Below are 70,553 nucleotides of genomic sequence, written 5' to 3'. Positions count from 1 at the left end.
CATAGGGTGTTTTATTATTCCCCAAATGACCTATTAGCCACATCTACCTTATTCTCACTTCTGATCTAGACAACATTACTTTGGTGTTGTTTTTCTAAAGTTTTCCTTTCCCTGACTCTGCATTCATAGATTTATGTAACATGCAGTTCTATGTAACTGTCTTCTTTTACTTGCTGTGATATTATTTTAGGGATTCTTCTGGGTTATAGCACTTGTCAGTATTTCAATCCCTTTACGTGATAAACGCTGTATCTTTGCTACACTAATTAGTAAGAAAATTTTTTTTCATTCATCAATTGGTAGATATATATATATATATATATATATATATATATATTTTTTTTTTTTTTTTTTTTTTTTTTTTTTTGGCCAGTCCTGGGCCTTGGACTCAGGGCCTGAGCACTGTCCCTGGCTTCTTCCCGCTCAAGGCTAGCACTCTGCCACTTGAGCCACAGCGCCGCTTCTGGCCGTTTTCTGTATATGTGGTGCTGGGGAATCGAACCTAGGGCCTCGTGTATCCAAGGCAGGCACTCTTGCCACTAGGCTATATCCCCAGCCCAATTGGTAGATATTTTATGTTTTCCTTTTAGGGGGTATTCTGGAGAGAGCTGCTATTAATATTTGTATATAGACTCTTGAATGTGGATCATGTTTTTATTCACCTTGAGTAGATAACTAAGACTTAAATAATTATGCACTCAGTTCATTTTGAACATTTAAAGAACTCTCCAAACCTTCTTCCAAAGTGGTTATGTTTCCTGTCAACAATGCCTGAAGATTTCTGGTTTTCTTCTTATCCTCTAATTGTATAGACTGTCTTTTTATTGGAGCTGTTCTAGGGAGTCAGAAATGGTGTTGCACTATGGCCCCAAGTAGCTTCTCTCTGATGTTCATTATCTCTTCATTTGTTAGCTTGCCATTCCCATACCTTTTTGGTAGAGTATTCAAATGATTTGAAGAAAATTGAAATGCCTTTTGCTCAATTTAAAATTATGTTTATTATGCATTTTATATTCTACATCATCTTTTACTAGGTTTATGATATGAAAGTAATTTTTTCTCAGGCTATGGTTTATTCATCATGTCTGGAGGGAAGGGGGATTGTACCTAGGGCTTTGCTTATCTTTAAATTTGTTAAATTATATCTTCTTACACAGAAACACTTCAGTTTTGACAGTCTTCTCTTTCTAGTACTTGTCACTCTGGTTTTCTTAGTTCAAAGTCATAGACTTTTCATCTATATTGTCTTATAAGGGATACTTAGTTCTAGCATTTTGTAACTTGTGGTTTTAGCTCTTCTTTTTAGGACTAGAATCCATTTGAAGAGCATTTTACATGCTCATGGTCTACATTCACATGATCAGTTCAACAAGGGACAAGGAGAGTGTTTACACAACGGATGCTGGAACAGCCTGATTAAGCCCACGTTCAGGGAAGGTCAAGGCAGGCTACTTAAGAGGAGGCTCATCGGTCACCACCAGTTGACATAAGAGTTAGTGAACATTTCCTAATTATGACCTAGGATTACTCATGTGGGTTAATTAAACACGGTGTCAGGAAAACTTACCAAGGCCACTGTCAGCAAAAGAATGAAAGGTATGATTTTCCTCATCTTTCTTCCCTATGTGATACAAAAGTGCTCGGGCAATTTGTGGGTTCACAGTGTGAATTAGCATTCCAGTGTGTGGGGCATATAAGCCTCCTTGATTACATTTTTGTATCAAGGAAGCTACAAAGGGAAATCAATGGAGGAATGTGGGCTGTTGGAGCCAGATAATCTGGATTGATGTTCACAAGTGTTACCTGGGAAAATCTGCTTCCAGCCTGGAGTCTTTGGAAGTCATGGGATATATTTTCCTCTTCTTCAGGGAGATAGCCACGTACTCACTGGGACATATTGAGGGGCATAGTCCCATGCAGGGTAGTGAGAAATGACTGTTCTGAAGTCTAACAGGGGTTGCCCATCTTCTAAAGGATACCCATCTTCTAAAGGAGCTCTAATGATCTCTCCCTGGTACCCATACCCTTCTATGATCCCTTCCTCTTGAGTGTGGACTAAAGCTAGTACCTTATTCTTACCCAACATAACATGCCAGATATGCAATGCCACTGCTATTCCACCAAATAAGATTAGAAACAATGATGACTTCTGCCATGCGAAGAGATGTCCTTTCTACCATTGGCTTTGATGAGGCAACTTTCCATGTTGGAGAGGAACTGAAGGTAGTCTTTAGTCAGCAGTCAATGAGTATGGGAACCTGTATATGTGGAGCCACAAGGTCTGCCAAAGAGAATTGGAAGGCAATTCTCTGACTCTTAGAAGGCTGAGAGTGGCCCTGGAAAGATCTATTTCTCTTAGCATTACAGAGGCCACAGATTCCACCATAGGTGTAATCTATTCAGCTTCAGAGCTTCCACAGACTTGGAGCCAAGCCAGGGCCTATTCAATTTGTTTGCTTGCTGCTCACTTTCACCTCCTGTTGACAGGAAGTCACTAATCCTAGGATTGTTCCCCCCATTCTGGTGCCCTTGTATCTTAGAGCTGGCTACCTTGTTTTCTGCACATACTCCCCTGCTTGATAATGAATAAAAGCCCTGTTGGATCTGTTGCTAGCCTTAGACAGCAGGTCCCTTGGCACCCCAAAACCAGTTCCACAGTGGTTTGGTCTCCATCATTGCTTTGCTCCCAGCCATGGTTTGCAACAAATGAGTATCTAGGGCCCCTAGCCAATAGCCTTCAAGGAATGGAATCTCTCAGCTTGAGGGTACATATTTTCTTATGAATCTTCAGATGGAATCTCAACCTTTGCTATGATCTGCGTTTGCAGCCTCATGGTAAATGTAAAGCAAAGGAGTCAGCTAAGTCAAGCCTGAAATTCTAATGCTCAGTGAATGTGAAATAAGTACTTTCTGTTGGTTGAAACTGTTGGGTTGCAGCAGTTAGTTGTGCAGTAATGGAAAAGTAATCCAGATGGAATCTGAATCATTGGTAGAATGTTGACTGAGCACAAGAAGCACCTAGCATCCCAAAGGGTCTCTGTGAAGTCACAGCCATCTGTCATCTTTCTGAGGCATTTGGAAGGAAACTCTCCTTGAGAATCAGTCAAAGTTCATTCAAGTCTTCATTTTCTTACTAGCTTTGGTGTGGTCATTGAAAGATTGACTCCTGCCTTATTCCTCCAGGTCAAGAAAGAACAGGCTTGACCACATGCCTGTCCACAGGCAGGTTATTCCAATCGGGGCCTGGCCAAGGACACCACCCTTGGTCCCCAGGGGACAATAGCCCCTTACCCCAGGTGGAGCATTCCACTGTGGGCCTAGTCAAGGACATCTTCCTGGGCCCCCAAGAGACCATAACCCATTTTCTATTTTCTGCTTCCTTGTTAAGTCCAATATAAGCCCACCCCCAAATCCAGTCCCTGGCACAACCTTCAATCCCACGGGAAGGGCTGTGCCCCTTGCTGTTCCTCAATAAACAGTCCTCATCTGTTGAGGATCGAGTCCAGCCTATTCCTTTCCCATTCTCCTAACATTCATAGGTATGTCACTAAAACCCTTTAGACACTTAAGGATTTTGTGACCCTCCATAGTAAAATATACATGTAAGTATCGTCTGAAATACGAAGCAATTAGTAAGAAGCTCTGTGCGTTCCAGAGAATGAAGTGGAAACATGAACTCAAAGTGTCATATGTCTTCTCAGGGCCTTATTTTGGGCATCACGTTGAGAGTTATACACATCAGCTTCTGAATTGCTTTATTGTTTGTAATTTTCAGACTCCAGAGTTTTACTCAGTAAACATTGAGCTTAATCATTTTATTCAGGAAATAAGATTTATCTTTGTCTCCCTGTAAGGTGCATGGGTGGTGTTGGGGGGGGAGCTCCATTGCAGATGCCCCTGCTAGTTTAAAGCTCCATCCATTTACCTAAGTAACTGACACACTTGGAGGCAGTTACCTTCCCCTTCTCTGAGGTCACACCTTAATCCCCTTAGACACACCTCCAGCCCCCTGCCCTATGTAAGGCATCACTGTGAGTGACTCTGGCCTGCCACAAGTGCCTGGGATTCAGCAGTTTGGCCAAATAAAGTTTTTCTTCTGCCCAAGTACCGTGTGGAGTTCTCCATCATTGACCATCTACTTGAAAATCTCTTATACTCTTCATGCTTGGAACATAGAGCTTTCATATTTGTTGGCTCTACTGATACCTGAATGATGAAAAACAAATGTAGAACATCACATCTATGCCATCTATCATTTGTATTAGCCTGCTTGGTGCTGCAATAACAGGGTTTCCAGAGACAAGATAAATGATAATGAACAGAAATATATTGACTTATAATAGGTCTGGAGCCTGGGAAGTAATGGATGAGGGCTGCATTTAGCAGTGGCTTTCTTAGTGCCTTATTTGATGAGAACATGGAAAAGGAACACAGAACACATAGAGAGGGTGAAATAGGGCCAGACCAGTCAGATTCCCCCTCATGTAAGGAACCTCCTGCATTGGTAATTAACCTATATCCTAAGGAGTGGCATTCATTACTGGTTCATGAGGGCAGGGCTATCATGGCCTGACCATCTGTCATTAGGCACCATCTCCCAATGCTGTTGGGGGGATTAAGTTTCCAGCACATATTTTTTGAGAAGTCATATTCAAACCATAGCCTTAGGCAAGCTGTAACCTAGAGGAGGACAATAAAGCAAACTGAACTCTCTCCTCTTCCATGAGAGTGGGACCCTATGCTTTGTTTTTGTTGCTAAATTGATATATAGGAAGGATGATTAGAGTTTGATATAATTCAAGTGCTTTATCTGTTGTCCCGTGGAATGACACACAATTATGATATGTGGAGTTGATATTTATAATGGATCACATTTCATTGGAAGAATTCTTGCCTGTATACTTCATTTGCAACAACTAAGTACTTTGGTGTTCACTTTAAAGCTTAGAACCATAACTGATTGGGACTTTAGAAGCCAGTTATCTGAATGTTCTTTGATTGTCCACTGTTTTTTGACCTTGGTCTTCTACCATCTGAACATTCCCCAGATAAGTTGACTATGGGCTTCTTTTTTCATAATAGGATTTTTCTCCATCCTGAGGTGGCCCTGCAGACCAGCAAAGATCAAGGCGGCTTTTTAGAGGGGATAAAGGAATTCAGTGCTCCCTTTACTGCCCCATCTGTATTATTGCTTGAAATAATGCCTTGTAGGCTTCCAGCTATCAATTCAGATAGCCCTACCAAGGCAGCCCCAAACCTACATTCCAGGAACAGCTCCACCTGGCCACATCCCAGCAAAATGGCCTTTGCTAGGGAGGGGTAACTATGTCTAATCTAGTCCCTCAGGATTAACATGTTTCTTCCTTAGAAGGAAGGAGTTTTTGTTCTTCCCTTTCTCTCTTGCAATCAAAATGATGCTGTGATCTAGCACTAGTCTAGAATTTGTGAAATTCTAGGTTTAATTCTTAACACTACCACTAAAACAAAAACCCTACATGTTTTATGAGTAGATTTGAGAGCCCAACTCTGCTGTTTCTGTTTATCTGCACTATGAAGGGACCCAGGGAGTCCACGTGAACACCAAATCAACCCTAGTTGTTAGAGATCAGGGAGTAGAAAGCCTAATTCTTTTTAAGTGATCTGGGGGATTTCTCTTGAGTTACAAAGAACATCAGACTTTCACTGAAACCAGACTGACAAGCACAATCAAATTTTGCAAATAATTGAATAACTAAGATTCCAGGTTTCAGTGATGATGTGGGAACGTGGGCATATCTGTGGAAATGCAAACTGATGCAAACTTCTGATGAATATCTGACAGGATAGTTTAAATATTCACACTCACAGCCCACCAAAGAAGTTCACGCCAGAAATTTATTTTAAGGAAGGAACAGTTAGGCTTTCATTGTTGGCATAAACCTATAATCATGGTATCCAGATACAGAGGCAGGAAGACTGTGAGTTTGAACTTGGCTACATAATAAGAACCTGTTCCAAAAATGCAAAAACAAAAACAAAAATAAACAGTGCCCCAGCTCCCCCAAACCCAGTTAAGATCAAATTAAGAATCTGAGCTGGATGCTTGGGGCTCACACCGGCAATCCTAGCTCCTCAGAAGATTGAGATCTGGAGAATCAAATTTTGAGGCTAGCACCAGGCTGAAAAGTCTGAGAGATTGTATCTCCTAAGTAACTGTCCAGAATACCTGTCTGGATGTGTGGTAGAGCACCAGCTGAGTAAGAAAGCCCAGTGGGAAAAAGACTCATAAAAGAGTCATAGAAGATACCTACACGTGGGAAGTTCTATAGAATAGCTCTGAAGAACTTACTATTTATTCATTCATTTATAGGTAGCACATATTGACCTATCTCATTTAATTTTTTTAAATAAACCATTTGTGTGTGTGTGTGGTTGTGTGTGTGCATGCATGTGTGTGTGCTTGCATATGTGCTGATACTGGGGCTTGAACTCAGGCCCCATACTCCTGTTTTGAGCAAAAAGCAGAAACAGCTTCTTCTTCTTCTTCTTCTTCTTCTTCTTCTTCTTCTTCTTCTTCTTCTTCTTCTTCTTCTTCTTCTTCTTCTTCTTTTTCTCCTTCTCCTCCTCCTCCTCCTCCTCCTTCTTCTCCACTTCCTCCTCCTCCTCCTCCTCCTCTTCCTCCTCTTCCTCCTCCTCCTCCTCCAACTGTCCCACTGTCTGGGTTTTCCAAAGGTTCTCCATTAGCCTACTGAAGAACATCTTGGCACTTCCAAGTTTGGGCAATTACAAATAAAGCTGTTATAAAAATTCATATGCAGGCTTTTTTTTAAAAAAGGACAATTCACTGAAAGTTATTGAAGGGAGTGGAGACAGGGAACAAGCAAGCAGTAATTGACGGTGCATCTGAATACAGTCTATTTGTCCGTGTGAATACCATGGCCAATGCCTTCCTACCATCATTGTAAAAATGACAAGAAAGCCAGGCTCTGCTTGAAAGTGAGACCACTAGAGGGGGAAGGTGATGGAGAGGGAGAGGGAGGGTGGATACAGTTGAAGCACTTTATATACACGAATGAAAACAGAGTCATCTGTTGAGATTGTTTTAAGAGGGAGGGAGGATGAGGGAAAGTAGTGGAGGAAGCTAGTGATAGGGATATATTATATGCAAGTATGGAAAAGTTACAATGAAACCTGTTGTATGCCAGTTACAAAAGTGGGACTCCAACCCATGATGGGACTCTAAGCCATGACAGTTGGTGGGACTCTAACCCACTATGAAAATTGTTCTATACCGAATTCAAAGGAGACTCAGTTAATGGGACTAGGATTCTATTAACTGCAAAGTGTCTGCACTCCACCAGGGAAGCTAAGTGCAGCCCCAAGATTCGGCAGGGCTGAGTTTTTAAAGGCAAAAGCCACATGTACCACACACAGGTGGTCAGGCAAGTTCTGTGTAAGCAAGCAAGCAGACATACAGAAGCAGAATAGGTGGTGAGTTACAAACAGCAATTACAATTCCAGTAAACAAGGCAATCCATCATTTAGACAAGCAAAATACTCTCTCTTCATTCAATTCTTGCTCTTCCTCATTCCTTTCTTTTGCAAAGGTCAAGCAGCTCTGGGTCAAGCAGCTTTCCACTCCTGTTATTCTCAGTTCTATTTACTTGGGATGGCTCAGCCTCTCTAGCTAGGATGACAGGTGAATTTTCTTGGTCTGGATATCTCAAAACCTCCCTGCACAACTGATTTAAGGTAATAAAAGTATTAGAAAGTTTTTCTAGATCCAGGACCTAAAAAGAGCACACTAATTACTCAGATAGATGTATATAAGGATAATTTACATGTTATTTCCTTGTAATGTAACATGGCATTACTATCTGTATACCAAATTGCATTGATAGCATCTGCTATTATGATTTGTTTCACTCTTAGAAATAAAAAACAATCTGAAATTACCCAACCAACTCTCCAGCTGGATAGGTTGTAGTCTGAAGAGATTATCTTGCCATCATTCCTGCTTTGGAGTCCTTATACTTAGTTACCACAAGAAAACATGGAGTGGATATCATTCCATATTCACTGGTCAGTGTGAGAATGTGAAACAATGTAATGGTTGTGGTGTGTGTCTGTGTGTTTGTGTGTGTGTGTTTCTGAGAGAGGGAGAGAGAGGAGGTGTCGGGAGGTATTAACGTGGTTGGTTTTGTTTGTTGTTTTGTTTCAAGTCTTATCTAGAAGATGGTTTCCTTATTTTCACTACCAAGGACAGTTTGATACTGAGATGTTGTCGCCTTGTTTCAGATATGAGAAAAAAATGAAAGGAAAGACTTACAATGAAATGTACTTAAAATGAAAATGAAAGACTTACAAATGGAAGGATACTGAAACAACTGGTATCTGACCTAGACTTCTGTGATGTGGAAATGAAACCAGAGTAAAGGTTTACAGAGCGAATTAAGCTTCACTCTGTGTGATGCAGAAGAGTGTGTGGGTGTGGGAAAGGGCCATCTGCTATAGGATGTAAGAGGGACTATGGTTATCTCTGCCTACTGTCAGAGATTTACGTCTGGTTTTGGGGAATTCTGGGTGATGATATTTCTCCTGCTTTAATCCATGCAATTAGTTTAACTCTATGCATTTAAACTGAGGAAGTTTGATCTACCTGGTAAAAGTAGTATGATCAAATTAAGATATCTTCTTTCTCCTTTACTGGTCAAATTCAATATGTTTTCTAGTGTTTCTGAATATCTTGTCATTAAATTTTCTTTTTCCCTACATTTTTGGAGATCATTGTGCTGCAAAGAATAGGCACTGGGCAACAGATGATAGGATGGTGTAGCATCTGAGGTGATGACCACAAATACTTTAGATTTTCATTTGCTCCTTTTTTTTTGTGCCAGTCCTAGGGCTTTGAACTCAGGGCCTGAGCACTATCTCTGGCTTTTTTTTTCTCTCAAGGCTAGCACTCTACCACTTGAGCCACAGCCCCAATTCTGGCTCTTTCTGTTTATGTGGTGCTGTGGAATCGAACCCAAGGCTTCATGTATATGAGGCAAGCAATCTTGCCACTAGGCCATATTCCCAGGCCCCATTTACTCCTTTTGTGTCACCGGCCTTGGCTTTGTGAGTCATAGTGAAAACAAAATCCCAAAGTCCTTTTCATCAGGCAGAATTAAGCTATATCAAGGTAACCCTTGTCCCACATTCTTTGTTTCTTTCTTTTTTTTTTTTTTTTTGCCAGTCCTAGGCCTTGAACCCAGGGGCCTGATCACTGTCCCTGGCTTCTTTTTGCTCAAGGCTAGCACTCTGCCACTTGGGCCATAGCGCCACTTCTGGCCATTTTCTATATATGTGGTGCTGGGGAATTGAACCCAGGACTTCAGGTATATGAGGCAAGCACTCTTGCCACTAGGCCATATTCCCAGCCCCTGTATTCCTTTTGAAATTACATTTTAACTGACATATTGCAATTGTACAGTGTAATCTTTACTGATGTATCTCATATACAATAATCGGATCAGGTAACTGGTGTATCTCACTTCCAAGTATTATCTGTCAACAAGTATAGCTATCAGTTCCAAGTATTAATCACTTTTGTGTTAAGAACATTTAGCCATGCTCTTTTACTTTTCCATGATCTTCTCTCCTTCTTTGATGGATATCTTGTGATACTTGTCTTTCTGTGATTGACATTTCACATCACCATGTGTTCTCCACTGCCATCCATGTTGGTCCAAATGATAGACTTCATTCATTTTGTGTAATATGTCACATTTCCTTTATCCATTTATGCATCTATGGACATCTAGATTGATTCTGTGAAAAGTGCTACAACAAGTAAGCAAGTACAGATGCCTTCAGAATACTGGTTGCAGTTCCTTTGGAGATAGATATCCATCATTGGGACTATTAGATTTCTAGTTCTATTCCCAGTTTTGGTTTTATTTGTGTTTTGGTGAGGAACTTCTCTACCATGTCTTACAATGGCTGTACTAATTTACATTCTCATCAGTGATAGAGGCAAATTCTACTTTCTCAGCATCCTCACCAGTATTTATTATTTTTTGTCTATTTTGATGATACCTATTGTGAGTGGGATGAGATGATATCTTACTGTGGGTTTGTGTTACATTTCCCTGATGAATAGTGATGTTGAACATTTCCGTATGTACTTAATGGCCATTTGAGAAAAAGTACCCTCTTTTGCCATGCACTGGTGGCTCATGCCAGTAATTCTAGCTACTCAGGAGGCTGAGATCTGAGGATTGTGGTTCAGAGCCAGCTCAGGCAGAAAAGTTCATGAGACTCTTATCCCCAATAAATTACTCAGAAAAAATTGGAAGTGGATCACAGTTTAAAGGTAGCCCAGGCAGGAAAGTGTGGTTCAAAGTGGTAGAGTGCTAGACTTGAGTGTAAAAGCTCACAGACAGTGCTCAGGACTGAGTTCAAGCCCCATGACCAGCTAAAGCATAAACAATGAAAAACAAAAACAAAAACAAAACCCAGAAATGCAAAGGGATTTTAAACAACAACAACAAAAAAGGTGGGCCAAGCACAGCATATCATACAGCATATCAACTACAGCCCAAACAGTCACACCCATCTGTATGCCTCGAAAGACCATGTTCTGAATTACTCTGTTTGTCTATTGTCTATAAGACTAAGATTTTTATTGGAAAATATATGTCTGGCTTTTCTCTTCAGAGCGAAGTCTCACCATTAGTTCTTACACAAAGAAATACAGGATTTGCAAAAGAAAAAAAAATACTATCAGGCATTTCCCATCTACCCTCTTGTGATCTTTATTTTGAAGTAGAGTTTTAGGCAAGACAAATCATATAAAAGGAAGCAAGGCCAAGAAGGGAGGGGTACATTGAGGACGGTGAGGCATTTGGAGGGCAACAAGCACAGGGGGTGGGGAGTTGATGGTTAGGGCAGGCGCTCCAGGCCAGGCCAAGGTTCAGGCAGACCAGCATTGCATATCATGTTGTGGGGTTCTTACAACCTGGAGAGCTGAATCAGGTCCCGGTTGATCTCGGCAATGGATCGGCAGCCTAAAATAGCCACTGAGTTACAAACCTCGCTTTTCTCATTCCTGGGCCTGAGATGATGCGGTTTAAAAACAAGCTTTTGATCTTAGTGCTCATCTGATAAAGCATACATACAGGATGAATAATTTTGTCCTGATTTATTGGGGATTATTTTATGATCCTATGCCTATGTTGTGTTTTAACCCAGCTATGTCAAAATGTCAGAGTAAAAATGTAAAAACTCCTATCAGTTTTAACAACCAACTCTGATGGGCTATAGTGATCTTTGACCTTTAGCTCCATTCTGACAAGGAATGGGCCATAGAAAGGGTAGTGTAGGAGACACAGTGAACACTCCATCCAACACTGCCTTCTAAGGGGAAGTTCTGACGGAGGAAATGATCTTCTTTGCCAGGAGATCTTAAGTAAGATGCAAAACCAAGCCTGTAGCTGATGTCCTACACAGGGATTGAAGAGAGTCACACTAGACAAGAAATGAGCAAGAAGTAGAATACGGGGCTGGAAATGGTAGATTCCAAAAGGCTGTGTGGAGTCCTTGATGATCAGAAGGACAAAACATAAAAACAAGCTGTGTGATATTGAACTGGAAATTCTTTCCATATCTATGATGTAGGGACCTTCATCTCTAGTAATGTAAAATTAATAAAATGTATTCACCAAAGTACTAGCTAAGAGTCTTTTCCTAAAAGAGAAACCTGAGCTGGAATTGAAACCTGGCAGGAAGGGTGACACTTAGCAGAAATAGGAACTCAGAGCCAGGGTTGATTTTTCCAAGAAATGGCAGTGATTTTTGAAGCAAGTTTTGAGTTTACGTTGGCAGAGAATAGTGCCTGCTGTTTGGCTGGGACCTTTCTTTCCTGTTTGGGGATGGCTCCCAGGCCAGGGAAAGGTTAGCTGGATGGAAGAAGGGCTGTCTCTGCATAGGAACCCCCCTCCCCTTGAAGCTCTAAGTCAGGAAAAAATGAAGACCTTACCTGTAAGGGTCATAGAAGTGCGGAACTCCTCTTTTAAAATGTTCAAGACTTCCTCAACACCCTTTTCACCCTGATCTCAAGACAGAAAAGTATAAGGGAAGGAGAAACAAACAAAAGCCTTAAAGGCACATTCTGATTATTTGTCAAATATTAAAAAAAATAGAGAGAGAGAGCTGTGACAGGGAACATAGAGGAGCTGTAAAAATCAATTATGTTTTGAAGAAAGGAAAGCAAAGGAAAGGTAAGGATGAAAGCTGTTGAATATTTGTAGGTCCAGAGACAGCCTGAAGATGTGAGGAGTAACTATCCTTCAGGTACCTTGAAAAAATGGCTAAGTTGGAGGATGAACCACCCACAGAAAAGCCTGGAGCAAACGAGAAGCTCAAGATCTTCCCATCTATTCCTACTTTGCCACTCTCACCTTGCAGGTAAGACCCCACAGGATTGGTCTCCCAAGAAATATGCATTTAGCTCCAAGGGCCAGGGCTTTCAACACATCGTTGCCAGTTCGAACCCCACCATCCAGGTACACTTCCATTCTCCCTTGAACAGCAGCCACCACTTCTGCCAGGGCATCAATCTGAAAAAGAGACAGGTGTACACCTGCCAGAGGCTGGTGTTGCCTCTGTGGTGATGGGCAGTGGTACGTGGGCCTAAGAGGATGGGAGGAGGAAGTGCAAGCTTCGGCCATGTCTGAGGCTGCTGCAGCTCCTCCTGCGGAGGCCTCCCTCCTGAGGCCCAGGAGTCTCTGGACTCAACCTCCTGCCATTTTCTGCTTCACTAACTCCAACAAGCTCCTTGCTGACTTTTATTTTTGTGTGTATGTGCCGGACTAGGGCTTAAACTCAGGGCCTGGACACCATCCCTTACCTTCTTCATTCAAGGCTAGTGCTCTGCCACTTAAGTCACAGATACATTTCTGGCTTTCTGCTGGTTGATTAGAGATAAGGGGTCTCAGGCAATTTTCCTGACCAAGCTGGCCTCAAACTATGATGCTCAGATCTCAGCTTCCTGCAGCGAGGATTACAGACATGACTTGTTAATCTCATTGTTGACTTTTTAAACTTTTTAAATTTCTTTAAAAAATGCTTGATTTCTCTGCTACCCTGATGGAAATATTTTCTATTTATAATGGTCATTTTAATGGGAAAGAACATGTTGGCTTTTAATTTTCTTCTACTGTTTCTGTTTCTAGGGTGGCATAGCTAGAAATCTTCTCCCTGCTTGGGCACTTAAGGACCACCCCCCCCCCTTTTTTTCTTTTCTTTTAGCAAAATAAGTATGGCAGCCAGGGCTGTTGGACTACAGCCTGTCTTGGGCAATTAGGCCACACAGTCATTCCTTACCTCAGTTTGTGTCATCAGTTAGACCCTGAGAAATGGAAATAGGAATGTGGCAACAGCATTGTGCAAGTGGAGTTTAGGCCTTTAAAGGACAAATCAAAGTAGTTGATAATTTTGGCTTGGATCTGAGGCCAAGAGACCTTGATTCCTCCAAGGTATCTGCTTCAGTGCCAGGCTCCCGATACTTTCAAGTCTGTCAGGAGATACTAGGCCTCTCAAGGGTCTTGGAGAGGAGGCTCAGGAGGGAATTCTGTACTGCCTCAGTGTTCTGGTATGCTCTGAGGAAGGCAAAGGAGAACAGTTAACCTTGGGCCCTTGGGTCCTTCTTCCTTTCTTTCTAGGTGTGTGTATGTACTTGTCTGCGAGTGCCCATGTATGCATGCCAGTACTAGGGCTTGAACTTAGCATTTTCATTCAAGGATGAATGACTCTTCCACTTGAGCCATTGTTCTACTTCTGGATTTTTTGGTAGTTAATTGGAGTTAATTCTCATGGACTTTTCTGCCTGGGCCAGTTTTGAACCTTAATCCTCAGATTGCTGCTTCCTGAGCAGCTAAGATTACAGTTGTGAGCCATTGGCTCCTGGCTTTTCCATGTTACCTCACTAGCTTTGGACTAATCCTTATTTATACACTCTCAGATGACTTAGCTCCTGGGAGAGGAACCTACTGCTTGTTCTGCTCAGCAAATGTAGTAGGAGAAATTCTCCTTTCTCATTGGGAGAATTAGCCCACCTCTTTTTCCACACATTACTCAATCATCTTAAGGAAGCAGGCTGCTGAATTGATAAATGACAGCTTGACACTTGCTATATGGTCTTGATCTCGGTTTTTTTTCCAAAAGCCTGTCTCCTCCTGTGACTGCTACTTGATGGTAGTGGTGGGCTCCTGTTCACTTTCGGCTCCTATCACGTGAGAGCATCGGACCTCTTGCAGCTGGCTGAGCTCCTTGGTCTTCTCTGTTCTACTCATTCCTGGGTGTATGGGAGATGAAGCTATGAGGATCTTTCAGGAAGTGGGTGGGAGAGCTCAGTGTGCATGTTGAAGACCTGCTTTCCCTCACCTCCAGTCCTGGTGCACATGTTGGGATGGGAAGTATGCAGCCTGCCCATTCTCTTCAAACAAACCCTTACCAGAGAGATATGTTAAGTATGTCCATTGCTCTCCACGTGGCTTGCTGTTCGTTGTATCTTTTCTTCACTAGCAAATGAAGAGGAGGAGGTGAGTAGTAGACACTACTCAGCCTCACAAGTCAGGGGATGTACCAGAGGCCTACTAGAGCGTTTCAACCTCTTTGGAGTTGTCTTTAAGAAGTGATTGGGGAGGCTCTAAGGAATTTTTTTTTTTTTTTTTTTTTGTCAGTCCTGGGCCTTGGACTCAGAGCCTGAGCACTGTACCTGGCTTATTTTTGCTCAAGGGTAGCACTCTGCCACTTGAGCCATAGCACCACTTCTTGCAGTTTTCTGTATATGTGGTGCTGGGGAATCGAACCCAGGGCTTCATGTATTAGAGGCAACCACTCTTGCCACTAGGCCATATCCCCAGCCCGGCTCTAAGGATTTTTAACTTTATAAGAATGGTTACTTAAATACTGTTGAAAATAGTGAAAGATGGAAAGCAGACGTAGTGACATCTATCTGTAATCCCAGAAGGAAAAAGAAGAAGAATTGAAAATTTAAGGCCATTCTGGCTGACAGAGCAATATTTTGAAGAGAGATGGTGGAGGGGAGGAAGGAGGGAAAGAAACATAATATAGTGAAGTACTGAAAGGAATACAGCTATTTAACCACAGGAAGTTGATTATATAAATTGTCCTTTCATAAGACACATCATTAAAACTAAAAGAAGCACACGTTGAAACAAAAAAAAATGTTCCTAATGCATTTATAAATGAAAAAGAAGTAAATTCTAAGACATGACCCATAGTTTTTAAGCAGGAAAATATTATGTTTGTATTAACCACATTCGTGCTAGTGATGAAATTAGAGAATGATTTTCTTTTATGTTTTTGCATGTGTGTATCTGATCATTTATCTGCAGTGAACATAAATATATGAGTTAGGGAAGAAAAGTACATGTTAGCTGTTACAGTTCATTAGCGGCTCTTTGGCTCCATCTTGACTGGTATGTATTAGCAGTAGTGAGGCACTGCTTTTTCTTGGCTGTGTCAGAAGGTCACATGAGGTTAAGATGACTGGAGCTCTTCTTGAGGTAGGGACCTCCGTGCCTTTTTACACCTCTTCTGTTCTACCTTGACCTCTTATTGTCTGTTGTGAATATGGACAGTTTACTTGGCTTGAGCCTGAACTGCAGCCTCCCCCTTTTTGGCCCTTTCTCAGACTGAGGGGATGATACACAGAAAATTTTCACAAATAGCTTGCTGTGCACTGCACTATCCTCTATGACTGGATTGGACAGAGTACTCGGGTGTGGACTCACACCACGCTCCCAACACCACCTTCAGAGGTATGCCACTTACTGAAGCAGGAACTTCATCAAGCTGCCTCCCTCCGTGGTTGGAAACAAGGATGCCTTGAACATTGTGCTTCACTGCTAACTCTGCATCCTCTCTTGTCAGGATCCCTTTAAGGATGATGGGCAATCGAGTCAGGCTCTGAAGCCAAGGGATGTGATCCCAGCAGAAGAATGCATTCATGGCAGCCAGCAGAGAGGAAGGCACAGCCTTGGCCTGTGGGAAATAAGAAGGTAACTCATAGTCTTGAACTCATACAAGACTACTTGGCTTGTTGCAAAAATGACACACATTCAGAGCAGTTACTAGCTTAAAACGAAGAGAGAACTAGTCAGGAACTGGTGGCTCATGTAATCCTATCTACTCAAGAGGCTGAGAACTGAGGATCCTGACTCAAAACCAGCCAAGCAGATGAATCTAAAATACTATTTTCATCAATTAAGCAGCAAAATGCCAGAATTGGAATTGAGGCTCTGGTGGTATAGGAGTGAAACAAAATCTAACACTGCTTCCTAAAAAAAAATCTGTTTTTTTTTGTTTTTTTTGCCAGTCCTGGGCCTTGGACTCAGGGCCTGAGCACTGTCCCTGGCTTCTCTTTGCTCAAGGCTAGCACTCTACCACTTGAGCCACAGCGCCACTTCTGGCTATTTTCTTTCTTTCTTTCTTTCTTTCTTTCTTTCTTTCTTTCTTTCTTTCTTTCTTTCTTTTTTTTTTTTTTTTTTTTTTTTTTTTTGCCAGTCCTGGGCCTTGGACTCAGGGCATGAGCACTGTCCCTGGCTTCTTCCAGCTCAAGGCTAGCACTCTGCCACTGAGGTGCCAGACTTTGAAGTCAGGCCCCACCACGTGAACCCCATTTTAGAATCGAACCCTGAGCCAATCAGATTTGTACCTGTGTTCTAATCTTGCTTGCACAGCTGATTGTTGTAACCTTGTTCTTTGCCTTTATAAGCCCTGTGTAATCACAGCTCGGGGCTTCCTCCTAACCTCCGCTGTGTCGGTGGGTAGGACGAGGCCCGAGTTGGCAGCTCGTTAAATAAAGCCTTGCCTTGCTTTTGCATTTTGGAGTGTCTGAATCTCGGTGGTCTTCTTGGGGGTGGTCTTGCGACTTGGCACAACACCACCTGAGCCACAGCGCCCCTTCTGGCCGTTTTCCATAAGTGTTGTGCTGGGGAATCGAACCAAGAGCTTCATGTGTAGGAGGCAAGCACTCTTGCCACTAGGCCATATTCCCAGCCCTCTGGCTATTTTCTATATATGTGGTGCTGGGGAATTGAACCCAGGGTTTCATGTATGTGAGGGAAGCACTCTTGCCACTAGGCCATATTCCTAGTCCCCCTGAAAAAAATCTGAATAAAGGACTTTCTACTTTCATTACCATTTGTTTACAACCACCTCTTTGCTCCATAATTATGCCAAAATCTAAAGACACAATGACAGATACAAGAGAATCAATATCTTAAAAGAATTTGAAGTTTAGTACGTGTGATGAATAAACAAAAGCAGAGGCCAAACCTATATAAAAGTATAGGTTTTGTTTGTGTGTTTGTTTTTGTTTTTGTCAGTTGTGGGGCCTGAACTCAGAGCCTTGGCTTTGTCCTTGAGCATTTTTGCTCAAGGCTAGCACTTTACCAATTTGAGCCCCAGCTTCACTTCCTGTTTTTGAGTGGCTAACAGGAGGTAAGAATTTCACAGGCACTTTTCTGCCTGGGGCTAGCATCTAACTGCAGTCCTCAGATCTCAATCTCTTGAGTAGCTAGGATTACAGGTGTGAGCCACCAGCCCCTGGCTCATTGAAAAGTTTTTTTTTAAGCACACATTTTTTTTTGTTTTATTTAAGTAGTTGTACAAAGGGTTTCAGCTTAATGTATGAATTTATGTGTATAGTGCTTTCACCATCATGTCATAATGTACATAGAAATGCATATGTACATTGAATATTATGATCACATTTGTCTACCCCCTCTTTTTATTTATCTGCCTCTCCCCTTTTAGTCCCCACTCCCTCAGTTAAATCCTATCTTTCAACTTCCTGTTGTTCATTTTGTTTAACTGCATTGCCTCTTAAATGTTCAAAGGAGGGCTGGGGATATGGCCTAGTGGCAAGAGTGCTTGCCTCATATACATGAGGCCCTGGGTTCAATTCCCCAGCACCACATATACAGAAAATGGCCAGAAGTGGCGCTGTGGCTCAAGTGGCAGAGTGCTAGCCTTGAGCAAAAAGAAGCCAGGGACAGTGCTCAGGCCCTGAGTCTAAGCCCCAGGACTGGCCAAAAAAAAAAAAAAAAAGAAAATGTTCAAAGGAGTTATACTTTGAGATCTTGCTTCTACATATACCATCAGTTGGTCAGTTTGATTGTGTACATCTGTTTATGGACTGTTTACTGACGTAGTGTGGTTGAGATATACACAGGCTAGTTAGACCTATAAAATACTCCAAGAATTGTAAACCACGTATTATCGAATATATACCATTGGCTCACAAAGTACCCAGAATAGCCTTAAAATCACTGTGCATCTGGAAGTGGGAAGAACCATTTCAGAGCACCTCAAGACCAATTTGTGGTTAAGAACTGTTGCATATCTTGTCATCAGACTCCACAGTTGCCCATCGGCTGAAAAGATTGTCACTACTATCTCTACTGTAGCTAACAGGTCTCAGCTTTATTATGGTGTTCTCTCTCTGGGGCACTCTACTCCTTTCAATGGAGGCATTTTAAAGGAGTAGTTACTTAGTTCAGAGATCCCAAAGAGATGTGCTGTGGCTCTTTCGTGTTTCAAGGGATGAGTTCAAAAGGCACATCAATGTTGATGCTCAGTTTTCAGGAATGCAGAGTGGGAACTGGCTGACTAGATTGACTTGCCACCGTGGGCTGTGAGCGTGCATCCTCCTGAGAGTCAACTAGGTATGCCTGCCATTCACAGCGATTGCTTTGTATGTAGGTAAAATCAATAGGAAAGGCTGGTGATTGCTTTCCTTTCCTACCCAGACTTTCCTTTTCCTCAGCACCTGGCCCTGGCCCTGGTTGAGAAGCTCCATGGGTGAGAAGATTAGATTCTACTTGCCTGGAGTTTTGGGGGACAGGAACCAGATCTTCTTTTTGACCTGCCACATCCTTAGTGTCTGGAGAGTATAGACACTAAGCAAATACTAGCAGAAACAAGGAAGGAAGGGAAGGTAGGGAAGAAGGAAGTTTGCCTCCTCCAGTGCCTGAGATTGAGTCTGCCACTTTTCCTACCTCATCAGGTGATTGAAGAATCTTACATAGCTTTATGTTTGCCTTCAAATCGATTTGGTTCCTCAGGTCATCACGCCTTTTTCCAATTACGGGCACATCCACAGAGACCACCAGAGCTTTGAAACCTAGAGATTCTGCCCTTTGGATCAGCTGTTTGTTCAGCTGCCAGTCAGGCTGCACAAGGAGTTGGAACCACCGTAGGCCACTGGGAGCGGAAGCAACAATGTCTTCCAGGGTGCAGCTGGCATAGGTGCTGGTGATGTAGCAGACACCTGCTGCTTGGGCAGCTGCAAAGCAAAGGACAGGACTCAGGCCAACTTTGCTGTGTGAATGAAGATAAAGCTTTCCTCCCTGTTTGGCAGAGGCAAGAGATGGTTCAGTGAGCCTGAGAAGCTATTTAAGTCCTCTTCTCTATACCCTGTCTTAGAAGCCTCGTATCCCATACCAAAATGCTTTCCAGTCAGATACCATTGAATTCCCCAGATGATGTCAGGTTCAGTCAAGAAAGCCAACTCACCAATTCCTTAGTGAAGCACAAGGGAATTAGAGAATGGGGATGTAATTCCAGGGGGAAAAACCTCAAACCTTCATAGCATAAACATGAGGAAATCAAGAAATGCTTTAAGCTTTCTCTTTCCCGTTTTCCTTCATTCCAATCACATTGTTTCCCTGAGGCCCTTGAGTGAGATGTTCTGGAGCTTTTTAGCCACTGCCAGAGGGGGATCCCCCACACCCTCGGGCATTCCCGGCTGCCTGTTGGGTCATACCTCTGGCTGTGCTCATTTCTCCATCAGGCCAGGCAATGCAGTGAAAAGCTGTGGGCGCGATGCAAATGGGAGCACTGATGGCTTCCCCCTGGATGGTGGTCCCGGTGTCCACCTGGGACACATCTTTCAGGTAGCGGGGACGGAGGCGGATTCTGCACAAGACGAGAAGCTCTGTTGGTAGAGTTTTCTTCCCGTTATGGCGATGGAGTCTAGAGTCGGGGACCCCGGATTCCTGATGCAGGTCTACGCCAGGATTAGTTTTTTGAGGGATGAGTTTTAAGGGCGTGGCTGGGTCCTATGAATCCACGGTTGGTTCACTGGGCGGATCCCAAGTAAGTAGTGCAGGCCCAGCAGAAAGTGTGCTCCCAGGAGGTGTCCCCTTGGCCATCCTCCTGGGCCCAGCCCTGTTGAGTGGCAAAGGGGGTTGATGTCCTGGAGTGCTGCCTTCCTCACTAGAGCCATGGCGCCTGTACCCTCCACTGAGCAGTCCTAACAAGGACTAGAAAGGAAAGGTAGGAAGTACCCAGAAAGGAAGAAAAGCTCACTCAAAGAGAACAAATCCCACAACATATTCATGGCTTTTTTTTTTTTTTTTTTTTTTTTTTTTTGCAGGTTGCTGCTTCATTTAGCTTAGAAAAAGGAAGGCAAATTCATGAAGAATAAATATGTAAAATTTTAAGACGCATGAAAACGAAACCTCAAAATCCAAAAGCGTATTTTTTTCATAAACTATAACTCCTGTACATAAATTTAGAGTTTCTGGAAATAGTAATTTTGTAAATGAATAAATTAACTTATGAGTAAGGTAAGGGAGCAGTTTTTCTAAGTTCTTTTTTTTTTTTTTTTTAAAGAAAAACTGTGATAAGGCATTGAAAACATGAAAGCACACAGAGACATGTTCATTTAGGAGCCATTTTTCCATTTTCTCCTGGCTTCTTCATCAGTCAGTAAGCTTTGTGTGTGAAGGACCAGGTAGGCACCGTGGATCATACCACAGTCTTTGTCACAGTGGTTCAGTTCTGTTGACATAGCGTCAAAGCAGCACAGACAATACCAAGTGACCAAGCATAGCTGTGCTCTGATAACACTTTGTGTAGAGATACTGAAATTAATGTTCATGAAGTGAACTGAATTAATGTTCATGTATAGATAGTCTGGTGCCATGTACTGGCAATTCAGTCAGCCGGTGACAAAGGAGAAGATGGTCCCATAGGATCCTAGGATGTGTAGCCATCCTAGCTTGCCCATACTTTGGGTCCATCCAACGATGGCATTCTCTACCAGTGCAATTCCCAGAACATGTACTTGCCATTGAGTAATACAGGACTAGTTAATTAATTATTTTTGCCAGTACAGGACCACTCAATCTCTCCCTTCTGCCTCCTTTTTTTTTTTTTTTTTTTTTTTTTTTTTTTGGTGATGTTGTTAATAGCTGGTGCCCTATCATTTAAGCCATGCCTCTGCTTCTTCATTTTGTTTCCCCTAGCTCATTGGAGATAAGATTTGTCTTCCCAGGCTGGCTTTGAACCTTTCTTCCCAGATCTTAGGCACCTAAGTACCTAGGATTATAAGCATGAGCCATAGGCACCAAGGACATGCCTATTTTTGTCTGTTTTTTTTTTCTTTTTAGTTTTTACAACACCATTTAAAAATAAGTACTCATCTTAAGTATGTGCCCCATACAAAATTGTCGTAATTGGTTAGAATTGGTTCATAGCTTTGGTGACTGACTTATGTTTTTTTTTTTTTTCCTACTTTTTGTGTATGTGCCAGTCTTGGGGCTTGAACTGGTCTGGGCACTGTCCCTTAGGTTTTCTTTTGGTCAGTCCTGGAGCTTGAACTCAGGGCCTGAGCACTGTACCTTAACTTCTTGCTCAAGGCTAGCACTCTACCACTTGAGCCACAGCACCACTTTGGGCTTTTCCCATATATGTGGTGTTGAGGAATCAAATCCAGGGCTTTATATATGCGAGGCAAACACTCTACCACTAGGCCATATTCCTAGCCTCTCCCTTAGCTCTTTTTGCTCAAGGCTGGTGCTCTACCACTGAACCACAGCTTTATTTCTGGCCTTTTGGTGGTTAATTGGAGATAAGAGTCTCATTGACTTTTCTGCCTGGACTAGATTTGAACTATGATCTTCATATCTCAGCCTTCTGCATAGCTGTGGTTATAAGTGTCAGCCAACAGAGTCTGGCTCTATCATTACTTTAAAAGCATAACCCTGGGCTGGGTATGTGGCTTAGCGCTAGAGTGCTTGCCTTGCATGCATGAAGCCCTGGGTTCAAATCCTCAGCACCACATAAACAGAAAAAGCCAGAAGTGGCGCTGTGGCTCAAGTGGCAGAGTGCTAGCCTTGAGCAAAAAGAAGCCAGGGACAGTGCTCAGGCCCTGAGTCCAAGCCCCCAGACTGGCCAAAAAAAAAACCAAAAAGTATAACTCTTTTTTCTTTGAGCCAATCATCTATCAACATCATAACTTCATATCTTCTCTAAACCTGAGTCCTCTTCTATCTTACATTTTTTTCCTCCCAGGCAGAAGCTTAGGAGCTTAGGAGAGTTGGGCATATGCATGCACCAAACTGTTTTTCTGTGCTGTTCACTGGTTTTTCTGGAGCCCTTACCCCCATGTTACAAAGTTTCTGGAATGCAGAGGAAGGATGGCTCACTTGTGGTCCTTCTAAGATGAATTAGCCCTGTCCATTACCCCTTCGCTGGTCTCCCTCCAAAATAAAATGGGGAAAATGTACACTCTTGTATCTAGAGTATTCTGTACTCTTTTTTTTTTTTTTTTTTTTTTTTTTTTGCCAGTCCTGGGCCTTGTACTCTGGGCCTGAGCACTGTCCCTGGCTTCTTTTTGCTCAAGGCTAGCACTCTCCCACTTGAGGCACAGTGCCACTTCTGGCCATTTTCTATATATGTGGTGCTGGGAATTGAACCCAGGGCCTCATGTATATGAGGCAAGCACTCTTGCCACTAGGCCATATCCCCAGCCTAGAGTATTCCGTACTCTTTGGAGACAGAAACAAGGACTGACGATGCAGCTTAGCTTGGCAATAGAAAGGATACAGAAGACTCAACTTTTTAAATGCTGCCATGTTGTCGCGCATGGTGATGCCTTCATCCGCAGCTCCTTCAATAAAATCCCATGATGCCTTAGGCAGCCGCTCTCGAGCTTGTGCTTGGAAGTCGGTCAGACATACCAAGGGCATTTCTGGACCTTAGGAAACAAAACCCAGTGAGCACATATCAGATGTAGAAGTGGGAGGACACTTAACTCAAAAGTGTTTAGATGCAGTATAATACAATGTATTCTTTAAGTTAATGGAGTTATTTCATATGATGCTGACCCCCAATCCAGGAGTTCTTCCTTATCACACTCCATTCCAAAAGTGTGATCTTTTGTTCTTCTGAATGTCTCCCATCTCATCGTCTCTGCTTGGCACACATTGCCATGGATATAGTGAAGGCCCTGCCACCTCTTAAGAGATTATTACCAGAAAAAGCGTTTTTGTCTTATGCTTCCATGTTCACTGCCTATCTTATCTCCTCCAGCTACCTGAGTTCTTCCCAAAATAAACGCCCGTTGATGCCCTTAGTCCTTCAGAGTGAGGGTCTCTCAGCACTCGTAGCCTCACGGACCTGCTTCCCAACCATCTCGCTGGCTTCACATTGAGTGCCATTTCCTTAGCGTTGTCATTCAAGTCACCCTGTGGAACCTGGGACTGAACTGATACTCCTGGGAGTTCCCAGGCCCATCTGGAATGCCTGTAGTCTCTGAGGCTGGAGGTGACATGGTTGGAGATAGGGGACATTTTGCCAGTTCATGGATGACTCTTTGAACAGGTCGCCTAATATTATTAGGGGGCTCAGTTACCCTCACCCACCTCTTTGTTATGTGAGCTGTTTTTGAGACCAAGAAAACAAAATGTGTTACTTTCATTTGTTCCCATCCACAGTCTGAGGTTGGTAAATGTAGAGCTTGATAGCTCTGATTGAGCCACCCCAGAGATAGGAAAGAGGACAATGTTTGGTTTTCCCCAGTGGAGCAATAACAGTGAGATGAGAAGCTTCTGGAATTCTCTAGACACTGTTACTCTCAGTCACAGCATGTGAAGGTCTTGCATAAGAGGAGTCTAGAAGGAAAGGCCTTCAAAAGGCTGCGATGGGAAAACCAGCCAGGATCAGAGAGAAGAAATGAAGTAATATGCTGTGTGTATGTGTATGCTGTGTGTATGTATGTATGCATGTATGTATGTGTGTATACATGTACTGGTATTGGAGTTTGAGCTTGGGATCTCGTGTACTAGCTCAGGGTTTCCTCTCATTGCTGGCATATTTGTCATGTAAGCCATGCCTCCAGTTCCAGCTTTGCTACCTCTATGGAGATAAGAGTCTAGAGGACTTGTTTGTCAGAATTGGCTTTGAACGGTGTGCCTCAGATCTCAACCTCCTAAATAGCTCTAGTAGAAGGATCTTTTTCTCTTTTGATTATCTTCTTCTGAGGGTAGACTATTGGGGTTAACTTGTCTAATAGGGAGGCCAAAGGACCAGATGCAGTGTAGTGTGCTGGGTATCCTGGCTGTGGGAGAGAGATGGGGTAGAGCTAACCTGAGGTGTCCAGAGACAAGTCAAAGTCTGTGCAGCCATACAGATAAGTAGTCCATGATACCTTCTAAGGGTTAAGTAAAGGAGTTGCATGACAGCAGAGCCTGTGGATGTGCCGGTTCTGGCTGGAGGGTAGGAGGGGAATTTGGATCATAGTCGCAGAACTCACAGGAGCCATTTTCAGGACAAAGTACAGCACTCATCCCTAATTTAATTTATTCCTATACAACCTTTTGAAGGGTCACTAAACGGTTGCAATTAATTAGTTGTGGCAATTTCCTACCTATTATTTCATGTACATAAAACAGTTAATACAGCAAGTCTGTGAATATTATTTTCTGAAAGACCAGCTTGCAAGGTCAGACCCTGGCTTCTCTCTTAATGATTGAGATTGCAGCAGAGTTCCCACTATTTCCTGATAAGAATGGCTCACTGCACGGGAACTGCTGGCCTCCAAAATGTGATTTGTACTCAGCATCTGATTTTCCTCTGGAATAAGATTTTCTTACAGAGGATGGTCTTATGACCACCCTTCAACGTAAGTCTCTCAACCTTGAGGCACTAATGAGCGTTTCTGTAGGTAACTTGGTGGGTGTTGGCATGTCTCCACCATAGGGGAAATGAGCGCATTCTGTTCGGTTCTCCTGGGAGAGGACTTCTGCCTGGTTTACAGATTTTGCCCCTTAGCCTTTCTCTCACTGCTAAAAGTTATGCTTTGCAAAATGTTTTGCATCTCTTCACACCATTAAACCATCACTCTTTGCTAAGAACTGAATTCTCCTAGTGAAGTATCAAAGCTGCCTTGTACCCTAGGCTTCAGGAGAATATGTGATGTTTTCTAAGCACTTGAATTGAACATTCTCCTGTGTGTCAGCTCTCTGACTTACTGGATGAGAGTTCTCCATTAGGTGTCAACTCTTCCGACCCCATAGGTTTACAAACTTACAGAAAGTTTCTTTGTAGTATTTCTAGTAGAGACATTGTTAGTGCTGTCTAATATGAGACATGTGGGTTAGACTCAATCGTAATTATCTGCCTAGAGTAGTGTAAATTGCATAATTTGAGGGCTACTTGGAAATAAAGCATCAATCTCAAAAATCCTTAAATAAAGCAAAATAGCTCATTTGTTTACGTTAAAAAATCTTGGAAGTTTTCCTGTGAAATAGAGATATTTGAATTAATAGGGTATTAATCTCTTTACTTAGAATTTGAAGTAAATTAGGCCAAGGAAATGAATAATTTGTGAAAGATTAAAAAGCAAATTATCACACGAATGGTTCTAGATCTGTAAATTATTACAGGGATGGTTTAGGAATTATTCCCGGAATGGTTCTAGAACTGTGTTTATGGTAACCTCTAAATATATATGTTTTTCTTTTTTCAGTTTGATAGTAAATAGCAAAATAGATGGTTCACATAAATTTCATATTATATTGCAAAGAAATTTTTAAGTTTAAAATACTAGTGTGCTTTTTTAAGAAAAACAATATATATATAGTACTTAGGAGAACACTTAGTCTATGATTCTTTTTTTTTGCCAGTCCTGTGGCTTGAACTCAGGGCCTGAGCACTGTCCATGGCTTCTTTTTGCTCAAGGCTAGCAGTCTACCACTTGAGCCACAGCACCACTCTGGCTTTTTCTATATATGTGGTGCTGAGGAATAGAACCTAGGGCTTCATGTATACGAGGCAAGCACTCTACCTCTAGGCCATATTCCTACTCCCTAGACCATGATTCTTTAAGGAATATAAGACTTAGAGTTGAAGAGGAAATCTATGTTATTTAAAGCTCTTCCTAATATTTGGAGGGAAGATCTTATAATAATAATATGTCTTGTATATTCTTATTTTACTTTATCTCTGTTTCTGTATTTTTTGTCTTTGTCTTTATTACTCCAACTGTCTAAGAGGAAGATGGAAAAGTAAGGAGGTTTGTACACTAAGTGCTAGATAATATTATTTCAGAAATTAGCTCATTTAACTTCTTCAGGCACTTTGTTTTAAAGTTAAGTGGCCAAGTATAATTAACAAGCTAATGAGAAGACAGCAAAAATACAAGAGCAAAGATATTCTGACCAGCTCGTTAGTAACTTGGAGTTCTGCTGTTTCAGTGACTGAAGGTTCTGAAGACCTGACAGGGATGGTCCAGATTGTACTTTTGCTTTTTGACTTAACGCACTCAGGCTAGACATCTAGTTGTTTTCTTTTGGATATTTTCTATAATGCATGCTGTTATCATTTTGGGAACTCTGGGGAACGAGAGTTGATATTTGTAGGATGACCTCAGAGGTGTCCTGTGGGAAATGTCTTGGGGTGTGGCGAGGACAAGGTCTCCCGCTGATATTGTTTAAAGGAGCACTTCTTCAAAGTAACAGGAGGTGTCCTTGAAGACCTTCCTGCTTGGTTTGTAGAAATGTTTGTCAACTTTCTCCATGGGATGTCAGAGATAACACTGAGGCTGAGTTTGAGAGATTAGATTGCTCAAGGTTGGCTAAAAATGCCTTCTTCAACCATCATATTATGTAAAGATTTGTAAAGACAGTTTGTAAAGAAGTTGTGCAGATAGTGGCTGCAGGTGGTAAAGCCAGGGTCACAGCAAAGGCATAAAAAGGCATAGCAAGGGCAGCTTATCGGAGAAGAGCTTGTAGCCGTGGCTTGGGCTATGGATCGAATGTGTCAGGGGAAGAAAGGACTCACTGTTACACTGAGACAGGTGAACTCCAGGGAGACCCCCACACTGGGAGGTCAGGGGAAGCAAAGGGGCTGGACATAGTTTCCCAGCTCTGTCCTTAGAGTAAAAGTGGGACCAGGGTGTTCTGGCATGGGGGTGGCCAAAAAGACCAAGGGTTCCTTTTATTTGAGAGCATGAGTCTGGTAGCCTCTGCTGGGGGCCCAGTTACAAGCAGTGAGGACTGATTCTTGATTCTTTCAGCCCAGGATCGGCTCTGGCCTGAGCCCTCATGCGTTGTGGGGCCAGGACTGCAGACCCCTCCCAGGCCTTGACGACCATTCTTTGGTTTAATGTTTTGGGTGATGCTAATCTTCCTTCTTTAGCCTTCCAATCCTCAACCATTCTCATTTGTCTTCTCTTCTTCTCTTTTTTTTTTTTTTCATTAATGAATCTCCTACTCTTAACTGTGAGCATGTTCTAACTTGAGCAGTACAATGTGACAGTTCTTTTTCTGTGACATTGGGTATTGAACTCAGGGGCCTCCTGTTTGCTAAGCAGGTGCTCTGCCACTTGAATCATCCCTCCAGCCCCTTTTACCCCTGGTTATGTTTTAGATAGGCCTTCACTCTTTCCCACCTCCCGCCCCCCGCCCCCGGCCCCAATCCTCCTATTTATGCTGTAGCTAAGATGACAGATGCCCACCACCACACTCCGGGGCTTCTGTTGAGATGGTGTCTCAGGAACTTTTCTTTTTTTTTTTTTTTTTTTTTTTTTTTTTTTTTGGCCAGTCCTGGGCCTTGGACTCAGGGCCTGAGCACTGTCCTTGGCTTCTTCCCGCTCAAGGCTAGCACTCTGCCACTTGAGCCACAGCGCCGCTTCTGGCCGTTTTCTGTATATGTGGTGCTGGGGAATCGAACCTAGGGCCTCGTGTATACGAGGCAGGCACTCTTGCCACTAGGCTATATCCCCAGCCCGGAACTTTTCTTTTTCTGCCCAGGCAGATGCTTCTGATCTTGGTGGCCCAAGTAGCTAGGATTACAGGGGTGAGCCATTGTACCCAACTTAATGCTGTGTCCCTCAGGACTGCTGCTTTGGGGATAAGAGGTTGACTCAGCGTGGGCTTTGTGGGAGAAACCTGTGTACTATGGTTCTAGAATACAGGCACAACTGTGATCTATGGAGGCTGGCAGGGCTCACTGTCGTGGCCCCTTAGGTCACCATGACCACAAAGCCTCTGTCAGGACTGGAAGACAATGAAACAGCTCAAATGATGGAGCTAAGGAGGACCTTAGAGAGGAAGAGCTCTTGGCCTAAGTTTGGTAGCAGAATTAAAACATGAACCAGGTCCTGGCCTCCAACATTCAGTGCTCTTTCTGAAATGGTGTGTAGCCTGGCAATGTCATCGGAATTAGCGTCTCTGTGCTTGAGAACAAGCTTCTTAGCAAAGAAAGGTCTCAGCTCTCTAGAGACTCAGTTCTTCTACGCTGGATTTCATCCACCCTCCTCTACTGCTTTGAACTCTGCTTTGTCACTATCAGCAAAGGACCTGAGCTTGAAATTGGATGTACAGAAAAAAACAAAACAAAAACTAGTGCTTGTGGCTTCCCAAGACAGTGTGCTTCAGGGTAGAAAGAATGCCTGGCACTTACGAGTTGTGTTGGCAGGGACAAGCTACTTCTCATTAGGAAAGCTAGAGGTCTTCCTAATTTCAGTGTAATCCATACTGGGTTTATAGCCACCAGGCATGAACCTGTAGGGTCTGTCAGATCAACACTGGAGTTCAGCATAGACTTTGTAACCAGGAACCAGTGCATTTAAGGTTACTTGCGAACAGCTGGCTGGGCCCACAGCCTTGGCAACTCCAGACCCTGGAGGTCATTTCTTTTTTAAGTTGTTTTATTTTTGGCTGGAGCTGTGAGGGCGTCCAGGAAGCATTCAGTCTGTCCAGATCTCTATGTTACTTTCATCTCATCCATCTTGCATTAGTAAAAAAGATTCAACATTTCACTTGTAAGCTTTTATTTCCTTATATATCCAGGAAAGCTATATACACTTTCAACCTCATATTTCCAGTGGCTTTCAGTGCAGCAGTTCTCCACCATACATAACCTAGGGGTTTCCCAGGACTCATCTCATTGCTGAAACTCAGCATCATTCTAGGAAATTCCATCCCACTGACCCTAATTCTGCGCTATTTATGTCAATTGTGATTAAAGTCAACGTGGGAGAGAATAGCGAAAAGTGTGTGTGTGTGTGTGTGTGTGTGTGTGTGTGTGTGTGTGTGTGTGTGCAGTTGAAGTCCAGCAAAACAATTTCAATCAGTTCTGAAAATGAGTTCCCTGGATATACAAAATGGTAGCCCTGCTTCAAGCTTTAAGCTAGAAAAGTCAGCTGGAAATTAATGAAACTTTTGATGAGTGCTGGCAACAGTTTATCTGTATTGTAAATAAACAACTGAGTATGGATTCATTCTTTAGGGAGTTTGTGGGAAGGTTTATGTTGTACAGAAAGTCAGCAGGAATAACAAAGTTCAAACTCTTGTGGAGATGGGGTAGAGGTGTCTGTAGCCCAGTGGTAAAGTTCAGCTATGATTGTGTTTGAAAGCTGCTTAACATTGATATCTCAACTCCTTTTGATTTATTTCTATATTTAAAAGTGACTTCCTACAGCAGGTAACTTAGGAAGTGTGGTCAGTGCGAAAACACTGACCTTTCACTTGGGCCAGCAAATGCCCTGCCTGCATTTTTCACATATGTCCTTTCATCTGGAACTCTCTTTTGTAGCACCTTGGATTTCCGGAATGTCAGAATCCATGGAGAAACCTCTTGTGATAAGAATCCAAATTTATCAATGTTTCTCAAAAACAATGGCCTTATCTTGATATGGTTCCACCTGTCCAATCCTTAATCATCCTCTTGACCACTGACCACACATTTGACCTCAACAAGGGATTTATGCATGCATTCCTGCCTCAGTGCTTCCTGCATCTAACCCTAAAGCTCTGGTCTCTGCCTGGAAGACAGGCTGAATTGCTTTCTCCCTCCTCTCACGTGCAGGCCAGCCCATTACTAAAATTTCCCGTGCCTTTCAACAACTCAGATCTTCTTCCATCATGTCTTGGCATAAGTGGCCAAATCTGACATTTGGAATCTTCAGTTTAGGACTCTAGTCTAGTGTAACTCTGGGTATAGTTACTTATAGCCATGGTTAAAACATGGAGAAGCAGGCAGGAATAGGATTAGACACCAAGTAAATGCCTCAGTGATAACTAAGAGTAGGAAAGGGGAAAGGCCTTAGATAAAAGCTGTGTTGGCTGTTGTGTATACCTTCCCTGAGGGCTCAAGGCCAGGCCCCTGTGGAAAAGTATTTCTTAGGAGCCACCCTAACCTGCTTTAGAGAGGAATGTGGAAATGATTCTGGCCCTGAGCCCAAGAAAGGCACATCACAACATCACAACCTTCTTCTTCCCTCTGGTCCATCATGACAAAATCCATGTGGCCACCACCATCAGAAATAGTAGGAAGAAAATGAAAAGCACTAACCTGTTCAGCTGTTAAAAAGTCGATTGTAAGAGCCTGTGTGCTGCTTCCTCAGCTTCAAGCAGAGCTGGAGCTTTTTATCCTGGACTTTGAACATAATAAACTTGAATTCTTCTTGTGTGAACATTACAGGTGCTCCCTAGGATGCTGTTGCTTTGATATTTGTGAAGGTGTTAATGTTATACCACTGGTGTCTGTTTCCAAAGACCTGTGTGTTCATTCCTTTCCAGTGTGGGAATGGTGGAGTAGAGAATAGGAGGATAGGTCATGGATACGGAGTTATGGAAAATGGGACATTCTCTATGTAATCTGCCAAAAAATCTGTTTCCAAATCTCTTGAAAAATAAGAATTATACATTAACCATTTCTGTATGGTATATCTTGATAATAAGTAACAGAGAGTGCTTGTCATCTGCAGTGGACTTTGACTAGTCATTCCTTGCACGGTCTCTGCATCTGTAAATACAACCTTTCTCCTCTTAATGATTACAGCTCCTTCTTGTTTGCTTTCCTCTGAGCCCTTAGGATTATGGCAAGGCTGGGCACTTGTTTTGGAGGAAGATAGCCACAAACCTGGGGTCACCCAAGTTCTTGGAGCATCAAGCAGGTTAGCTTCAGGACCCACAGTCATCTGCTGGGAACACTAAATTATAGTATGCTTTAATTTAGGTAAGCCTACCGTGTGAATATGAGAATGGAGCTGCTCTTCATGACTGTACCACATGGAATGATTTACCTGGTGAAATTGGGCTCTGCCAACACAGAGGAACTATGTCTGGTGAACTTGGAATTCTTGGGATTGATTAGTGAAGATGAGCTTATTAGTGACCTCACTGAAATTTTTGTGATGTTTGTTTTTGAACTCTCTTTGATGACTAAATGCAGTCAGGCAAATTTAGCTGGCATATACTTAAATATTGGCAACTGGTTTGTTTTTCTAATTTTTTTTTTGTCCAATCCTGGTCCTTGGACTCAGGGCCTGAGCACTGTCCCTGGCTTGTCTTTGCTCAAGGCTAGCACTCTGCCACTTAAGCCACAGCGCCACTTCTGTCTTTTTCTATATATATGGTGCTGGGGAATCGCACCCAGGGCTTCATGTATATGAGACAAGCACTCTTGCCACTAGGCCATGTTCCCAGACCTCATTTTTTTTTTTTAATTTGGACTACAGGAATGGATTGCCTCAGCACCAGCTGGGCACTTTTTATCTTCTTGGAGACAATAGGAAGTATAAAACTTAGGGATCAAATCATATCCTGTGCTGGGACATGCAGAAACAATGAGCACTGTAAGCAATCCCACACTTTTCTTCCCATAGACTCCTGTAGCCGCAGTCATACATCTTGTCTAGACAGCCAGGTGAAAAGTAAGTGAGGGCTACAAAGAGCACCAGAGAGCAACATGGCCTTCTGTGGTCACCAGAGAACCCAGGAAGGACATGGAAGGCCGCCTCTGCCACTTCTCAATCTGTTTCACTGGGTCAGCCTCCATCTTCTCTGACCTTCATGACATCACCTCACTATGAAGACCAAGTCCTCACCGCACGCTCCCCTGCAGCCACCCTTGCCATTCTTAAGGCTGCTATTCTTTTAGAAAGGAAAGTCATTCTGAAAAAGCCATTGAGTCTCCAGCATGAACCGTCTCTGCTCCCTGTTTTCCATGGAACCCTCATGTCTGAACTTACAGCTCCCAACTCCAGCCCATGTTTTGAGCCCTGCTCACCAGAAGGACAAGCTGAAGGCTGCCATTTCCACCTGACCTTGTGCAACTACATGCTCTTCCCCACTCTCTGCCTGTACCCAGTGCCCTGCTTGTCAAGGCCACAGGAAACGCTCAGCTTAGGACACCAGAGATGGGACTGGGAAATGTTTCATAAAGCAAGTTTGTCTCTGCTTGAGGAGGTCTCTGCTTAAGGAATATGTAAGCGTGTGAGCAATGTTCATGCTGGCGTTCCCCTTGTATGCGGAGGATTTCCCAGCATTGTGATGAGATGGACAGGCTTCCTGCAGACGTGGGGTTCATTAGAGGTGTCCCATGCTGTCACTTGAGCCACAGAAGACAGTCCACCAAGGTGTGTGCTCTAACTTCTGGATTGGGAGTGGATCTGTGTGCTGATTCTCATCCTTGAAAATAAGTTAGAGTGTCCAGGTGGCCTTCCTTCCCATGTCCCAGAGCTGAGACCCGACCCCCCTCACAGTAGAGCACCTGGGGAGTCCCTTCCTTGAACTTTGAGTATCACCAGAGATAGGCATGGTGATCATTCACCGGGGAGATAGGTAGGAAAGAGAGGCAGAAGCAGGCACATGCTAACCCTTGCAAGGATAAAGGGGAACCTGGATCTGATTCCTCTGCCTAGCATCAAACCAGTCTTCATTTCTGTGAACTATGTCACATACCATAAATATGTCTTTGACCACTTTCTGGAGGAGAGAGACATTGCTAGGAAGATCTCCCACATTCTAGGAGTTCACACGCTGTGCTTGGGTAAGATTATAACCCATTGAAGACAGAGTGTTATATTCCTGTCTTGAAGTGGTCTACCTGAAGTCAACATGAGTGTCAAAATACCCATCAAGACCCATGCAGTTTGTGTGGCTTTCTGGGTGGTGGTGTGCTCCTTTTGGAAGTTTTTCTTTTTCTATTGATTGGTTAAGTGGAATTACTTTTGAAATAGTAATTATAAACATTTCATATATATGCACACAGGTATATGCAATGGAATTTCATGTATCCCTCTAGAGGAATGAAATTTTGTCATCTTCAGGAAAATGTAAGCATCTAGAAAACATCACACTGAGCAAATGAGCCAGGCCATGAAAGCTCATATGCAGATTTTAGATCCAAAACATAACCTATCAGGTTTGGGGATATGGCCTAGTGGCAAGAGTGCTTGTCTCCTATACATGAAGCCCTGGGTTCAATTTCCCAGCACCACATATACAGAAAATGGCCAGAAGTGGCGCTGTGGCTCAAGTGGCAGAGTGCTAGCCTTGAGCAAAAAGAAGCCAGGGACAGTGCTCAGGCCCTGAGTCCAAGGCCCAGCACTGGCCAAAAAAACAAAAACAACAACAACAAAAAAACCACCAAAAAGAAAAAACAAAACAAGACAAACAACCTATGAAATAAACACAGGGACTTGTGCATAAACACACACACACACATACACACACACACACACACACACACACACACAAAGTATCAAGATGACTAAAACACAGTATATTCAGCAGTGAAATTTCATGGAGTCAACACTTTGAAAAAGTAACAGTTTAACAAAATAAACACCAGGATGCTGAAAAAGTATGAAAGGGGGTTAGTGGGAGGAAGATGGGTGAATCCTGAAGGACAGAGAGGAGGTGGAGGGAATGTGGGATGGCTGGAAAGGGTGACTGATTGAGAAGCCTTGGAAATATAAATGGACATGTTAAACCGTAATCCCTGGGGCTGGGAATATGGCCTAGTGGCAAGAGTGCTCTCCTTGTAAACTGTAATGCCCTGTACAACTATTTGAAATTTTAAACATAAAATATAATAAAGTGGGGGCTGGGAAGATGGCTACCCCCACATCACTGAGCTTTTGACTTCAGTGTCCCCTTGTGCTGCTTCACAAGTGAACCAACCCATTCTGTGGTTTTCTGCTTGGCTTCCTCCCAGCAGAAGCGGGGCTCATACCCAAGATGCCTCTGTGCTTTCTTGTAGGAGTAGGTGTACGCGCTGTTTGAGAGTACCAGTAAATGTCGGGTGAAGGGGGGTCGGTATGTGTAGATGGGGCTCAGCAGGAAGCTCACTGCTTCCAGCAGGAAGGCAAGCCAGTACATCAGGAAGAGAGGAGGGCTGGGCCTGGAGTCGCGGCGGAGGCCCCATTCTTTGCACAGGGTATCATTTAAGTCATCATAGCTTTGGGGAGGTGTGTCATCTGATATGAAGTAGAACTGCCCCTGGATGCTTGGTGCCTTCTTGGGATCCCTCAGGCCTCTGCAGGCCAGAATGTGGGCCCAGGCCACATTGCCCACATAGACTGGGTTGACCAGAGAAAATGGGCCTGTTTTTTCCAGTACACCATTGGTTGTGAGGGCTCTCTTCACAATGGGGGAAATTAGTTTGCTTCCTTCCCCATAGATGTACATAGGCCTTAAGGCACAAGTATGCAAGGTGCCGCCATCTTTAAGAGTGCACCCATTGGCTGCCAACACAGCCTTCTCAGCCAACTTTTTGCTGTATGGGTATGGTTCAGTCCACCTGCATTCGAGAGGCTCTTCCTCCTGGCCATTCTGAATGATCTCCTTGTAGGAGTTGGGTCCTGCCACTTCCACTGAGCTGGTATGGATGAAGATTGGTACACTTGCTTGGACACAAGCTTCCAATAGGAGCTGGGTACCTGTCAAAGGCGAAGATGGTGTCAACATGCGGAGACAAAGCAAAGCGTTTTCCATGCCTTCAAATTCATGGTCATCTATATTCTTCACCCAATTGAAGGAAACCTACATTTGGGTGGGTTTTATCTGTCCCAGAGGCAAATATGGGCAATGGTAGCAACAGCCACAAGAATAATGCCCAAATCAAGAGATTCTGACTCTGCATTGTGGGACCATATTCCTATGTGTCTGCCTATGTATGAGCATGTGTTTATGAGATATATATATGTATATATATGTATATATACATATATATATATACACACACACACACATATATTCTTTTCCAGTCTAAGGGCTTGAAGTCAGGGCCTGGGCACTGTCCCTGAGCTTCTTTTGCTCAAGGGTAGCACTATACTACTTGAGCCACAGCACCATTTCCAGCTTTTGCTGTGTATATTGGTACTGAGGAATCGAACCCAGGGCTTCATGCATGCTAGGTAAGCACTCTATAAGTAAGTCACATTCCCAGCCTTACATATTCTTTTTGATTTTGTCCTTTTCAATATAATGGTTTAAGTTACTATTATATACATATAACATAATAGCATATATAGTATGCATATTATATATATATCATTTCATAACAGGTCCTTTTAAATACATAATCTCAGGAGCTCATGTTCTTTTAGATTGGTGGGAAATCACCCAAGCAATTAATGTAAATGAACATTACTTGTTGGTTTTGCTTTTTTCCTTTTTTATAAGTCAATGAGTCATTGTCAGATCATCATTCTATGCATAAATGGGCAAGTTGTTATCTAGTTGGTAGATGTTAGAGACCCAGCTTCCATTGGATGGGTTTTGTGTTCCTTGCAAAGTCAGTCTAGGTCTTTCTCTGCCTTCATTTACCTAGCTATGAACTGTAGGAATGATAAGATTTCCTTTTTGCTTTCATTCTCAGGCTCTGCACTGGTCTTTTCTATGGACTATGGTGGAGAACTAAAGAGCAAAATGGGTCCTCAGCTGGGAACACTCACATTGTCAGAGCTTGTTGGACTTCTATGTCAGTAGAAGTTTTGGTCATGGTGGAAATGCACAGCATGACAACTTCTCTAACAGAAGGAAGAACTGTCCCAGGCAAAGGCAATATACCCATTTAAGAGTCTTACTATAATTTTACTCTCAGGACTTCTGGCCTCATTTTAAGGTAAATGTGGTGGACAAGTAATTTCAGACTGAAGTTCAGCAAGATAAAAATTACCATCATTGTGACATATTTTCTAAGCCTGTGACAGGGTTTAGTGATGTCACTCCTGTAGCACCATCCCTCTCATTTCCCACCTCTCTTGTTGGAAAACATGGCAAATATCCCTTGAAAGGCTAGGAGCAGAACTAAGGCCTTGCCATACCTTCCCACACTGTAGACAGCGATGGGGGTGGTGAATCAGACACTAGAATGAGCCACTTCTGAGATACTGCTGGAAATCCAAAGCCAACTGGTGGTTTAAAAAAGCAACTACTCAGTCCTGAGATTGAAAGTCAAGATATGAAAGGGAAAGGACTAGGGTGCACTCAGTCTGGGAAGAATGGCCCTAGGGGGTCAGAGGGATTTAAAAAAATTACAAGGCAGGCTTCCTCGAGGGAGTATGTTTAGACTTGTACTAGATTAAGAACTTGTACTTTAGAAAGAGGCACAGATCATTTAGGGATGAGAAGCTGTGGGGTGGCTCTGGGTATCGCTAGGACCAGCTGGTCAAGACTCCTCCAGTGGTGAGCTGAGAGGCCGTCATGGACAGCATGGGAGGGGTTCTGGGAAGGCAAGTCCTAAATGTGTTTCCTAGCAGAGCACCGTGGAGTGGCTTTGCTAGAGGAATCCTGACTTCAGGTGGGCAGGATTGAGGCGTTAAGAGCATGCGGAGGAGGCTGCTACAAGGTCTGGTCTGCCCAGGGAGGCAGGGTGAATGGATATGGAGGGTGTGGGGTCTGAGTCTAGTTGAGGGTGGAATGTAGGATCAGGAGGAAGAGCAATCATAGCAGCTGGAGAGATCCAGGTGTATTTAAATCTCTGCTCACCCATGGACAAGCTGTGGGGCTGCCATCTGCTTGCCCCTTCTCAGCTGTGGTTTCTCATCTACAACACAGACCACAGCCCGAGTTCTCTCAGCTGGCCCTGGTGAGCCAGGGATGCAGCAGACCCAGGACAGGCAGGAGCTGTAAAATGGCTTGTTTTCTTCCTTTCATCACCTTCCTTTTCATCTATGTTGCCCTCCATCTCGCCTCTCCCCCCTCCGGCCCCCCGGCACTGTACCTTTGAAGTTGATGTCCATGATGGTCTCTCTGGGATTGACGCCAGTGACATCAATCAGAGCAGCAGTATGGATGACAACAGAGACTCCCTGGCAGGCCCTCCTCAGACACTGGGCATCCAGAATATCTCCTTCCAGCACTGTCACCTTGGCCTTGGTCTGTAGCTCTGTGGGAACAGCAGAACAGGCATTGGGCAGCTTTCTGGATGGCTCACAAAAGATCCTCATGCAGGTGCCCATTGTCTTGGTGTTCAGGTACAATCTTAATGTGATAATGTTGGAAGGAATAGCGCTTTCAGTTAATGGAAGAGCTAAAAAGACACAGGAATAGAAATCTGCAGTACTTAGTGGGATCAACAAAACCCTTTCCATGACATCCTGTTTAATGAAATGCATCTGAACAGTGAGTTGTGCTGTGTGCTTTCTGTGTGCTGTGTGAAATTAGTATATAAAATTCATTTCATTAAAGAGAACTTGGTAATATTTAGCAAGATTAGATGGAGAGGTTGTGAGAGCTGGATACAAGAGGGAAAACACAGTATTTTCCCTAGTCCTGTAGGGAAATAGTATTTGTATGTAGATTTGGCATGGACAGTGAAGCAGTTTCAGAGCTATAGTTTAGAAAGCTAATAATGGCATCAGTTTAAGCTTGACACAGAGAGCTAGGTGATCAGGAGGTCCACTCGCACTCTGTGACTGAGTTCTGAGGAGCAGGAGCTAGGTTCTAGGGCTATGATTGGAGGAAGGACATGTAACAATGGAGCACTTCAGACCTGGCCCAGACAGGACTCAGTGGATACTATGTCTGGGTAGAACACAATCAGCAAGTTCCCTTCAGCCCTTATGGTCCATGCTTGAGTGAGTAGAGGTAGAGTGTAATCATTGATGAGGAACTTAGATCGTTCCAGTGCTAGACTTAAGTCAACCTCTAAGATACTAGATATCCTGAGAGCTGACATCACCGTAGCAACCCAGTTAGTCTCAAAGGCACTGACTGCTTCTTTAGCCAGCTGGCCATCCCCACACGAGACACCACTGCTCATCATGGTGTCACCTTAATGGCCACCAAATAGAGCACAGTGCTTCATGCAGTCTGTGTGGATGCCTGGCTCCATAATTTACACACAAATAAGCAATTTCCTCTCCAATTGATTTCTGATTTCCTTCTGAAATCTGACGGCTGAAGTACAGGTGAGGCACACAGGCCAGAGCAGCTCAGGGACAGAGCTAAGCACACACTGCCAGTCCAGAATATATAGAACTCCCCTATGACCCAGCAGCCCCACTTTTGTGTATCTATCCAAAAGACCAGAATATGCCTGCCTCCCTGCCTTGCTCAGTTACTCCTCCAGCCCACGGGTAAGTCTAGTTGCTTATGGTTAACTTTCGAGATAGGAAAAGGAAGGATCAATTGAACTGAATTTGGCAGTGAATTAGGGCTACTCTGCCTGCTAATGCTCTGCCGAGTGCCAGCTATGCCAGGCCCTTTCTTTGTCAGGCCTTCCCAGCAGGGCCTTCTAGTGGAGGAGGGGAACTGAAGAGGCTACTGGGGTGAGATGTGCATTGGACCGTGGACATCTCTGATTCTGTTGCATCTGCTGCTTCTCCCTCCCTTCCTTTCCCTTCTCTCTTACTGGTGTCAGAGGAGATGGGGTAACAAGAGAAGAGAAGCCCAGAGCCAGGGGATTTCACCGCAAACAGGGCACACAGATCCTGGCACAGGGAGGACATGGGAGTCTGCATTCTTTCCCTTCTGCTGCCCCTTCCATGTGTCATAGCCCTGCATATACTGCTGAAACACTAGGATTATAAGTGATATTGATCCTGTGACGTCTTCCATTCATAAATACAATGGAGGGTGGCCGAGGAGTAAGTTGGAAATTTGGGGTATTCTGAAAGAAGCACAGACGAGATGGGTGCTGTCCTGGAGAGCTGTGGAAGGTCCTGTGTGTGCAGAGAGCGCCGAGTGTCTATCCAGGGTTGACACTGAATCCTCTTAGGCTAGAGTAGTGTGTGTGGAACCACTGGAGCACACAGTGGGGCAGCAAAAAGAGACTAAGCATTCTCTGGACCCAGAGTCAGAGGACCAATTACAGGGGCCATGTCAGGGCTAGGGCTCTCACCTTAGTCCTTAGCTCTCAGTCTTTCTCGCTGTCTAAGAGGAACTATGATAATTAGCTCCAGAAGGTGACACTAGGTGGCACAGAAGTGAAAATGAAAACATATTCTCTGGATGATTAGAGATCTTTATCACATAGCCTCCTTTCCCCGCCTTTTCCTTCTTCTTTACCACTAAGCACCACTAGATGGCGAGGGAGGGCAGCCAACAGCTCTGCCTGGACACCAGCCTTCTTCCTGCTAGTCCCTGAGGAGAATGGAGCTGAGGAAAAGGGACTGGGGGAAAGCAGCCTAAGGAATCTGGAGAGTGTGTGGCCACACTGGCCCTGGCTCTGCCTGTTGTGCAGTGCACCCTGCTTAGGCAGCGCTCACATTTATCGTCTCTAGCTCTTCTTAAATTTCCCACAAACATTTTCACACAAAATGTAACCTACTAGGGCTGGGAATATGGCCTAGTGGCAAGAGTGCTTGCCTTGTGTACATGAAGCGCTGGGTTCAATTCCTCAGCACCACATATATAGAAAAGGGCCAGAAGTGGAGCTGTGGCTCAAGAGGTAGAGTGCTAGCCTTGAGCAAAAAGAAGCCCGGGACAGTGCTCAGGTCCTGAGTTCAAGGCCCAGGACTGGCAAAAAAAAAAAAAAGTAACCTCCTAAAATCCCTCATATTGTATTTCACCCAATTTAAAATGCAGTCACCACCAAACTAAAACCAGCAAGCAGCAAAAAGTAACCAGTCTCTGGCAATTGGTAGGGGAGGGACCTGCAGCCCTCAGTTCTTTCTTTTCTTTTCTTTTTTTTTTTTGGCCAGTCCTGGGCCTTGGACTCAGGGACTGAGCACTGTCCCTGGCTTCTTCCCACTCAAGGCTAGCACTCTGCCACTTGAGCCACAGCGCCGCTTCTGGCCGTTTTCTGTATATGTGGTGCTGGGGAATCGAACCTAGGGCCTCGGGTATACCGAGGCAGGCACTCTTGCCACTAGGCTATATCCCCAGCCGAGCCCTCAGTTCTTGAAAGACCTGGAGACTAGGGGCATAGCTAGTGAATTATTTCCACGAGAGAAGAAGAAGAGAGGCTCAGAAGCCCATTGACTGGCTGTGTCTGCTTTCTGCATTCCTCCAGCAGGCCCGCAATCTACTCTTTCCACAGATGTGCACTGCACTCTTGCTGTTCCCTTCCTGCATCCTCTGGATGACTGTGTCCATGAGGAGACCCCGAGGGGCACAAGCATCCTCCCCTTTCCATACCAGACCCCATCACCACACACCCTGGATTCACAATGGAGCCATGCCCTGAAGCCTTTTGCTCACTTACTTGAAAATGCTTCTCTGATGTCTGGAGTAATGTTTTTGTCCAGGGCCCTGATCTCTTGCAGCTCCTTTTCCTCCACCAAGAAGCTAATGATCTTTTGGCCCAGAAATCCTCCAGCCCCTGTCACCAGGCAGCTCCAAGCAGCCATAGCAGTTCAGGACTCAGAACACCAGGAGGAGGTGGGAAGGCAGGCAGCCCTGGAGAAGGCTGAAAACAGGGTACAAGTCAATGGAATACAGTGTATCATGTTCACTGCACTCCATTTTTTGCAAAAAACAGAAACAAACAAACCAACAGAAACAAGGAGGTGCTGGGAATGTGGCTTAGGGCGAGAGTGTTTGCCTAGTGTGCATGAAGCCCTGGGTTCGATTCCTCAGCACCACATACACAGAAAAGGCCAGAAGTGGTGCTGTGGCTCAAGTGCTCAGGGACAGTGCTCAGGCCCTGAGTTCAAGCCCCAGGGCTAGCAAAAAAAGCAGAACAAAACACCCCCCCCAAAAAACAAAAACAAAAAACAAACCCAAAACCCTAAACCAAAAGACCTGCTTAGCAAGTCCCAGGAGAGGTGGAACAGCTTAGAAAGTTCTCACCAGTGAGATGGGTAGACACAGTGAGGCAGTAGATATCTGGTGGCTGGTCTCCTCAGCTCACAAGGCAGGGCTGGAGCATTATATACGGTAGCATCTGACTCAGCCTTATCACCTTGAATTCTTGCTGGGTGATCATTGCTTACTCTGTCTCGAGAATCCCTCCTCCCTGAGGACTATGTCCCATCAAGCTATGTCTCAATAACCTCTTCTCTAAAGTACTTCTCTCCTTTCTGGCACAAGAAGACAAGCCAGCCTCCAGGCTGTGGTGAGTGTGATGTGGATTTTGCATCAAGAAGCCTGTCGGTTCTTACATACTGCCTGTACTTAAATGAAAAGGGTTAAATCCCAGAGATAACTTTGCTTTGGTTTTTGTTTCACAGTATATATACATCTGGCAGGAATTTTGCTCTAGCCCATTGTCACCTGACAATTGAATGTCATTTGCTATGCAGCTACTGTCTTGATTAAAAATTAAACTCAATTTACAATCATGACAGCTCCGTTGAGAAAGTTATATGTGGGATGAGTTTCTTTCCCTCTCTTTGTATCCAAAACCTCAATTTTTGTTCCTCCCAAAGAGGTCTGTGTTCCTAGTTGAAGAGCAGTATCAAAAGGAAGCTAGCCTGTGATAAACAGCTAGCTAATTTCTGATCTAGATCACAGGAGTGCTTGTTATAGTCTGCTCATCATGGATCTGGCACTAACACAGACTTAGGATAATGTGGATACTGTTTTGGTTAAGGCTGCTGCTCTGCTTTTTGGGCCACAGCTCCACTTCTGGCTTTTTTGCTGGTTGATTAGAAGTAAGAGCCTCACATTTTCCTGCCCAGGCTGGCTTCAAACAGTAGATCTCAGCTCAAGATTGCAAATCTGAACCATCAGTGACCTGCTTTTAGCTTTAAAGAGACTCACTGAAGTATAATAAGCATTCTGTAATATTGGCTTATTTTAAATGCCCAGTTATTTTTAATGATGTTTGGACTGTTGTGGAAGTCATAGGGTGTTTTATTATTCCCCAAATGACCTATTAGCCACATCTACCTTATTCTCACTTCTGATCTAGACAACTTTACGTTGGTGTTGTTTTTCTAAATTTTTCCTTTCCCTGACTCTGCATTCATAGATTTATGTAACATGCAGTTCTATGTAACTGTCTTCTTTTACTTGCTGTGATATTAGTTTAGGTATTCTTCTGGGTTATAGCACTTGTCAGTATTTCATTCCCTTTATGTGATAAACGCTGCATCCTTGCTACACTATTTAGTAAGAATTTTTTTTTTCATTCATCAATTGGTAGATATTTTGTATTTTCCTTTTAGGGGGTATTCTGGAGAGAGCTGCTATTAATATTTGTATATAGACTCTTGAATGTGGATCATGTTTTTATTCACCTTGAGCAGATAACTAAGACTTAAATAATTATGCACTCAGTTCATTTTGAACATTTAAAGAAATCTCCAAACGTTCTTCCAAAGTGGTTATGTTTCCTGTCAACAATGCCTGAAGATTTCTGGTTTTCTTCTTATCCTCTAATTGTATAGACTGTCTTTTTATTGGAGCTGTTCTAGGGAGTCAGAAATGGTGTTGCACTATGGCCCCAAGTAGCTTCTCTCTGATGTTCATTATCTCTTCATTTGTTAGCTTGCGATTCCCATACCTTTTTGGTAGAGTATTCAAATGATTTGAAGAAAATTGAAATGCCTTTTGCTCAATTTAAAATTATGTTTATTATGCATTTTATATTCTACATCATCTTTTACTAGGTTTATGATATGAAAGTAACTTTTCTCAGGCTATGGTTTATTCATCATGTCTGGAGGGAAGGGGGATTGTACCTAGGGCTTTGCTTATCTTTAAATTTGTTAAATTATATCTTCTTACACAGAAACACTTCAGTTTTGACAGTCTTCTCTTTCTTGTACTTGTCACTCTGGTTTTCTTAGTTCAAAGTCATAGACTTTTCATCTATATTGTCTTATAAGGGATACTTAGTTCTAGCATTTTGTAACTTGTGGTTTTAGCTCTTCTTTTTAGGACTAGAATCCATTTGAAGAGAATTTTACATGCTCATGGTCTACATTCACATGATCAGTTCAACAAGGGACAAGGAGAGTGTTTACGCAACGGATGCTGGAACAGCCTGATTAAGCCCACGTTCAGGGAAGGTCAAGGCAGGCTACTTAAGAGGAGGCTCATCGGTCACCACCAGTTGACATAAGAGTTAGTGAACATTTCCTAATTATGACCTAGGATTACTCATGTGGGTTAATTCAACACGGTGTCAGGAAAACTTACCAAGGCCACTGTCAGCAAAAGAATGAAAGGTATGATTTTCCTCATCTTTCTTCCCTATGTGATACAAAAGTGCTCGGGCAATTTGTGGGTTCACAGTGTGCATTAGCATTCCAGTGTGTGGGGCATATTAGCCTCCTTGATTACATTTTTGTATCAAGGAAGCTACAAAGGGAAATCAATGGAGGAATGTGGGCTGTTGGAGCCAGATAATCTGGATTGATGTTCACAAGTGTTACCTGGGAAAATCTGCTTCCAGCCTGGAGTCTTTGGAAGTCATGGGATGTATTTTCCTCTTCTTCAGGGAGATAGCCACGTACTCACTGGGACATATTGAGGGGCATAGTCCCATGCAGGGTAGTGAGAAATGACTGTTCTGAAGTCTAACAGGGGTTGCCCATCTTCTAAAGGATACCCATCTTCTAAAGGAGCTCTAATGATCTCTCCCTGGTACCCATACCCTTCTATGATCCCTTCCTCTTGAGTGTGGACTAAAGCTAGTACCTTATTCTTACCCAACATAACATGCCAGATATGCAATGCCACTGCTATTCCACCAAATAAGATTAGAAACAATGATGACTTCTGCCATGCGAAGAGATGTCCTTTCTACCATTGGCTTTGATGAGGCAACTTTCCATGTTGGAGAGGAACTGAAGGTAGTCTTTAGTCAGCAGTCAATGAGTATGGGAACCTGTATATGTGGAGCCACAAGGTCTGCCAAAGAGAATTGGAAGGCAATTCTCTGACTCTTAGAAGGCTGAGAGTGGCCCTGGAAAGATCTATTTCTCTTAGCATTACAGAGGCCACAGATTGCACCATAGGTGTAATCTATTCAGCTTCAGAGCTTCCACAGACTTGGAGCCAAGCCAGGGCCTATTCAATTTGTTTGTTTGCTGCTCACTTTCACCTCCTGTTGACAGGAAGTCACTAATCCTAGGATTGTTCCCCCCATTCTGGTGCCCTTTTATCTTAGAGCTGGCTACCTTGTTTTCTGCACATACTCCCCTGCTTGATAATGAACAAAAGCCCTGTTGGATCTGTTGCTAGCCTTAGACAGCAGGTCCCTTGGCACCCCAAAACCAGTTCCACAGTGGTTTGGTCTCCATCATTGCTTTGCTCCCAGCCATGGTTTGCAACAAATGAGTATCTAGGGCCCCTAGCCAATAGCCTTCAAGGAATGGAACCTCTCAGCTTGAGGGTACATATTCTCTTATGAATCCTTAGATGGAATCTCAACCTTTGCTATGATCTGCGTTTGCAGCCTCATGGTAAATGTAAAGCAAAGGAGTCAGCTAAGTCAAGCCTGAAATTCTAATGCTCAGTGAATGTGAAAAAAGTACTTTCTGTTGGTTGAAACTGTTCGGTTGGAGCAGTTAGATGTGCAGTAATAGAAAAGTAATCCAGATGGAATCTGAATCATTGGTAGAATGTTGACTGAGCACAAGAAGCACCTAGCATCCCAAAGGGTCTCTGTGAAGTCACAGCCATCTGTCATCTTTCTGAGGCATTTGGAAGGAAACTCTCCTTGGGAATCAGTCAAAGTTCATTCAAGTCTTCATTTTCTTACTAGCTTTGGTGTGGTCATTGAAAGATTGACTCCTGCCTTATTCCTCCAGGTCAAGAAAGAACAGGCTTGACCACATGCCTGTCCACAGGCAGGTTATTCCAATCGGGGCCTGGCCAAGGACACCACCCTTGGTCCCCAGGGGACAATAGCCCCTACCCCAGGTGGAGCATTCCACTGTGGGCCTAGTCAAGGACATCTTCCTGGGCCCCCAAGAGACCATAACCCATTTTCTATTTTCTGCTTCCTTGTTAAGTCCAATATAAGCCCACCCCCAAATCCAGTCCCTGGCACAACCTTCAATCCCGCGGGAAGGGCTGTGCCCCTTGCTGTTCCTCAATAAACAGTCCTCATCTGTTGAGGATCGAGTCCAGCCTATTCCTTTCCCATTCTCCTAACAGTCATAGGTATGTCACTAAACCCCTTTAGACACTTAAGGATTTTGTGACCCTCCATAGTAAAATATACATGTAAGTATTGTCTGAAATACGAAGCAATTAGTAAGAAGCTCTGTGCGTTCCAGAGAATGAAGTGGAAACATGAACTCAAAGTGTCATATGTCTTCTCAGGGCCTTATTTTGGGCATCACGTTGAGGGTTATACACATCAGCTTCTGAATTGCTTTATTGTTTGTAAATTTTAAGACTCCAGAGTTTTACTCAGTAAACATTGAGCTTAATCATTTTATTCAGGAAATAAGATTTATCTTTGTCTCCCTGTAAGGTGCATGGGTGGTGTTGGGGGGGAGCTCCATTGCAGATGCCCCTGCTAGTTTAAAGCTCCATCCATTTACCTAAGTAACTGACACACTTGGAGGCAGTTACCTTCCCCTTCTCTGAGGTCACACCTTAATCCCCTTAGACACACCTCCAGCCCCCTGCCCTATGTAAGGCATCACTGTGAGTGACTCTGGCCTGCCACAAGTGCCTGGGATTCAGCAGTTTGGCCAAATAAAGTTTTTCTTCTGCCCAAGTACCGTGTGGAGTTCTCCATCATTGACCATCTACTTGAAAATCTCTTATACTCTTCATGCTTGGAACATAGAGCTTTCATATTTGTTGGCTCTACTGATACCTGAATGATGAAAAACAAATGTAGAACATCACATCTATGCCATCTATCATTTGTATTAGCCTGCTTGGTGCTGCAATAACAGGGTTTCCAGAGACAAGATAAATGATAATGAACAGAAATATATTGACTTATAATAGGTCTGGAGCCTGGGAAGTAATGGATGAGGGCTGCATTTAGCAGTGGCTTTCTTAGTGCCTTATTTGATGAGAACATGGAAAAGGAACACAGAACACATAGAGAGGGTGAAATAGGGCCAGACCAGTCAGATTCCCCCTCATGTAAGGAACCTCCTGCATTGGTAATTAACCTATATCCTAAGGAGTGGCATTCATTACTGGTTCATGAGGGCAGGGCTATCATGGCCTGACCATCTGTCATTAGGCACCATCTCCCAATGCTGTTGGTGGGATTAAGTTTCCAGCACATATTTTTTGAGAAGTCATATTCAAACCATAGCCTTAGGCAAGCTGTAACCTAGAGGAGGACAATAAAGCAAACTGAACTCTCTCCTCTTCCATGAGAGTGGGACCCTATGCTTTGTTTTTGTTGCTAAATTGATATATAGGAAGGATGATTAGAGTTTGATATAATTCAAGTGCTTTATCTGTTGTCCCGTGGAAGGACACACAATTATGATATGTGGAGTTGATATTTATAATGGATCACATTTCATTGGAAGAATTCTTGCCTGTATACTTCATTTGCAACAACTAAGTACTTTGGTGTTCACTTTAAAGCTTAGAACCATAACTGATTGGGACTTTAGAAGCCAGTTATCTGAATGTTCTTTGATTGTCCACTGTTTTTTGACCTTGGTCTTCTACCATCTGAACATTCCCCAGATAAGTTGACTATGGGCTTCTTTTTTCATAATAGGATTTTTCTCCATCCTGAGGTGGCCCTGCAGACCAGCAAAGATCAAGGCGGCTTTTTAGAGGGGATAAAGGAATTCAGTGCTCCCTTTACTGCCCCATCTGTATTATTGCTTGAAATAATGCCTTGTAGGCTTCCAGCTATCAATTCAGATAGCCCTACCAAGGCAGCCCCAAACCTACATTCCAGGAACAGCTCCACCTGGCCACATCCCAGCAAAATGGCCTTTGCTAGGGAGGGGTAACTATGTCTAATCTAGTCCCTCAGGATTAACATGTTTCTTCCTTAGAAGGAAGGAGTTTTTGTTCTTCCCTTTCTCTCTTGCAATCAAAATGATGCTGTGATCTAGCACTAGTCTAGAATTTGTGAAATTCTAGGTTTAATTCTTAACACTACCACTAAAACAAAAACCCTACATGTTTTATGAGTAGATTTGAGAGCCCAACTCTGCTGTTTCTGTTTATCTGCACTATGAAGGGACCCAGGGAGTCCACGTGAACACCAAATCAACCCTAGTTGTTAGAGATCAGGGAGTAGAAAGCCTAATTCTTTTTAAGTGATCTGGGGGATTTCTCTTGAGTTACAAAGAACATCAGACTTTCACTGAAACCAGACTGACAAGCACAATCAAATTTTGCAAATAATTGAATAACTAAGATTCCAGGTTTCAGTGATGATGTGGGAACGTGGGCATGCCATCTGTGGAAATGCAAACTGATGCAAACTTCTGATGAATATCTGACAGGATAGTTTAAATATTCACACTCACAGCCCACCAAAGAAGTTCACGCCAGAAATTTATTTTAAGGAAGGAACAGTTAGGCTTTCGTTGTTGGCATAAACCTATAATCATGGTATCCAGATACAGAGGCAGGAAGACTGTGAGTTTGAGCTTGGCTACATAATAAGAACCTGTTCCAAATATGCAAAAACAAAAACAAAAATAAACAGTGCCCCAGCTCCCCCAAACCCAGTTAAGATCAAATTAAGAATCTGAGCTGGATGCTTGGGGCTCACACCGGCAATCCTAGCTCCTCAGAAGATTGAGATCTGGAGAATCAAATTTTGAGGCTAGCACCAGGCTGAAAAGTCTGAGAGATTGTATCTCCTAAGTAACTGTCAGAATACCTGTCTGGATGTGTGGTAGAGCACCAGCTGAGTAAGAAAGCCCAGTGGGAAAAAGACTCATAAAAGAGTCATAGAAGATACCTACACGTGGGAAGTTCTATAGAATAGCTCTGAAGAACTTACTATTTATTCATTCATTTATAGGTAGCACATATTGACCTATCTCATTTAATTTTTTTAAATAAACCATTTGTGTGTGTGTGTGTGTGTGTGTGTGTGTGTGTGTGCATGCATGTGTGTGTGCTTGCATATGTGCTGATACTGGGGCTTGAACTCAGGCCCCATACTCCTGTTTTGAGCAAAAAGCAGAAACAGCTGCTTCTTCTTCTTCTTCTTCTTCTTCTTCTTCTTCTTCTTCTTCTTCTTCTTCTTCTCTTCTTCTTCTTCTTCTTCTTCTTCTTCTTCTCTCCTCCTCCTCCTCCTCTCCTCCTCCTCCTCCTCCTCCTCCTCCTCCTCCTCCTCCTCCTCCTTCTTCTCCTCTTTCTCCTCCTCCTCCTCCTCCTCTTCCTCCTCTTCCTCCTCCTCCTCCTCCAACTGTCCCACTGTCTGGGTTTTCCAAAGGTTCTCCATTAGCCTACTGAAGAACATCTTGGCACTTCCAAGTTTGGGCAATTACAAATAACGCTGTTATAAAAATTCATACACAGGCTTTTTCAAAAAAAGATAATTCACTGAAAGTTATTGAAGGGAGTGGAGACAGGGAACAAGCAAGCAGTAATTGAGGGTACATCTGAATACAGTCTATTTGTCCGTGTGAATACCATGGCCAATGCCTTCCTACCATCATTGTAAAAATGACAAGAAAGCCAGGCTCTGCTTGAAAGTGAGACCACTAGAGGGGGAAGGTGATGGAGAGGGAGAGGGAGGGTGGATACAGTTGAAGCACTTTATATACACGAATGAAAACAGAGTCATCTGTTGAGATTGTTTTAAGAGGGAGGGAGGATGAGGGAAAGTAGTGGAGGAAGCTAGTGATGGGGATATATTATATGCAAGTATGGAAATGTTACAATGAAACTTGTTGTATGCCAGTTATAAAAGTGGGACTCCAACCCATGATGGGACTCTAAGCCATGACAGTTGGTGGGACTCTAACCCACTATGAAAATTATTCTATACCGAATTCAAAGGAGGCTCAGTTAATGGGGTAGGATTCTATTAACTGCAAACTGTCTGCACTCCACCAGGGAAGCTAAGTGCAGCCCCAAGATTCGGCAGGGCTGAGTTTTTAAAGGCAAAAGCCACATGTACCACACTCAGGTGGTCAGGCAAGTTCTGTGTAAGCAAGCAAGCAGACATACAGAAGCAGAATAGGTGGTGAGTTACAAACAGCAATTACAATTCCAGTAAACAAGGCAATCCATCATTTAGACAAGCAAAATACTCTCTCTTCATTCAATTCTTGCTCTTCCTCATTCCTTTCTTTTGCAAAGGTCAAGCAGCTCTGGGTCAAGCAGCTTTCCACTCCTGTTATTCTCAGTTCTATTTACTTGGGATGGCTCAGCCTCTCTAGCTAGGACAACAGGTGAATTTTCTTGGTCTGGATGTCTCAAAACCTCCCTGCAGGGCTGGGAATATGGCCTAGTGGCAAGAGCGCTTGCCTCCTACACATGAAGCTCTCAGTTCGATTCCCCAGCACCACATATACTGAAAACGGCCAGAAGGGGCGCTGTGGCTCAGGTGGCAGGGTGTTAGCCTTGAGCAGGAAGAAGCCAGGGATGGTGCTCAGGCCCTGAGGGTCCAAGGCCCAGGACTGGCCAAAAACAAAACAAAACAAAAAAAACAACCAAACCTTCCTGCACAACTGATTTAAGCTAATAAAAGTATTAGAAAGTTTTTCTAGATCCAGGACCTAAAAAGAGCACACTAATTACTCAGATAGATGTATATAAGGATAATTTACACAGTATTTCCTTGTAATGTAACATGGCATTACTATCTGTATACCAAATTGTATTAATAGCATCTGCTATTATGATTTGTTTCACTCTTAGAAATAAAAGGCAATCTGAAATTACCCAACCAACTCTCCAGCTGGATAGGTTGTAGTCTGAAGGGATTATCTTGCCATCATTCCAGCTTTGGAGTCCTTATAGTCAGTTACCACAAGAAAACACGGTGGAGGGGCTGGGAATATGGCCTCGTGGCAACAGTGCTTGCCTCCTACACATGAGCCTCTTGGTTCGATTCCCCAGCACCACATATATGGAAAATGGCCAGAAGGGGCGCTGTGGCCCAGGTGGCAGAGTGCTAGCCTTGAGCTGGAAGAAGCCAGGGATGGTGCTCAGGCCCTGAGTCCAAGTCCCAGTACTGGCCAAAAAGAAAAAGAAAAAAAGAAAACATGGTGGAGGGGCTGGGGATATGGCCTAGTGACAAGAGTGCTTGGCCGGAATAGATGAAGCCCTGAGTTCGATTCCCCAGTACCACATATACAGAAAACCACCAGAAGTGGGGCTGTGGCTCAAGTGGTACAGTGCTAGCAAAAAAAGAAGCCAGGGACAATGCTCAGGCCCTGAGTCCAAGCTCCATGGCACGAAATAAATAAATAAATAAATAAGAAAACATGGAGGGGATATCCTTCCATACTCACTGGTCAGTGTGATAATGTGACACAATGTAATGGTTGTGGTGTGTGTCTGTGTGTGTGAGTGTGTGTGTGTGTGTGAGAGAGAGAGAGAGAGAGAGAGGTGTCTGGAGGTGTTATCTTGGTAGTTTTTTTTGTTGTTGTTATTTTGTTTCAAGGCTTATCTAGAAGTTGGTTTGCTTATTTTCACCACCAAGGACAGTATGTTGTTGCCTTGTTTCAGATATGAGAGAAAGAATGAAAGCAAAGTTATAGACTTACAATTGGAAGGACACTGAAACAACTGGTATCTGACCTAGACTTCTGTGATGTGGAAATGAAACCAGAGTAAAGGTTTACAGAGCGAATTAAGCTTCACTCTGTGATGCAGAAGAGTGTATGGGTGTAGGAAAGGGCCATCTGCTATAGGATGTAAGAGGGACTATGGTTATCTCTGCCTACTGTCAGAGATTTACGTCTGGTTTTGGGGAATTCTGGGTGATGATATTTCTCCTGCTTTAATCCATGCAATTAGTTTAACTCTATGCATTTAAACTGAGGAACTTTGATCTACCTGGTAAAAGTAGTATGATCAAATTAAGATATCTTCTTTCTCCTTTACTGGTTAAATTCAATATGTTTTCTAGTGTTTCTGAATATCTTGTCATTAAATTTTCTTTTTCCCTACATTTTTGGAGGTCATTGTGCTGCAAAGAATAGGCACTGGGCAACAGATGATAGGATGGTGTAGCATCTGAGGTGATGGCCACAAATACTTTTTTTGGGCCAGTTCTAGGGCTTTGAACTCAGGCCTGAGCACTGTCTCTGGCTTCTTTTTTTCCCTCAAGGCTAGCACTCTACCACTTGAGCCACAGCCCCAATTCTGCCTTTTTCTGTTTATGTGGTGCTGTGGAATCGAACCCAAGGCTTCATGTATATGAGGCAAGCAATCTTGCCACTAGGCCATATTCCCAGGCCCCATTTACTCCTTTTGTGTCACTGGCCTTGGCTTTGTGAGTCATAGTGAAAACAAAATCCCAAAGTCCTTTTCATCAGGCAGAATTAAGCTATATCAAGGTAACCACATTCCTTTTTTTTTTTTTTTTTGCCAGTCCTGGGCCTTGAACCCAGGGCCTGAACACTGTCCCTGGCTTCTTTTTGATCAAGGTTAACACTCTGCCTCTTGGGCCATAGCGCCACTTCTGGCCATTTTCTATATTTGTGGTGCTGGGGAATTGAACCCAGGACTTCAGGTATATGAGGCAAGCACTCTTGCCACTAGGCCATATTCCCAGCCCCTGTATTCCTTTTGAAATTACATTTTAACTGACATATTGCAATTGTACAGTGTAATCTTTACTGATGTATCTCATATACAATAATCGGATCAGGTAACTGGTGTATCTCACTTCCAAGTATTATCTGTCAACAAGTATAGCTTTCAGTTCCAAGTATTAATCACTTTTGTGTTAAGAACATTTAGCCATGCTCTTTTACTTTTCCATGATCTTCTCTCCTTCTTTGATGGATATCTTGTGATACTTGTCTTTCTGTGATTGACATTTCACATCACCATGTGTTCTCCACTGCCATCCATGTTGGTCCAAATGATAGACTTCATTAATTTTGTGTAATATGTCACATTTCCTTTATCCATTTATGCATCTATGGACATCTAGATTGATTCTGTGAAAAGTGCTACAACAAGTAAGCAAGTACAGATGCCTTCAGAATACTGGTTGCAGTTCCTTTGGAGATAGATATCCATCATTGGGACTATTAGATTTCTAGTTCTATTCCCAGTTTTGGTTTTATTTGTGTTTTGGTGAGGAACTTCTCTACCATGTCTTACAATGGCTGTACTAATTTACATTCTCATCAGTGATAGAGGCAAATTCTACTTTCTCAGCATCCTCACCAGTATTTATTATATTTTGTCTATTTTGATGATACCTATTGTGAGTGGGATGAGATGATATCTTACTGTGGGTTTGTGTTACATTTCCCTGATGAATAGTGATGTTGAGTATTTCTGTATGTACTTAATGGCCATTTGAGAAAAAGTACCCTCTTTTGCCATGCACTGGTGGCTCATGCCAGTAATCCTAGCTACTCAGGAGGCTGAGATCTGAGGATTGTGGTTCAGAGCCAGCCCAGGCAGAAAAGTTCATGAGACTCTTATCCCCAATAAATTACTCAGAAAAAACTGGAAGTGGTGCCTTGGCTCAAGTGGTGGAGGGCTAACTTTGAGCAAAAAAGCCCAGGACACACACAGGCACACACAATGCCATCTTTGAACAAATGTCTGTTCTGGTCACTTATCCACTTTTAAATTGGATTATCTATTTATTATTTATTACTATCTAGTTGTTTGATTTCTCTACATATTTTCTGGAAATCAATCCATTGTCAGATGAACAGTTTGAAAATATATTCACCCATTCTTTAGGTTCTCTCTTCACTTTGCTGATCATTTTTGTTTCTGTACAGAAGTTTTATGTAATCTCATTTGTCTTTTTTCCCTTTTGTTGGCTGTGCTAACTTTTTTTTAAAAAAAAAAACAACACCTGACTAACATCAGTGTTCTAAAGTATTTACTGTACATTTTTTCTAGTACTTTTGTAACTTACATTTTTCTTCATCATTTTGGTACTCGGAACATTCCTTAACATGCACTTTGTTATTTGGGCTAGCCTTGGAACTGCTCTGTGGCAGGGCCATGCAGAAGAGGGTACAGTCCAGGACTAACAGGAGCTTTTGTGTTCAATGGCTTAGAGTGTGACTCATTTTTCTTGGTTCCATCCTAACTCATTGCCCTCTGGCATTGCTCTATTTCTCCAGATATGACAATATAGTTTGATCTATCTTTGCTTTCCTAAATTACTTCATCTAATAAATCTGTTCTCAAGGCTCTTGGGAATGTCATTTAGGTTAAGGTTGACTAAGGTCTTTGTGCTGTTGTAGATAAACAGTAAGCAAGGGCTAGGTTACTTGAAGGTTGTAGTAAGGGTGTGTGTGTGAAAATGGGGTGATTTGGTGAGTTAAGTGCAGTGGCCAGATTATCTGGATGGTCGGATTATCTCCCCTGGCTGAGGAGGTGGCAGGTGACAGATCTATACATCAAGACTGAGTCAACTACAGGAAGAGGATGTGAATTGTACTTCCAGTATAGGCAACAATAAATGGGAGGCAAACATGTTTTTCTTACTTCAGGAACGGGAAAGAGGCCAATCTGGCTAGCTAGCACTGGAGGGGAGAGTGCCTAGGAAATGAGTCAAAAGGCTCAGCAGATGATGCAGTGCACTGGAGAGCTAGTGATCAGTCTAGAGTCAACGAAATTGGAAGAGCTAATGAAACTGGAAGCCACTGAGAGATTGTATAGTAAGGTATAGGAATGGAGTTCTCTTCTAGAAGTTCTCTGTAATATGGAGGTCAGATCTGGACGGCGCCATCATTGGCTCTTGAGGGGTGTCAGATTGACTCCATCTCAGATTAGTTAAAGAGAGCAGAAGCCCACTCCATCTTCACTAAGGCCTTCTCCCCAACCCCATCCAGGGAAGTTCCCCTTCACTGTGATAAGACTGTGTAAACTGCTTGATCACCCGAGTAGTGGACTGTTTAAGGTTAAACCTGTGCCCTCCCATGAGTAGGTATATCTGCCTCCATCATGTGAGCCCTGCCAAATCCAAGCACCAAGTCTGACTAAATTGATAGGTTGGTTCAAACAGTTGCTATGAGGCAAATGCTAACTCCATTGGCCACCTGCGTGTGACCTGGCATGCTCTGTAAGTATTGTAACCTCATTGGCCACCTGCATGTTGCAAGGTTGACCATCTGGTATTTGCCTTTATAACCCAACCTCCAGCGTGGCTGGGGGCCTGTGGTCCCAGCTCCCAAGTTTGGATCCAGCCATGGCCAGCCGGCCTGCTTTTTACGGTTGCAGTCCCAGCTCCTGAGTCTGGGCTGTGACCCTGGCCAGGGAGTGTACTTTTTACTATCCCACTAAATCCATCTTTTTCCTTGAGACTGGCACTGAGTGGTGGACTCTTAGAGGGATGGGGGATTCCCCCCCCCAGTCCCATCTATTGCACTGTGGTCCCCTCCCTTGGGGGGACCCCATTACATTCTCTAGTAAGTGTTTGAGGCTGCCATGTGGGAGAACAGACTATAATGCAAAGCAAGAAAGGCTACGGGGAAAGCATTTCAGATAGAGCCTGCTTATTGAAGGCAAAGACTTTCATTCCTTTTAACAGGTCTTCATGTATCAGGTGTTATTTAAATGGGTGCTTCTGCCTTAGAAATCTGTTTTGGATGACTGAGGGTTCAGGAGAGTTCTGAGGCTGATAGTATGACTATTCATTTTTCTTTGAATTTATGCATCTGTCCTCCATCCATCATCCATTTATCCATCGCACAAATGTTCATTAAGAGACTGTTATTTGTCAAGTCAAGTACCAAACCTTCAGTTGTTTGTTTGTTCTTAGAGTCATTCCTTGTCTATTTAGGGAAATAAGAAATAAGGCACATTCCCGTAAAGCTTGAAAGAGAGGAATGTGTACAGTGGAGATAACTATGGTAGGATTCAGAAACAATGGCTAAATAATAATAGCTACTATTACTAAAACTTCTACTAGGTGCTTAGCATTGCAATCTGAAATTTATGTTAGTATGATCTTACTTAATCTTGCTCTCAGCGTACTTGGCAAGACCGTGTAATTCTCATCTCTTGGATCAGGACATAGAAATGCAAAGAGAGCTCCTTGCTGGCCGCTCATGTCTGTAACACTAGCTACTCAGGAGGCTGAGATCTGAGGATCACAGTTTAAAGGTAGCCCAGGCAGGAAAGTGTGGTTCAAAGTGGTAGAGTGCTAGACTTGAGTGTAAAAGCTCACAGACAGTGCTCAGGACTGAGTTCAAGCCCCATGACCAGCTAAAGCATAAACAATGAAAAACAAAAACAAAAACAAAACCCAGAAATGCAAAGGGATTTTAAACAACAACAACAAAAAAGGTGGGCCAAGCACAGCATATCATACAGCATATCAACTACAGCCCAAACAGTCACACCCATCTGTATGCCTCGAAAGACCATGTTCTGAATTACTCTGTTTGTCTATTGTCTATAAGACTAAGATTTTTATTGGAAAATATATGTCTGGCTTTTCTCTTCAGAGCGAAGTCTCACCATTAGTTCTTATACAGAGAAATACAGGATTTGCAAAAGAAAAAAAAATACTATCAGGCATTTCCCATCTACCCTCTTGTGATCTTTATTTTGAAGTAGAGTTTTAGGCAAGACAAATCATATAAAAGGAAGCAAGGCCAAGAAGGGAGGGGTACATTGAGGACGGTGAGGCATTTGGAGGGCAACAAGCACAGGGGGTGGGGAGTTGATGGTTAGGGCAGGCGCTCCAGGCCAGGCCAAGGTTCAGGCAGACCAGCATTGCATATCATGTTGTGGGGTTCTTACAACCTGGAGAGCTGAATCAGGTCCCGGTTGATCTCGGCAATGGATCGGCAGCCTAAAATAGCCACTGAGTTACAAACCTCGCTTTTCTCATTCCTGGGCCTGAGATGATGCGGTTTAAAAACAAGCTTTTGATCTTAGTGCTCATCTGATAAAGCATACATACAGGATGAATAATTTTGTCCTGATTTATTGGGGATTATTTTATGATCCTATGCCTATGTTGTGTTTTAACCCAGCTATGTCAAAATGTCAGAGTAAAAATGTAAAAACTCCTATCAGTTTTAACAACCAACTCTGATGGGCTATAGTGATCTTTGACCTTTAGCTCCATTCTGACAAGGAATGGGCCATAGAAAGGGTAGTGTAGGAGACACAGTGAACACTCCATCCAACACTGCCTTCTAAGGGGAAGTTCTGACGGAGGAAATGATCTTCTTTGCCAGGAGATCTTAAGTAAGATGCAAAACCAAGCCTGTAGCTGATGTCCTACACAGGGATTGAAGAGAGTCACACTAGACAAGAAATGAGCAAGAAGTAGAATACGGGGCTGGAAATGGTAGATTCCAAAAGGCTGTGTGGAGTCCTTGATGATCAGAAGGACAAAACATAAAAACAAGCTGTGTGATATTGAACTGGAAATTCTTTCCATATCTATGATGTAGGGACCTTCATCTCTAGTAATGTAAAATTAATAAAATGTATTCACCAAAGTACTAGCTAAGAGTCTTTTCCTAAAAGAGAAACCTGAGCTGGAATTGAAACCTGGCAGGAAGGGTGACACTTAGCAGAAATAGGAACTCAGAGCCAGGGTTGATTTTTCCAAGAAATGGCAGTGATTTTTGAAGCAAGTTTTGAGTTTACGTTGGCAGAGAATAGTGCCTGCTGTTTGGCTGGGACCTTTCTTTCCTGTTTGGGGATGGCTCCCAGGCCAGGGAAAGGTTAGCTGGATGGAAGAAGGGCTGTCTCTGCATAGGAACCCCCCTCCCCTTGAAGCTCTAAGTCAGGAAAAAATGAAGACCTTACCTGTAAGGGTCATAGAAGTGCGGAACTCCTCTTTTAAAATGTTCAAGACTTCCTCAACACCCTTTTCACCCTGATCTCAAGACAGAAAAGTATAAGGGAAGGAGAAACAGACAAAAGTCTTAAAGGCACATTCTGATTATTTGTCAAATATTAAAAAAAAATAGAGAGAGAGCTGTGACAGGGAACATAGAGGAGCTGTAAAAATCAATTATGTTTTGAAGAAAGGAAAGCAAAGGAAAGGTAAGGATGAAAGCTGTTGAATGTTTGTAGGTCCAGAGACAGCCTGAAGATGTGAGGAGTAACTATCCTTCAGGTACCTTGAAAAAATGGCTAAGTTGGAGGATGAACCACCCACAGAAAAGCCTGGAGCAAACGAGAAGCTCAAGATCTTCCCATCTATTCCCACGTTGCCACTCTCACCTTGCAGGTAAGACCCCACAGGATTGGTCTCCCAAGAAATATGCATTTAGCTCCAAGGGCCAGGGCTTTCAACACATCGTTGCCAGTTCGAACCCCACCATCCAGGTACACTTCCATTCTCCCTTGAACAGCAGCCACCACTTCTGCCAGGGCATCAATCTGAAAAAGAGACAGGTGTGCACCTGCCAGAGGCTGGTGTTGCCTCTGTGGTGATGGGCAGTGGTACGTGGGCCTAAGAGGATGGGAGGAGGAAGTGCAAGCTTCGGCCATGTCTGAGGCTGCTGCAGCTCCTCCTGCGGAGGCCTCCCTCCTGAGGCCCAGGAGTCTCTGGACTCAACCTCCTGCCATTTTCTGCTTCACTAACTCCAACAAGCTCCTTGCTGACTTTTATTTTTGTGTGTATGTGCCGGACTAGGGCTTAAACTCAGGGCCTGGACACCATCCCTTACTTTCTTCATTCAAGGCTAGTGCTCTGCCACTTAAGTCACAGATACATTTCTGGCTTTCTGCTGGTTGATTAGAGATAAGGGGTCTCAGGCAATTTTCCTGACCAAGCTGGCCTCAAACTATGATGCTCAGATCTCAGCTTCCTGCAGCGAGGATTACAGACATGACTTGCTAATCTCATTGTTGACTTTTTAAACTTTTTAAATTTCTTTAAAAAATGCTTGATTTCTCTGCTACCCTGATGGAAATATTTTCTATTTATAATGGTCATTATAATGGGAAAGAACATGTTGGCTTTTAATTTTCTTCTACTGTTTCTGTTTCTAGGGTGGCATAGCTAGAAATCTTCTCCCTGCTTGGGCTCTTAAGGACTCCCCCCGCTTTTTTTCTTTTCTTTTAGCAAAATAAGTATGGCAGCCAGGGCTGTTGGACTACAGCCTGTCTTGGGCAATTAGGCCACACAGTCATTCCTTACCTCAGTTTGTGTCATCAGTTAGACCCTGAGAAATGGAAATAGGAATGTGGCAACAGCATTGTGCAAGTGGAGTTTAGGCCTTTAAAGGAGAAAATCAAAGTAGTTGATAATTTTGGCTTGGATCTGAGGCCAAGAGACCTTGATTCCTCCAAGGTATCTGCTTCAGTGCCAGGCTCCCGATACTTTCAAGTCTGTCAGGAGATACTAGGCCTCTCAAGGGTCTCGGAGAGGAGGCTCAGGAGGGAATTCTGTACTGCCTCAGTGTTCTGGTATGCTCTGAGGAAGGCAAAGGAGAACAGTTAACATTGGGCCCTTGGGTCCTTCTTCCTTTCTTTCTAGGTGTGTGTGTGTGTGTGTGTGTGTGTGTGTGTGTGTGTGTGTGTGTGTGTGCACTTGTCTGCGAGTGCCCATGTATGCATGCCAGTATTAGGGCTTGAACTTAGAATTTTCATTCAAGGATGAATGACTCTTCCACTTGAGCCATTGCTCTACTTCTGGATTTTTTGGTGGTTAATTGGAGATAATTCTCATGGACTTTTCTGCCTGGGCCAGTTTTGAACCTTAATCCTCAGATTGCTGCTTCCTGAGCAGCTAAGATTACAGATGTGAGTCATTGGCTCCTGGCTTTTCCACGTTACCTCACTAGCTTTGGACTAATCCTTATTTATACACTCTCAGATGGCTTAGCTCCTGGGAGAGGAACCTACTGCTTGTTCTGCTCAGCAAATGTAGTAGGAGAAATTCTCCTTTCTCATTGGGAGAATTAGCCCACCTCTTTCTCCACACATTACTCAATCATCTTAAGGAAGCAGGCTGCTGAATTGATAAATGGCAGCTTGACACTTGCTATATAGTCTTGATCTCAGTTTTCTTCCAAAAGCCTGTCTCCTGCTGTGACTGCTACTTGATGGTGGTGGTGGGCTCCTGTTCACTTTCTGCTCCTATCACGTAAGAGCATCGGACCTCTTGCAGCTGGCTGAGCTCCTTGGTCTTCTCTGTTCTGCTCATTCCTGGGTGTATGGGAGATGAAGCTATGAGGATCTTTCAGGAAGTGGGTGGGAGAGCTCAATGTGCATGTTGAAGACCTGCTTTCCCTCACCTCCAGTCCTGGTGCACATGTTGGGATGGGAAGTATGCAGCCTGCCCATTCTCTTCAAACAAACCCTTACCAGAGAGATATGTTAAGTATGTCCATTGCTCTCCACGTGGCTTGCTGTTCGTTGTATCTTTTCTTCACTAGCAAATGAAGAGGAGGAGGTGAGTGGTAGATACCACTCAGCCTCACAAGTCAGGGGATGTACCAGAGGCCTACTAGAGCGTTTCAACCTCTTTGGAGTTGTCTTTAAGAAGTGATTGGGGAGCTGCTAAGGATTTTTAACTTTATAAGAATGGTTACTTAAATACTGTTGGAAATAGTGAAAGATGGAAAGCAGATGTAGTGACATCTACCTGTAATCTCAGGAGGCAAAGGAAGAAGAATTGAAAATTTAAGGCCATTCTTGCTGACAGAGCAATACCTTGAAGAGAGAAGGTGGAAGGGAGGAAGGAGGGAAAGAAACATAATATAGTGAAATACTGAAAGGAATACAGCTATTTAACCACAGGAAGTTGATTATATAAATTGTCCATTCATTAGACACATCATTAAAACTAAAAGAAGCACACATTGAAGCCAAAAAATGTTTGTAATACATTTATAAATGAAAAAGAAGGAAATTCTAAGACATGATCCATAGTTTTTAAGCAGTAAAATATTATGTTTGTATTAACCACATTCGTGCTAGTGATGAAATTAGAGAATTATTTTCTTTTACGTTTTTGCATGTGTGTATCTGATCATTTATCTGCAGTGAACATAAATATATGAGTTAGGGAAGAAAACTACATGTTAGCTGTTACAGTTCATTAGCGGCTCTTTGGCTCCATCTTGACTGGTATGTATTAGCAGTAGTGAGGCACTGCTTTTTCTTGGCTGTGTCAGAAGGTCACATGAGGTTATGATGACCAAGCAGGCCTCCACTGGAGCTCTTCTTGAGGTAGGGACCTCCATGCCTTTTTACACCTCTTCTGTTCTACCTTGGCCTCTTATTGTCTGTTGTGAATATGGACAGGTTACTTGGCTTGAGCCTGAACTGCAGCCTCCCCCTTTTTGGCCCTTTCTCAGACTGAGGGGATGATACACAGAAAATTTTCACAAATAGCTTGCTGTGCACTGCACTATCCTCTATGACTGGATTGGACAGAGTACTCAGGTGTGGACTCACACCACGCTCCCAACACCACCCTCAGAGGTATGCCACTTACTGAAGCAGGAACTTCATCAAGCTGCCTCCCTCCGTGGTTGGAAACAAGGATGCCTTGAACATTGTGCTTCACTGCTAACTCTGCATCCTCTCTTGTCAGGATCCCTTTAAGGATGATGGGCAATTGAGTCAGGCTCTGAAGCCAAGGGATGTGATCCCAGCAGAAGAATGCATTCATGGCAGCCAGCAGAGAGGAAGGCACAGCCTTGGCCTGTGGGAATTAAGAAGGTAACTCATAGTCTTGAACTCATACAAGACAACTTGGCTTGTTGCAAAAATGACACACATTCAGAGCAGTTACTAGCTTAAAATGAAGAGAGAACTAGTCAGGAACTGGTGGCTCATGCCTGTAATCCTATCTACTCAAGAGGCTGAGATCTAAGGATCCTGATTCAAAACCAGCCTGAGCACATGAATCTAAAATACAATTTTCTCCAATTAAGCAGCAAAATGCCAGAAGTGGAAGTAAGGCTCAGGTGGTATAGCACTATCTTGAGTGAATGAGTTAGGGAAGAGCATGAGGCCTCCAGTACCAACACACACACACACACACACACACACACACACACACACACCCCCACAGGAGTGAAACAAAAATCTAACACTGCTTCCTGAAAAAAATCTGAATAAAGGACTTTCTACTTTCATTACCATTTGTTTACAATCACCTCTTTGCTCCATAATTATGCCAAAGACACAAAGACAGATGCAAGAGAATCTATATCTTTTTTTTTTTTTTTTGCCAGTCCTGGGCCTTGGACTCAGGGCCTGAGCACTGTCCCTGGCTTCTTTTTGCTCAAGGCTAGCACTCTGCCACTTGAGTCACAGCGCCACTTCTGGCTATTTTCTGTATATGTGGTGCTGGGGAATCGAACCCAGGGCTTCAAGTATAGGAGGCAAGCGCTCTTGCCACTAGGCCATATCCTTAAAAGAATTTGAAGTTTAGTATGTGTGATGAATAAATAAAAGTAGAGGACAAACCTGTTTGTTTGTTTTTGTTTTTGTCAGTTGTGGGGCCTGAACTCAGAGCCTTGGCTTTGTCCTTGAGCATTTTTGCTCAAGGCTAGCACTTTACCAATTTATGCCCCAGCTTCACTTCCTGTTTTTGAGTGGCTAACCTCAGGAGGTAAGAATTTCACAGGCACTTTTCTGCCTGGGGCTAGCATCTAACTGCAGTCCTCAGATCTCAATCTCTTGAGTAGCTAGGATTACAGGTGTGAGCCACCAGCCCCTGGCTCCTTGAAAAGATTTTTATAACCACACATTTTTTTGTTTTATTTAAGTAGTTGTACAAAGTGTTTCAATTTAATGTATAAATTTATGTGTATAGTGCTTCCACCATCATGTCATAATGTACATAGAAATGCATATGTGCATTGAATATTATGATCACATTTGTCTACCCCCTCCTCTTTTTATTTATCTGCCTCTCCCCTTTTAGTCCCCACTCCCTCAGTTAAATCCTACCTTTCAACTTCCTGTTGTTCATTTTGTTTAACTGCATTGCCTCTTAAATGTTCAAAGGAGTTATACTTTGAGATCTTGCTTCTACATATACCATCAGTTGGTCAGTTTGATTGTGTACATCTGTTTATAGACTGTTACTGACGTAGTGTGGTTGAGATATACACAGGCTAGTTAGACCTATACAATATCCCAAGAATTGTAAACCACGTATTATCGAATATATACCATTGGCCTACAAAGTACCCAGAATAGCCTTAAAATCACTGTGCATCTGGAAGTGGGAAGAACCATTTCAGAGCACCTCAAGACCAATTTGTGGTTAAGAACTGTTGCATATCTTGTCATCAGACTCCACAGTTGCCCATCGGCTGAAAAGATTGTCACTACTATCTCTACTGTAGCTAACAGGTCTCAGCTTTATTATGGTGTTCTCTCTCTGGGGCACTCTACTCCTTTCAATGGAGGCATTTTAAAGGAGTAGTTACTTAGTTCAGAGATCCCAAAGAGATGTGCTGTGGCTCTTTCGTGTTTCAAGGGATGAGTTCAAAAGGCACATCAATGTTGATGCTCAGTTTTCAGGAATGCAGAGTGGGAACTGGCTGACTAGATTGACTTGCCACCGTGGGCTGTGAGCGTGCATCCTCCTGAGAGTCAACTAGGTATGCCTGCCATTCACAGCGATTGCTTTGTATGTAGGTAAAATCAATAGGAAAGGCTGGTGATTGCTTTCCTTTCCTACCCAGACTTTCCTTTTCCTCAGCACCTGGCCCTGGCCCAAACACCCCTGGTGGCAGGTTGGGAAGCTCCAAGGGTGAGAAGATTAGATTCTACTTGCCTGGAGTTTTGGGGGACAGGAAGCAGATCTTCTTTTTGACCTGCCACATCCCCAGTGTCTGGAGAGTGTAGACACTAAGCAAATACTAGCAGAAACAAGGAAGAAAGGGAAGATAGGGAAGAAGGAAGTTTGCCTCCTCCAGTGCCTGCGATCGAGTCTGCCACATTTCCTACCTCATCAGGTGATTGAAGCGTCTTTAGCCTTAAGTTTGCCTTCAAATCGATTTGGTTCCTCAGGTCATCACGCCTTTTTCCAATTATGGGCACATCCACAGTGACCACCAGAGCTTTGAAACCTAGAGATTCTGCCCTTTGGATCAGCTGTTTGTTCAGCTGCCAGTCTGGCTGCACATAGAGTTGGAACCACCGTAGGCCGCTGGGAGCAGAAGCAACAATGTCTTCCAGGGTGCAGCTGGCATAGGTGCTGGTGATGTAGCAGACACCTGCTGCTTGGGCAGCTGCAAAGCAAAGGACAGGACTCAGGCCAACTTTGCTGTGTGAGTGATACAAAAGCTTTCTTCCCTGTTTGGCAGAGGCGGGAGATGGTTCAGTGAGCCTGAGAAGCTATTTAAGTCCTCTTCTCTATACCCTGTCTTAGAAGCCTTGTATCCTTATCCCGTAACAAAACGCTTTCCCATCAGATACCATTGAATTCCCCAGATGATGTCAGGTTCAGTCAAGAAAGCCAACTCACCAATTCCTTAGTGAAGCACAAGGGAATTAGAGAATGGGGATGTAATTCCAGGGGGAAAAACCTCAAACCTTCATAGCATAAACATGAGGAAATCAAGAAATGCTTTAAGCTTTCTCTTTCCCGTTTTCCTTCATTCCAATCACATTGTTTCCCTGAGGCCCTTGAGTGAGATGTTCTGGAGCTTTTTAGCCACTGCCAGAGGGGGATCCCCCACACCCTCGGGCATTCCCGGCTGCCTGTTGGGTCATACCTCTGGCTGTGCTCATTTCTCCATCAGGCCAGGCAATGCAGTGAAAAGCTGTGGGCGCGATGCATATGGGTGCACTGATGGCTTCCCCCTGGATGGTGGTCCCGGTGTCCACCTGGGACACATCTTTCAGGTAGCGGGGACGGAGGCGGATTCTGCACAAGACAAGAAGCTCTGTTGGTAGAGTTTTCTTCCCGTTATGGCGATGGAGTCTAGAGTCGGGGACCCCGGATACCTGGTAAAGGTCTACGCCAGGATTAGTTTTTTGAGGGATGAGTTTTAAAGGCATGGCTGGGTCCTATGAATCCACGGTTGGTTCACTGGGCGGATCCCAAGTAAGTAGTGCAGGCCCAGCAGAAAGTGTGTTCCCAGGAGGTGTTCCCTTGGCCATCCTCCTGGGCCCAGCCCTGTTGAGTGGCAAAGGGGGTTGATGTCCTGGAGTGCTGCCTTCCTCACTAGAGCCATGGCGCCTGTACCCTCCACTGAGCAGTCCTAACAAGGACTAGAAAGGAAAGGTAGGAAGTACCCAGAAAGGAAGAAAAGCTCACTCAAAGAGAACAAATCCCACAACATATTCATGGTTTTTTTTTTTTTCAGGTTGCTGCTTCATTTAGCTTAGAAAAAGGAAGGCAAATTCATGAAGAATAAATGTGTAAAATTTTAAGACGCATGAAAACGAAACCTCAAAATCCAAAAGCGTATTTTTTTCATAAACTATAACTCCTGTACATAAATTTAGAGTTTCTGGAAATAGTAATTTTGTAAATGAATAAATTAACTTATGAGTAAGGTAAGGGAGCAGTTTTTCTAAGTTCTTTTTTTTTTTTAAGAAAAACTGTGATAAGGCATTGAAAACATGAAAGCACACAGAGGCATGTTCATTTAGGAGCCATTTTTCCATTTTCTCCTGGCTTCTTCATCAGTCAGTAAGCTTTGTGTGTGAAGGACCAGGTAGGCACCGTGGATCATACCACAGTCTTTGTCACAGTGGTTCAGTTCTGTTGACATAGTGTCAAAGCAGCACAGACAGTAGCAAGTGACCAAGCATAGCTTTGCTCTGATAACACTTTGTGTAGAGATACTGAAATTAACGTTCATGAAGTGAACTGAATTAACGTTCATGTATAGATAGTCTGGTGCCATGTACTGGCAATTCAGAAAGCTGGTGATAAAGGAGAAGATGGTCCCGTAGGATCCTAGGATGTGTAGCCATCCTAGCTTGCCCATACTTTGGGTCCATCCAACGATGGCATTCTCTACCAGTGCAATTCCCAGAACATGTACTTGCCATTGAGTAATACAGGACTAGGTAATTAATTATTTTTGCCAGTACAGGACTGCTCAATCTCTTACCCCTGCCTCCTTTTTTTTGGTGGTGTTGTTAATAGCTGGTGCCCTATCACTTGAGCCATGCCTCTGCTTCTTTATTTTGTTTCCCCTAGCTCATTGGAAATAACAGTCTCCAAGATTTGTCTTCCCAGGCTGGCTTTGAACCTTTCTTCTCAGATCTTAGGCACCTAAGTACCTAGGTTTATAAGCATGAGCCATAGGCATCAAGGACATGCCTATTTTTATGTCTGGTTTTTTTTTCAGTTTTTACAACAACCATTTAAAAATAATTACCCATCCTTAGTATGTGCCGCATGCAAAATTGACGTCATTGGTTAGAATTGGTTCATAGCTTTGGTGACTGACTTATGTGTTTTTTTTTTCCTACTTTTTGTGTATGTGCCAGTCTTGGGGCTTGAACTGGTCTGGGCACTGTCCCTTAGGTTTTCTTTTGGTCAGTCCTGGAGCTTGAACTCAGGGCCTGAGCACTGTCCCTTAACTTCTTCTTGCTCAAGGCTAGCACTCTACCACTTGAGCCACAGCACCACTTTGGGCTTTTCCCATATATGTGGTACTGAGGAATCAAATCCAGGACTTCATGTATATGAAGCAAACACTCTACCACTAGGCCATATTCCCAGCCTCTCCCTTAGCTTTTGTTTTTGCTCTAGGTTGGTGCTCTACCACTGAACCACAGCTTCATATCTGGCCTTTTGGTGGTTAATTGGAGATAAGAGTCTCATCGACTTTTCTGCCTAGGCTAGCTTTGAACTATGAACTTCATATCTCAGTCGCCTGAGTAGCTAGGGTTATAGGTATCAGCCAACAGAGACTGGCTCTGTCATTACTTTAAAAGTATGACCCTGTGCTGGGAATGTGGCTTAGTGGTAGAGTGCTTGCCTTGCATGCATGAAGCCCTGGGTTCAAATCCTCAGCACCACATAAACAGAAAAAGCCAGAAGTGGCACTGTGGCTCAAGTGGTAGAGTGCTGGCCTTGAGCAAAAAGAAGCCAGGGAGGGCTGGGAATATGGCCTAGTGGTAAAGTGCTCACATCGTATTCATGAAGTCCTGGGTTCGATTCCTCAGCACCACATATATAGAAAAAAGCCGGAAGCGGCGCTGTGGCTCAGGAGGTAGAGTGCTAGCCTTGAGCAAAAAGAAGCCGGGGCAGTGCTCAGGCCCTGAGTCTCAAGCCCTAGAAATGGCAAAACACAAAACAAACAAACAAACAAAAGAAGCCAGGGACAGTGCTCAGGCCCTGAGTCCAAGCGCCCAGACTGGCAAAAAGAAAAAAAAAATTATAACTTTTTTCTTTGAACCAATCATCTATCAACATCATAACTTCATATCTTCTCTAAACCTGAGTCCTCTCCTATCTTACATTTTTTTCCTCCCAGGCAGAAGCTTAGGAGCTTAGGAGAGTTGGGCATATGCATGCACCAAACTGTTTTTCTGTGATGTTCACTGGTTTTTCTGGAGCCCTTCCCCCCATGTTACAAAGTTTCTGGAATGCAGAGGAAGGATGGCTCACTTGTGGTCCTTCTAAGATGAATTAGCCCTGTCCATTACCCCTTCGCTGGTCCCCAAAATAAAATGGGGGAAAATGTACACTCTTGTATCTAGAGTATTCTGTACTCTTTGGAGACAGAAACAAGGACTGACGATGCAGCTTAGCTTGGCAATAGAAAGGATACAGAAGACTCAACTTTTTAAATGCTGCCATGTTGTCGCGCATGGTGATGCCTTCATCTGAAGCTCCTTCAATAAAATCCCATGATGCCTTAGGCAGCCGCTCTCGAGCTTGTGCCTGGAAGTCTGTCAGACATACCAAGGGCATTTCTGGACCTTAGGAAACAAAACCCAGTGAGCACATATCAGATGTAGAAGTGGGAGGAACTGGGGGAGGACACTTAACTCAAAGTTGTTTAGATGCAGTATAATCCAATGTATTCTTTAAGTTAATGGAGTTATTTCATATGATTCTGACCCCCAAGCCAGGAGTTCTTCCTTATCACACTCCATTCCAAAAGTGTGATCTTTTGTTCTTCTGAATGTCTCCCATCTCATCGTCTCTGCTTGGCACACATTGCCATGGATATAGTGAAGGCCCTGCCACCTCTTAAGAGATTATTACCAGAAAAGGCGTTTTTGTCTTATGCTTCCATGTTCACTGCCTATCTTATCTCCTCCAGCTACCTGAGTTCTTCCCAAAATATATGCCTGTTGATGCCCTTAGTCCTTCAGAGTGAGGGTCTCTCAGCACTCGTAGCCTCACGGACCTGCTTCCCAACCATCTCGCTGGCTTCACATTGAGTGCCATTTCCTTAGCGTTGTCATTCAAGTCACCCTGTGGAACCTGGGACTGAACTGATACTCCTGGGAGTTCCCAGGCCAATCTGGAATTCCTGTAGTCTCTGAGGCTGGAGGTGACATGGTTGGAGATAGGGGACATTTTGCCAGTTCATGGATGACTCTTTGAACAGGTCGCCTAATATTATTAGGGGGCTCAGTTACCCTCACCCACCTCTTTGTTATGTGAGCTGTTTTTGAGACCAAGAAAACAAAATGTGTTACTTTCATTTGTTCCCATCCACAGTCTGAGGTTGGTAAATGTAGAGCTTGATATCTCTGATTGAGCCACCCCAGAGATAGGAAAGAGGACAATGTTTGGTTTTCCCCAGTGGAGCAATAACAGTGAGATGAGAAGCTTCTGGAATTCTCTAGACACTGTTACTCTCAGTCACAGCATGTGAAGGTCTTTCATAAGAGGAGTCTAGAAGGAAAGGCCTTCAAAAGGCCGCGATGGGAAAACCAGCCAGGATCAGAGAGAAGAAATGAAGTAATATGCTGTGTGTATGTGTATGCTGTGTGTATGTATGTATGCATGTATGTATGTGTGTATACATGTACTGGTATTGGAGTTTGAGCTTGGGATCTCGTGTACTAGCTCAGGGTTTCCTCTCATTGCTGGCATATTTGTCATGTAAGCCATGCCTCCAGTTCCAGCTTTGCTACCTCTATGGAGATAAGAGTCTAGAGGACTTGTTTGTCAGAATTGGCTTTGAACGGTGTGCCTCAGATCTCAACCTCCTAAATAGCTCTAGTAGAAGGATCTTTTTCTCTTTTAATTATCTTCTTCTGAGGGTAGACTATTGGGGTTAACTTGTCTAATAGGGAGGCCAAAGGACCAGATGCAGTGTTGTGTGCTGGGTATCCTGGCTGTGGGAGAGAGATGGGGTAGAGCTAACCTGAGGTGTCCAGAGACAAGTCAAAGTCTGTGCAGCCATACAGATAAGTAGTCCATGATACCTTCTAAGGGTTAAGTAAAGGAGTTGCATGACAGCAGAGCCTGTGGATGTGCCGGTTCTGGCTGGAGGGTAGGAGGGGAATTTGGATCATAGTCGCAGAACTCACAGGAGCCATTTTCAGGACAAAGTACAGCACTCATCCCTAATTTAATTTATTCCTATACAACCTTTTGAAGGGTCACTAAACGGTTGCAATTAATTAGTTGTGGCAATTTCCTACCTATTATTTCATGTACATAAAACAGTTAATACAGCAAGTCTGTGAATATTATTTTCTGAAAGACCAGCTTGCAAGGTCAGACCCTGGCTTCTCTCTTAATGATTGAGATTGCAGCAGAGTTCCCACTATTTCCTGATAAGAATGGCTCATTGCACGGGAACTGCTGGCCTCCAAAATGTGATTTGTACTCAGCATCTGATTTTCCTCTGGAATAAGATTTTCTTACAGAGGATGGTCTTATGACCACCCTTCAACGTAAGTCTCTCAACCTTGAGGCACTAATGAGCGTTTCTGTAGGCAACTTGGTGGGTGTTGGCATGTCTCCACCATAGGGGAAATGAGCACATTCTGTTCGGTTCTCCTGGGAGAGGACTTCTGCCTGGTCTACAGATTTTGCCCCTTAGCCTTTCTCTCACTGCTAAAAGTTATGCTTTGCAAAATGTTTTGCATCTCTTCACACCATTAAACCATCACTCTTTGCTAAGAACTGAATTCTCCTAGTGAAGTATCAAAGCTGCCTTGTACCCTAGGCTTCAGGAGAATATGTGATGTTTTCTAAGCACTTGAATTGAACATTCTCCTGTGTGTCAGCTCTCTGACTTACTGGATGAGAGTTCTCCATTAGGTGTCAACTCTTCCGACCCCATAGGTTTACAAACTTACAGAAAGTTTCTTTGTAGTATTTCTAGTAGAGACATTGTTAGTGCTGTCTAATATGAGACATGTGGGTTAGACTCAATCGTAATTATCTGCCTAGAGTAGTGTAAATTGCATAATTTGAGGGCTACTTGGAAATAAAGCATCAATCTCAAAATTCTTAAATAAAGCAAAGTAGCTCATTTGTATACTTTAAAAAATCTTGGACCTTTCCTTGTGAAATAGAGATATTTGAATTAATAGGGTATTAATCTCTTTACTTAGCATGTGAAGTAAATGATGCCAAGGAAATTAATAATTTGTGAAAGATTAAAAAGCAAATTATCACATGAATGGTTCTAGATCTGTAAATTATTACAGGGATGGTTTAGGAATTATTCCCGGAATGGTTCTAGAACTGTGTTTATGGTAACCTCTAAATATATATATTTTCCGTTTTTCAGTTTGATATTAAATAGCAAAATAGATGGTTCACATAAATTGCATATTATATTGCCAAGAATTTTTAAGTTTTTATTATAAAACTGATGTACAGAGAGGTTACAGTTTCATACGTTAGGCATTGGATACATTTCTTGTACTGTTTGTTACCTTGTCCCTCATACCCCCCTCCCCCTCCCCCTTCCCCCCCCCGAGGTGTTCAGTTCACTTACACCAAATGCTTTTTTTTTTAAAACAATATATAGAGAGTACTAAGGAGAACACTTAATCTATGATTTTTTTTTTTTTTTTGCCTGTCCTGGGGCTTGAACTCAGGGCTTGAGCACTATCACTGGCTTCTTTTTGCTCAAGGCTAGCACTCTGCCACTTGAGCCACAGCACCACTCTGGCTTTTTCTATATATGT

General features: G+C 43.3%; 3 protein-coding genes across 6 annotated transcripts in view; all 3 read right to left on the bottom strand.

The window, feature by feature from the left end:
• Positions 1–10,752: 10,752 nt before the first annotated feature.
• LOC125355480 (2-Hydroxyacid oxidase 2-like) lies at positions 10,753–23,068 on the bottom strand. 2 transcript variants are annotated; one of them, XM_048351877.1, is made up of 7 exons: positions 22,900–23,068; positions 19,820–19,971; positions 19,053–19,339; positions 15,823–16,032; positions 12,423–12,581; positions 12,002–12,071; positions 10,753–11,030 (listed from the first exon to the last, which is right to left on the bottom strand). In XM_048351877.1, exons 1-7 carry the CDS (start codon positions 23,028–23,030, stop codon positions 10,975–10,977), a joined length of 1,065 nt encoding a protein of 354 aa, XP_048207834.1. In that variant the 5' UTR covers positions 23,031–23,068; the 3' UTR covers positions 10,753–10,974. The 2 variants fall into 2 exon arrangements, with proteins under 2 accessions (XP_048207834.1, XP_048207835.1); XM_048351878.1 differs by lacking the exon at positions 12,423–12,581.
• A 10,946-nt stretch (positions 23,069–34,014) lies between these two features.
• On the bottom strand, positions 34,015–41,430 carry LOC125355479 (3 beta-hydroxysteroid dehydrogenase/Delta 5-->4-isomerase type 1-like). Its single transcript, XM_048351876.1, has 5 exons — positions 41,316–41,430; positions 40,729–40,922; positions 37,303–37,467; positions 34,131–35,014; positions 34,015–34,074 (listed from the first exon to the last, which is right to left on the bottom strand). The coding sequence occupies exons 2-4, from the start codon at positions 40,871–40,873 to the stop codon at positions 34,203–34,205; spliced, it is 1,122 nt and encodes a 373-aa protein (XP_048207833.1). The 5' UTR covers positions 40,874–40,922; positions 41,316–41,430; the 3' UTR covers positions 34,015–34,074; positions 34,131–34,202.
• A 14,626-nt stretch (positions 41,431–56,056) lies between these two features.
• Positions 56,057–70,553, bottom strand: part of LOC125355482 (2-Hydroxyacid oxidase 2-like) — a 21,773-nt gene continuing 7,276 nt past the window's right edge. For 2 of the 3 annotated variants that reach the window (XM_048351879.1, XM_048351880.1), the window contains 7 exons: positions 67,229–67,367; positions 64,196–64,347; positions 63,426–63,709; positions 60,952–61,161; positions 57,726–57,884; positions 57,306–57,375; positions 56,057–56,334 (listed from right to left, as the gene is read on the bottom strand). In XM_048351879.1, the coding sequence (XP_048207836.1) occupies positions 56,279–56,334; positions 57,306–57,375; positions 57,726–57,884; positions 60,952–61,161; positions 63,426–63,709; positions 64,196–64,347; positions 67,229–67,359 (1,062 nt within the window). In that variant the 5' untranslated portion in view covers positions 67,360–67,367 and the 3' untranslated portion in view covers positions 56,057–56,278. The remainder of the gene's footprint in view (positions 56,335–57,305; positions 57,376–57,725; positions 57,885–60,951; positions 61,162–63,425; positions 63,710–64,195; positions 64,348–67,228; positions 67,368–70,553) is intronic. The other variant, XM_048351881.1, reaches the window with a different exon arrangement.

This window comes from Perognathus longimembris, chromosome 7, assembly GCF_023159225.1.
Source record: "Perognathus longimembris pacificus isolate PPM17 chromosome 7, ASM2315922v1, whole genome shotgun sequence".
NCBI lineage: Eukaryota > Metazoa > Chordata > Mammalia > Rodentia > Heteromyidae > Perognathus > Perognathus longimembris.
The sequence above is the reverse complement of the archived record's forward strand: the minus strand, read 5'-3'. Positions and strand labels throughout refer to the sequence as shown.

Bases quoted from the DNA above. Each gene is read 5' to 3' on its own strand.
- LOC125355480 (XM_048351877.1), bottom strand. From the start codon at position 23,030: ATGCCCTTGGTATGTCTGACCGACTTCCAAGCACAAGCTCGAGAGCGG. The intron at 19,972-22,899 runs GTTGAGTCTTCT...CGTCTTGTGCAG, and splicing joins AACATGGCAGCATTTAAAAA to AATCCGCCTCCGTCCCCGCT. The intron at 11,031-12,001 runs GTAAGGTCTTCA...TGGCTATTTTAG, and splicing joins CACTTCTATGACCCTTACAG to GCTGCCGATCCATTGCCGAG.
- LOC125355479 (XM_048351876.1), bottom strand. From the start codon at position 40,873: ATGGCTGCTTGGAGCTGCCTGGTGACAGGGGCTGGAGGATTTCTGGGC. The intron at 37,468-40,728 runs GTAAGTGAGCAA...CTGTTCCCACAG, and splicing joins CATCAGAGAAGCATTTTCAA to AGCTACAGACCAAGGCCAAG. The intron at 35,015-37,302 runs GTACAGTGCCGG...CGCCTTTGACAG, and splicing joins CATGGACATCAACTTCAAAG to GTACCCAGCTCCTATTGGAA.